We start from the raw sequence: 72089 nt of genomic DNA on the forward strand, positions 1-72089 counted from the left end.
CTTTCTTAGTATATGATTTTTTTGTTTTCTGCCTGTAAGAGCGTAACCTATTCAGACAGCCTCATATCTGTTTAATTAGAACTTTCACAAGCTAAACGATCTATTTTGAGATTTCAAGCTAGGACATGTTTGTGTTATTTTACAAAGCTTTTTTTTTCATGTATTATAACTGAGATAACTTATTAGTTTCACGACTTTAGTTCTTTGTATATTGGATATCTTTCTGTAAATTGTCCAGAACTTCAAGATTATGGCCAACTAGGATTAATAGAATTCGGATAATTTGTGTGTCAGCGTGACACTAGCTTCTACGTGTTGTGTGGCCAAGTTGTGAATGAATTCTTCCCCTGCTTCCCAATGGACTAGTCAGTGGGTGTATCTGTGTCTGATTGATGAGTAGTGTCAACTGAGCGAAGAGGAGCTACTCTGCTAGATATTTATTTCACATTGTATTTATGATTCCTTAATTCATTTATTATTCAAATCAGCGAGCTATAGAATATTTAAATTATATTTAAATTATCTTATTCGTTTTTATGGATTTTTTTTTGGGGGGTAGGGTGGAGGGGGGCTTACTTATTATGTTATGGAGACTCAAAAGCCGTAACAATAGGCGCTTGAACCGAACTCTCGCAACATCGTCTTCTTCACCAAGGTTCACTCCGAACTACGTGGACACCCCCTTCATCCCCCTCTCTCATCAGACCAAACTGTCCTTGAACGAGTCAACTGGCAACCGGAGCACAAAAGATGCCGCCCCATTTTTCTCCCAGTGATCACCTGCGGCCCGCGGGGGCACGTGTGCAGACCCTCAAGCTGCTTGGTTTATCAGATTAAGGAGCCCTGAGATAATGGTGTAGGGAGACAGGGGAGGGGGAAGTAGCCTGACTGTGGAGGGGAAGGGGGCGAACAGTATTGATCTCACTATGGAAAAGCGTGCCATTAACCTAGATGTTACAAGTCACAGGTCACAAGTCACAGGTCTAGCGACATTTGGCACGATGATTCCAGATATCTCACAAGTTACAGATGTATAACCAAACAGTAGAGGGATCCCCGTACCCACAAGTTACAGATGTATAACCAAACAGTAGAGGGATCCCCGTACCCACAAGTTACAGATGTATAACCAAACAGTAGAGGGATCCCCGTACCCACAAGTTACAGATGTATAACCAAACAGTAGAGGGATCCCCGTACCCACAAGTTCAAGCTATTCTATTACTACAGTACATTGAGTCCCTTGATATTGAAAGTCTGTTGGTAAATATTTATACATTGATCGGAATTTAGTATTATAAACAATTATCTGGCACTGAAAAGATAGCAATGTCCACTGCAGTCTCCTTAACAATGTCCACTGTAGTCTTTTTAACAATGTCTACTGAGAGGTTTTCCGATGATATGACAAATCTGCAGCAGTACCATACTCTGACAGAAAATGAGAATCTTTTTATGTCTATTTAAGTCATTATGTATAGCATTTTGGCAACAGACATGACAGTTCGCTCTAGCCTCACTAGTTGATTGATTTTCACGAATAGATTTACTGTTTCTGTTTTCACAAAGTGTTACTGCAATATAGATGATGATTTTGGAATTTGTTTTTGTCTGCGGATATAGCGGTAGATCTGATCGATTGGAATCTATTAGTATGTAGTAACTACACTACAGTGTAGTTCTCCATTGAAAGGTTTGCATGACACTTTTTTTTCTTTCTAATATATAAACAGGTAAAAATAACCTGCGTGAAATAATCAGACAATCTCTAAGTCACACGAAGTCAGATGGACAAGAATTCAAATGTACCAGAAGTCAGATAGACCAGAAGACCAGAAGTCAGAGAAGAAGTCAGATGGACCAGAAGTCAGAGAAGAAGTCAGATGGGCAACGCAACTACAAATAATAAGAACTAATGAATTATTCAAAATACGTTTATTCCGTAGAAGAGTCAAAAGACACTGTAATAGAGACTTTGAAACGTCCATTTGCTCTGCTACTTTACATACTTACAACAATGTTATGTGGCGATACAAGTCCTATTGTTGTACTAGCTACATCAATTTATGTTCTGTCACAAGTTATACAATGTTACAAGTGCCTGCTACATTCCATACAGAGTGCCAAGTGTTACATGTAAATACTTTAGACATTGAATTTATCATTGACAACACTGGACGTATCGAGGGGTTCAGTTGTTCGAAGAATGTGTGTAGAGAGAATAGCAGATGGTCGATTCCCCTGTAGGGAGAGGGAGCGCCATGGTGGCAAATGGCTGAGGCCTGTTTCTGTTATTTAAGATGCCAAAACACGTCCCCTTTGACCCCCTGACCCACAGTAGCCCATCTGCCAACTGTTCCTTAAAGACACTAGTCGCACCACGACACGGCGTCCGTTTTGTCGCGCCCTTCAACGCCCCTGTTACCCCAGTTTTCACCTTGATATTTTTATACAGATTTTGTTGGATTTGACTCAGGCTAGAGAAATATGCAGAGAGAGAGAGAGAGAGACAGACAGACAGACAGACAGAGATGGAGAAGGCTTGGGGTACCGGGACGCTGTTCAAGCCCATTCTCTTAGACTTGACAGGTGAGTCACCTTTAGAAATAGATTTTTGACTTTTGACGATTTATATTCATCCAGCATACGATCTGTGAATATAGAGTATTTGAGAATATGTATGTCTGAGTGTCCTTGAACTTTTACTGTAAATGGCATGGCGTTATTATAATTCTTTTTTTTTTTTTTGTTTTGTTTTGGGTTTATATGACACATAAACAGAAAAGTTTTGTTGACAAGTTAAAATATAAGAATAGAACAGAACAGCTACTGGATCAAACTGAAGTCATTTCAATGCTTGGGTTGAAGAGTTCTACTGCAGTCTCTACAATATATTCTCATCATCGGAGAGCTGTAAATAAATATTATGAGAATTCATTAAAATAAATATTCGAATACTTAAGATATACCTAAAAGTATGTCTAAGAATTATGTCAAGAAGCTCAACGGGACAGTCACCTCACGTGAGGTGTTTCTGTTGTAAGTATAAAATGATGCTCAGTCAACGATCGGGGTCCCTGGAGCGACTCTTACTACCACCCCATGACGATTTTGGAAATTTAAATAGATCTGCTTAAAAGAAATCAAAAAACAATCTGAACGTAACGAGACAATTATGGCGGGAAAATTTCATGGTGAAGCAAACAAGCAAACTGTTCACACTGTATGTACAATTCTGAAGAGATCACGTGATCACACTGCACAATGAAGTGCACAGAGCAACCTTGCAACCCCCTACCCACAACTGCTTCCACCTTCATTTCCTGCGAGGCTTTGGTGCACCTCCGAACGTTCTTACCTGGCACGCGACATCCAGCAGACGTGACATACTTTCGGAGGTCAACGAAAACACCTTTTATTTTTTAAGTGTGTTAAAAAAAAAAGGGGGGGGGGGCAAAGAAACAGATGACACTCCTAGTGTTACTATGACGAACTACAGACGGCAGACCTCCGGTAGAGGAAAAGGTCGACCATCTGCCCCTAACAGGTCCTTATTACCTTAGGTTTTTTTTCTACTTACGATTATATGATTTTCTATCTTTCTCTAGGATAAAAATTTAAAAAAAAATGTAAACAGGAAAATTGGGGGTGGGGGTGGTGTGAGTTGGGATGTAACGATGCAGTCTTTCTTGTATATGCTTTTAAAAGGCGAGTTTTCTTTTCTAGTCAAATAATTTTGAAAACCTTTTAGACAACCTAAAGACCTCCGGTTATTCAAGCCAAAAGGGAATATAGGCCCTACATTTATAAGGACATGTGGAAAAAAATGGAGAGAAGAAAAAAAAATAGAGTTCTAAAAACAATCTTTAAAAAAATGCATAAAAATAACGCTTCAATGTTTACTCCGTTTAAAGGCCGCAGCTGTTACATCAGTTCCTTAAACCAAAAAAAAATAGCATATGTTTTGTTTCCTATTTTTATACAACCACAGTGCCAGACGTCGCCAATCAAATGCTCTGTTTTTTAAGGCCACGGCGCGAGAAAACAAAAATGAAATTCTTAACAGACGCTGTAATGCACCCAATGCACAAATGTAAAACCAAATTTGAAAAAAAAAATGTAAAAAAAATTGAGGTTAGCTTGTTTGGTTTTCTACAATATTATATAAGATCTTCTGTATTAAGTCTAACTATTTTTTTTTTAAATCCTTTATCACTTTTTGTGGCTAGAAATTACCTCCCCCTTCATCTATCTTTTCAAATATGTCTCTCTTTCACACAAACACTAACACACTAGCGTGTAGAAACAGGATATTCAGGTCATAATTTAACTAGCAAAAATGTGTTGTTTTTTTTCCTTGATGCACCTGGTCATAGCCATATTGACGTTAATAATATATCAACATATTGTATCTCCACCTTAATCTTTGGAATTTACTCTTTTTGTTTCAATTGCCTGTTGATAATGTTTGACACTTCCTAAAGAGCCTATATCAACTCATTCTGTCTGTCTGTTTTTATGGTAAAAAGTTTGAACATGTTTTTTCTCCCGTTTCCCATTTTCGTATCAAGTTTAAATTTTGCATAATTATTCATAAATGCATGAATCAATCCAAAAAATTAACAGCATTACAGCATTACAATGAGTTTGAGCTCAGCATTACAATAAGTGATGTTTTACAGTAATATTAATGATTGACAGATTTAAAAGTCCGATGAAAAAAAAAAAAGCAATTAGAGGAGCATTGCAAATAGTCTACCTAAGGTTTAACTTTATTTTCAGCTGATGGCAGTAACGCCCAACATACGGCCCGAGAGCCATATTCGACCCCCTGACGCGGTCCTCTCGAAACCTATGTCCACAATAAATTCGTAGACGCTCAGGCCCATTAGACACAACCATTTTTTTCTTACATTAATGAGGAACGTGATATGCAGACCGGAAATTGATGTCCTTCAGATTAAAAAAAAGTAGGTCATCAATCATTCCAAAGGAACGGTGCTTGCTATTTCAGTATGGGATCAGCATGGGATCAGTATGGGATCAGCATCATCGTAGGCTCTGTCCAAGTGTAGCACTATGTGCTGCTTACTGTCTAAGAAGCGCCGGCTCCTAATTTTTCCTCAGGGTTGACTCCTGAAGCCTTTCCCATGTTGGATATTGCTGCAAGTCATCAGAGACTGGAATTCATACCTTTACCAGACACACAAACTGCACTCTAGGAATTATATTTGATCAGAAAGCTGATATCAACTTGTTCTGTTTGTCTGGCTGTCTGGTAAAAGTTTGTACACGTTATTTCTCCCACACCCAATCTCGGATCTAGTGGACATTTTGCACAATTATTTCTTGCACCTGACAAAACAAGTATCAATTTAAAAAAAAAATAGTTGATTAACTATTGGTAATTAATTATTTTGTTTGGTATCGAACAAGAGAAAGAAATCGTACTTGACAGATGTGGTGGTATGAGTTGAATTAGTCCACTTGACGAGGCTTGAGCCCTGAGTAAACAAGTCTTTTTTTATGCATTTAAAAAGCTATCACGGTAACATTTTACACAGATACCCCCCCCCCCCATTTTCCTTTCCCAACTGGCCCAGACAAGTGATAGGATCATAGCGCATTGAGAAAGTGATAGGATCATAGCGCATTGAGAAAGTGATAGGATCATAGCGCATTGAGAAAGTGATAGTATCATGGCGCAGTGAGACAAGTGATAGGATCATGGCGCAGTGAGAAAGTGATAGTATCATGGCGCAGTGAGACAAGTGATAGGATCATGGCGTAGTGAGACAAGTGCTAGGATCATGGCGCAGTGAGAAAGTGCTAGGATCATGGCGCAGTGAGAAAGTGATAGGATCATGGCGCAGTGAGACAAGTGCTAGGATCATGGCGCAGTGAGAAAGTGCTAGGATCATGGCGCAGTGAGACAAGTGATAGGATCATGGCGCAGTGAGAAAGTGCTAGGATCATGGCGCAGTGAGACAAGTGATAGGATCATGGCGCAGTGAGAAAGTGCTAGGATCATGGCGCAGTGAGAAAGCTAAAAACATGAAAGAGCGCTAAACAAAAAGAAATGGTAACACTATTTCTAATTGCACACATTTATATTTGTTAATCTAGATCAATTACAAATTTAATCACATGACTTAACTAATTGATACAAACACATTTTTATAAGCTTTCTATTTTTGTTTAAAGTATTTTGTGTGTGTGTGTGTGTTTCTTGTTTACAGTTTAAACTGTATTCTAAAGCAAACCTAGAAAAAACATTCAAATTAAATATTCTCATTCGTCCTGTGGTAGACTCACTAGGCAAAGACTGCCGGTACTTTGTGTGGTTATTGTATCTCCAGGAATCTCATGATGGGCCATTTCTTCTTATGTCTTGTGGATAAAACTGTCAGGAAATTGCGTTTTCAGATCAAATCAGTGGTCTGTGAAGGTCAATGGATAACATTAGTTTTTGTGACCATAACTCAAAGGTAGACACTTTGTATCGACACTGATAAACACACACATACTCACTCGTACACATACAAGTAGAAGAAGTACGCGCACACGCGTAGGCTTTATAGGCTACCCACACATACACTATTGCAAACATTACGCATAAAACTAAACATACATTCACACACATACATGCTCAGAGATCTTTTCTACTTCTAGTCCTGGTCTCCGTGTAACACAGACCATATGGCAAGGACTACCCTGGGACTCTACAGATGGCGCCCATATGTCATTGTTACACTTTCCCACTGTACCAGTCAATCATTGATTGCCCCCCCCCCCGGTCCCTCCTCCCCCCCCCCCCACCTCTTCAGGTAAACCAGGACTCCCTAGCTTGCATCCAAGTGCATGGGCGAGATATCACGCTAGAGGTGTGGGCTACAATTGGGGGTGCCAGAAGTGTGACCTGCGACACACCAGGGTGCCGCCCCATTCTTACAATTAGTTGAACCATTAGAGATCTTAAATGAGAAATAAAATGTCTTGAAAACTGGGAAATATCTGATCCTAAAATACTTTCTTTGATGCAATGGACGGCGTTCAATGAGTGGTGCTGACACGTTGTTTTTGCAATGTATGTACACCTGCAGTTGCAAGTCTGACTTGGGGAGATGAGATGTTCTGGCAAGCTTGTTGAATAAAACATTTCAGGTTCTAATTCTTAATAATTCGACTTGTTAGAAATTTTAGATTCTTCTCTCTGTCTCACTTTTTTTTTTCTTACACTTATATGTACAACGTTTGAACTTCATTTTACAGACATTTGTTCATTTTACAGACATTTGTTCATTTAACAGACATTTGTTTCCATGATAAGTTAAAATTCAATATATATATATATATATATATATATATATATATATATATATAGAGAGAGAGAGAGAGAGAGAGAGAGAGAGAGAGAGAGAGAATAGAGAGATAGATAGATAGATGGTGTCATTATCCAATACTCAGTTCTATTTGATCCCTAAATAAAATGCTATATCAGCCCTGTAGCAAACGCCATACGAGCCTTGTGTGATTGTCTGTTCCCTATAGCTATCGCTATTTCAGCCCAGCGAGATCCCTACGACTAACGCTATGCCAACCCTGTTTGTTCCCCACATCTAACGCTACACGAGCCCTGTGTGTTCCATCCTGCTATGTTAAAATGTGCCGCAACACTTGGTCTCCCCGACACGCGACAGAAAGACTAGAAGATAATGATCAGAATATATGTCAGTGCGTGACAGGTGGCCAAGGAACAAAGTACATTATAGAGCCGAGGTCTTTCCCCTTTTAGATCTAGTATTGAAACAAAAATATTTGTTTGTTTTAGAAAGGAAAGGGGGACATGAGAGAGAGGGAGGGTGTATGGAAATTTAGGCACCAGATAATTATGCACCCGGAAATTTAGGCACCGGATAATTAGGCACTTTTTGACAAGGAGGAAAATTAGGCACCGGAAAATTAGGCACTCTTTAATAGCGATTTTAATTTCGAACATAATTAAACAATTTTAAAGTATATTTTATCCTTAGGCTGTGGGCTATCGGTGACGTTATAAAACATAGCAACTGTAACGATTCTTAATGCTTTGTCATGTGACAAAAGAAAAGCTGACAAAACGGGGGAAAATGACAATCATGAGAATGTGTGGACAAAACGACTCCGGATGAAGAGTCATTATATAATATAGACATCACAGGATACAGGGGAGGGGAGGTAGAGGGGATTCTCCTCTCATTACGCAATTTTCACGACCTAGTTCAACATCTACCCGCGACTAATCCTCTCCTTTAAGTGGGAGTGCGTGGAAAGGGGGGGGGGGGCTAAGGAGGTGAAGCAATTAAAGGAGAATCATCTCTACCTCCAGTGCCTAAATTTCCTAGATGAGAGAGAGAGAGAGAGAGAGAGAGAGAAGGGGGGGGGGGGGTAAACAGTGCATTATACCTTTTTTTTTTATATCCAAATGTTATCGACTTTATTCTCTTTTTTTTTAAGTTAAAGTATAAGTCTTTAATTACATAAAGACTTCGTTAGTTTACAGAGTGTTCAATTTTGTTGATGCTCAAAGTGTTCTCTATGTGTCGGTTTGTCATTGATTGAAAGGTAAAAAACACACCAAGTGTCACACATGACTAAGCAGCTGGACATCTAACAGGACACACGTATGCATGCGCTGAACTAAGACTGATACCAAATAACTGGACACCTACAAAGCTACTTGTATTCGTTACAAGGAAATTAGTGTTTAGATCAAATACTTCAATACACTACAACGGTAGCATTGAAGATCAAATTTTAATAGAACAAGGCTCTGGGCCCAAATTCTCAAGATTTACACAGACATTCCTGCACAGTACAGAGCTAAGAAAAGAAATAGTAGCACTCACAAGAAATCAAGACACGCAGGAGCGTGGAACTAAGAATGAAAATATTCAAGAGGATTCCAGCTGTTTCAGCCTTGACACCAGCTGTTTCATCCTTGACGCCAGCTGTTTCAGCCTTGACGCCAGCTGTTTCAGCCTTGACGCCAGCTGTTTCAGCCTTGACGCCAGATGTTTCAGCCTTGACGCCAGATGTTTCAGCCTTGACGCCAGATGTTTCAGCCGTTGCGTCCGTTAGTCAAAGCCCCACAAGGCCAGTCCGAAAAGTCCGTCAGCTCCACGAAGGGGGCTGTCTCAACAAGATGATCAATGATAGTCTCATAGAAAGTTGATGACAGCGAAATATTAATATAAAGGAATTTCCAGGGACAGGTGGGCTTCCTTAGGCCTCTGAAGACAGTGTACGCCATCATTGATAAATTGCTGTTACATAGAAACGGATTGACCATAGTAAAAATATTTCAGACAGAAGCGGGGGTAAAGCGTTTTGTCTTGACCTCTGGGAGAAATCTTTTCCTATCGTTGCAAGGTATCAGAGCTCTTAGCTCAAACACTTCCAAGACTTTTGCCTCTGACGTAGGTGATGAACAAGGGGCTACAACTGAGTCTATGGAATAATGCCACAGCATATAAGATAAAAAGCGCTATGACCTTACTAGTCAAAATCCTAATGAACCGTTACTCCACCAGACGACGATGTGTCAGTAGGAGTTAATTGAGGAGTTAATGAGGAGTTAATTGAGGAGTTAATTGAGACAATGTTACGAAACAAAAATTGAAAACAGAAAACGACATTACTCCCTGGTGGCATGTAGAACTGACAGTAGTACAATATGAAAAAAAAAAAAACATTTATAAGTTTTATTGTTTGTAAAAAACTAAATTTCACAATTTTGTGTATATTGAACAAAGGGAAGTAATAATTAAAAAAAAACTAAATTAAACTAAGAATTAAATGTACGTGTCACAACAACATTCGGATGGTATGACGTCACGATGTGTTGTGATGCCGGGGATTTTATTTGAATTCAATAGTTAACAAAAAATGAAGATCTAGAATCACAATTGACAATTCTTTGATAAAACAAAACTCTGGAACTTTATTAAATACAACGTAAGTACAGTTTATGTACAAATTACAAATCAATGAGCATGGAACATATTACAAAGGCTTTTCAAACAGAGCTCTTAGAAACGTGACTAGCTACAAGGACTTAATATTATCGACTCACTTTTCTTTCTTACTACCGCCAATTCTCTGGCGCTAACCCTTTTCAAAAATGTCTTTGTTTAAATTCAAATCAACCAATAGATTTCAAACTTACTAATTAAGTCCCTTGGGTAAATCCTGACTTGAATGTCAAGTGTCTAAATTTGAGGATTAAATCCCGAGACTCATGCCGAGGGCTTATATTTCTTTCAAAAATGAAATGTACAAACAATTCTATAATGTAATCTGTGACATATTACCCCCCTCTCCATTTAGCATTTGTATGGTAATAGAAATGCTCATATGTATTAAAATTATTTAAATATACACAAAATACCATACATGAAATTATAGAAAAATGGTTGAGGTAACATGACAAAATAAAGTCAACTTGGAGATAAAAAATATGTAAATGCAGTGAATAAAATTATTGATGACTTTGAATACCTGTCTCACAATTCAAGTGGTTATGAAAATGAGACAATATCAAAAGTTGTACAAAGCATAATACTTGGATAAATTAAATCTTGAATTGAATAGGTTATGAAGCTTCATGATGATATTAAAATATGACATAACTCATTTGGTTAGTGCTAATGTGAAAATGTGTACATGGAAAAATATATTGCATATGAAAAATTGACATAGAAAAAAAATGATGTATACATGACAATCTTTTGAAAAAATAATACTCAATGTGAAATAAATCTCAACATGAAAAATTCCAATTGTCTGTCATGTATCTGTACTATCATAATAGGATATATGCAATAATATTCGACCTGAAATAAAATACCTGAAATAAAATGCTCATGATTTAAAAATTAAAATGTCTGATGCATGTCATATGCAAAGATGCTGAAACATAATAAACAAAGTATCTTGAATGAGTGACTTTCCTCAGTGGGTTGCTTGGTGCTGAAATAAATATAACATCTGATATAGAACTCCTGTGGAAAAAGTGAGTAAACAAATTAATTTATTAATTAAATAGAACTGGATAATGTTCTTCCTTGACGAGTATGAATGATAATGGATCAAGTGACACTAAATATGGTATAGTACATATATAAAATGTAAGTGTGAAGTTTAGAACCCTTCTGAATTGCCGTCATGGATGTGTGTACGCTTTTTCTAAACTTGAAGAAAAGGTCTCTCAGTTTATGAAGCTGTTGTCTCCATGTCATAATGATCTCACAGATAATGTCTGATTGAACCGCGTTTGAGTTTGGTGAAAATAAGAACTGTCCGAAACCAAAACTCAATTTTCTGGTTGATGAACTTAGACGCTGTAGAACAATGGTAGCAGAATGCTTTGCATTAGAATGTTCAATAGAGCAATGACTGAATATGTCTGAGTTCAATCGGTCAATACAGCAATGTTGAAGAAGTTCATTTGTTCCTTTCTGAAGAAAAGTTGCCCCTTGAGTGGAAGGAGGATGAAACTTGGTGTTGTCAATGTTGTTGCTCTCTGGGTTGTTTTCAAATTGCAGTACTGGAAATGTTTCAGAAACACTGGTAAAGAAATCTGCATGGTCTGTAAACACTTTAGTGTCCTTCACTTTCTGTAGTGTTATGTCATTCAGAGTGATGACCTTGGGAATGTCAATGTTATTGGATGTTGGTAATGAAACATCTATCTCAGGAATGGGTGTTGATGATGTTTCTTCTTCTTCCTCAGGAATAGTTGCTAAGCTTGTAAAATTATCAACTTCTGCTTTGATGTCTTCATTATCTGTTTCATGGTAATGTTCAAACATATGAACATGAAATACTTTGGTAACCTTGTTGACATTGATTTCATAAAGCAGGTTGGAAATCTTTCTGATGATGTGGAAAGGACCTTGCCATTTGTAAAACAGTTTGTTACTGAAATCTGGTAACAGTAATTTGACTTGATCTCCTTGAGCAAAATATCTTGATTTCATGTGTTCATGTAATATTCTTTGACTTCCAATGTTCTTGGTTGTAATGGCTTCTTTAGTTGACTCATATTCTTTCAAATGAGGAATACTTGTATGAGTGTTAGAGTCAAGTTGCATAGTTTTTCTTTTGTCTGTTATAGCCAAAGTTGATTGAGTATAAGTTTCTTTAGTTTCTGCTTCTGGTTCTTGAGACTTGTCTTGATTGTAGCAAGAATTTTCAATGAATACCATAGTATTGGTAGATAATGATGCAGATGCAGTCTTGTTCAAGTCTTGATGCATGAAGTCATCATGTGTGAAATATGACTTGTCTTGATGGACTTCAGTTTGGCCAGTTAGAGTTCTTGTATCATTGTTAGAGACTCTGGGCATGTCGTCTTGTTCTTCAAAGTTCAACAAAGGACATTCGGGAATTGGAGGTGGACTTATGACCGGTAGGGATGGGCTTGATGTAATTGGGGGTGTCCATGTTGAGTGTTCTTGATTGTTGCTGGCTACTGGACTAGTAACTGGTTCTGTTGCATTCTGCATAACTTGAGTAACTGAGGTAGCCATGTGATTATTTTGGCTAACTTGTTCAGGTGCCAAATGTTCTTGTTGTCTGGACATGGATCTTGTCATTACTGCCAAACATTTTTGACCTTGCTGTATGGCATTTGTCCATTCAGTAAGTTCTTGAGGAGTGCATTCTTTAACTCCTTCTATGTTTCCAATGATTAGGTCCACTGGTAGATTGGGTGTTACTAATGCTTTTGTTTGACCACTGAAGAATGGTGTAGTAACATAAATGATGGCCTCAGGTAACTTGCTGACAGTTCCGTTGAATGCAGTGACTTGGACGTGGTTGCCTGTGAAACGGTTTGCGTGTACGAAGCGTTCATGTACTAATGTGGACGTGCTTCCGGTGTCACGAAGAACTTCCACCTTCTTGTCTCCTACAAAGCCTGGATAAAATTTGAGACCATTGGACTTTGCGATGACTGTCATAGTTGAGTGCTCATTGTAATAGCTTCTGTTATATGAGCTTCTGTTTGGCATATATTGTGGTCTGGAGTCCTGTGAATGACTTCTGTAGCGAGGTTTGTTGTTATCTGGTTTATTGTTTCCAGGTGCTTTGTTGAGATTGTATTGCTCTCTATTGCTGTATCTTTGAGTTGGTGATGTGGGTCTATCAAAATTTTGATTTTTGGAGACTGCCTGTTTTTTCCAACATTCATGAGTTTGGTGACCCTTTTTATGGCAATATGAACATTCTGTGGTTCTGCTGCGGCATTGAGACGTGAAATGCCCTAGTTTATGACATTTGTTGCATTTGATTTTGTCATCTGACTTATATCTTGCATTTTTGTCTTGAGCAAAACAGACAAAATTTTCTTCAACAGATGGTTTGACTGACTTGTTTGGATATGCTGCTTTATACTGTCTGATGATCTTGGTTAAGGTCTGTATATCAGTAGGATTTCTCTCTATAATGTAGGATTGAATATCTTCTGAGTGAGCATGGGTGATGTTGTCGATAATAATATGTTGACGAAGAGCTTGGTAACTTTCTTCTATTTTGGCCATGGATACCCATCTATCAAACCACATTGACATATTAGCTACAAAAATTTGAGGATCATCATTTTGCTGTGGCCTTTCATTATAGAATTTCTTTCTATAGTTGGCTGAAGTTGCTCCGTATTGGCGCAGTAGAGCTTCCTTGATATCAGAGTAAGTGCTGCGTTCATTGATGGACAGTTGTGAGCAAATGTTGACAGCTTTGCCAGTCAAGAGGGTAAGAAGTGAGCTCGACCAATGTGCTTCAGGTAGACCGGATGTTGTAGCTATTTCTTCAAATCTTATGAGATACGAGTCCATATTGTCAATGTTTTCGTTGAAAGCCGATATTTTGTTCATTAATCTGTATTTGTCAAACATATTTGATTGACCTTGAATTGGAATGCTTTCTTTATTTTCTTTATTTTGTTTTTCGAATTCCATTTTTTCTTTTTCATGTTGTCTTTGCTTTTCGGCGTCTTGCAATTTTTTTTCTTCTAATTGCATGCGTTTTTCAGATTCTTGCCTTTGTTTTTCAGATTCTTGCCTTTGTTTTTCAGATTCTTGCCTTTGTTTTTCAGATTCTTGCTCTTGATATTCTTTTTCTTCTTGTTTCTCTGCCCACTGGTCTGGCTTTGAAATTTGCTTTTCTTTGGCAAATTCTATTAATTCGAAGAATCGTTGTGTTCTAGAACTGGAAGCCATATTTAATTTCTTTGTTAGTTTCTTGTATTGGAGCAAAATGTTCAATATCTGGATTTTGGCTTTATCTCAGATATAATAATAATATAGATCTAGTGACAAAGTTCTTGAAGCCTCAATTTGCTAATAAATTCTTGACAGTAGACTTGTAGTTACTGGAGTCGTATGATTGATATATAGATCTATTGAGCCGATGTACTTTTTACTGGTTTAACAGTTGGTTAAATCTGGTCTTCTTTATAACGCCAGTTATTTGATTTACTGGTCTTTTTTATACTGCCAGTTATTTGCTTTACTGGTCTTTTATATTGCCAGTTATTTGCTTTACTGGTCTTTTTTATAATGCCAGTTATTTACTTTACTGGTCTTTTTTATAATGCCAGTTATTTGACTTACTGGTCTTTTAATAATGCCAGTTATTATGTATATTGGTCTTATTCCTTTTGCCAATTACATATAATAATAGTTTTCGTGAGTTAGACGTAACTCTAACGAAAATCTTTATAAAAGAATTATCGATAACCAACTGACCTGTTAAACACAGAAATTCTGTCCTCCGTTAAATAAGAATGAAGTTCCTTTGAAGAGTTTAGAAATTGGTCCTAGATCTTGAATAAATTTCGTTAAAAGTTGTCCATGAACTTTTGTTTGTCGGAGAGTGCCAGATGTGACATTTTGATGGTATGATGTCACGATGTGTTGTGATGCCGGGGATTTTATTTGAATTCAATAGTTAACAAAAAATGAAGATCTAGAATCACAATTGACAATTCTTTGATAAAACAAAACTCTGGAACTTTATTAAATACAACGTAAGTACAGTTTATGTACAAATTACAAATCAATGAGCATGGAACATATTACAAAGGCTTTTCAAACAGAGCTCTTAGAAACGTGACTAGCTACAAGGACTTAATATTATCGACTCACTTTTCTTTCTTACTACCGCCAATTCTCTGGCGCTAACCCTTTTCAAAAATGTCTTTGTTTAAATTCAAATCAACCAATAGATTTCAAACTTACTAATTAAGTCCCTTGGGTAAATCCTGACTTGAATGTCAAGTGTCTAAATTTGAGGATTAAATCCCGAGACTCATGCCGAGGGCTTATATTTCTTTCAAAAATGAAATGTACAAACAATTCTATAATGTAATCTGTGACAGTACGTATAAACATACGTACTAAAAAAAACTAAATTAAACTAAGAATTAAATGTACGTATAAACATATTTATTTAAAAAGACTACACAATACAACAATATAACACATTTTGTTTTTTGAATAATTAGGATGAAAGTTGCTATGGTAATACTTTTGATAGTCAGCTTGTTTCATTCAAAATAATTACAGGAAAAGACAATCTCTTTTGCTAAGGCAGTCACAGTATTGCTCTCTTTTGTACGATGTACCAGACTAAACTTACACTGGTAACAATCTATGACTAATAACAAAGATAAAAGACTGAAGGGAACTGCAGTTACTGTTAAACTCTAAACAGCTGTTATTGCAGTTTACCTTGACACATTAACTATGTATATAAACAAAGTATCAGTCCATTATTGTAGGACACTTACGCAGCCGTTTTGACGCTACTCTTGGTGAAGTCGTTGTGGCACGGTGTCACTTTGCGCGCTGTTTTGTTGTGCCATTTTATATGGTATCTACCCCACTACTATTAAGAATAGAGAAAATTGATAGATGTCAACCTGTACACAACTCACCTATAATGTTTGAAAAGGTGGGGGCATATCAGGTAGGAATCTGACATATCAGAGTTTGTATGGTCAGGGCCGGTCTTGTGTATGGTTCACATGTTTCAGAGTTGAAGATTATTCCTTCTCAGCCCAAACTTCCCACAGGAGAACAAAGGGATGACCACGTAGGGTTCAAACCCCGGACCAATGACATTATATCGTCCGTGTTTGTAGAGTTTGTTCAATATTTTCATGACTTAATTTGAGGATTAAAAGCACTGACATATTGTTACAGCAACAAAAAGCTTATTACAGAAACGGACAGACCTTTTCTATCAGGATCTGAATTGCCGTGAATAGTATTGCCGTGAATAGTATTGCGGTAAGTTTAAATAGTATAAACAATCGCAGAACAAAAACGAAAAAAAAAAGAGAGAGAGAGAGAGACCTGTAAACTTAATCCTATTATTGTGATCAAGCTTTCATTGTCTATGTAGCAGCTGTGGTCAGCATTACAACCAGAGCCTCATCAAAACAACAGCCGGGGGGGGGGGGGGACACACTATGAAAAAAACACAAGAGCTAAACAACCAAACCTTTTGTGGCGCCCCAACATTCAGTGTTTCAAAACCCACTGATCTATAGAATCACACATACAAATCAAACCTATATAAATCTCCTTTAAGGTACCCCTCTAATACTCACGCAGACATGCTAACGTTATTAATCAGACCATTACTAGCTACTCCAAACCTTAATATGTAAACAAGTATTTTCAAAAAGTCATAACTAATGATTTTGCTTTTTTTGTATTGTAAATGTATAATTGTAACTCAATTTCATTAACACCCTTTATATTTACGTATCCTATACTACACTAAAACCTTTGTTGTAGCGAGGCTCAATACAAGGAATAGAATCAACTACATGAATAGACACCTTATTTAAGTTAGGAGCCAGGCTCCAGCCTACAAGATGGGATCATTTAAAAAATAACAATTTTATCTTTGATATTTCATGCTCTATAGAAGTATATTGTCTAAACTGGATTTATTGTAGTTCTGTAGTTCACCACACACACAGACATATGGTGGATGATTTGTACAAGGATGTTTATTATAAAGATAAATGAATAATGTGTTCATTTTCTTTTTTTAAAGGTAATAGATGTTCCTTCAAAATGATGACTGCTTGGCTGTGTGGTATGCACGCTGAACTGTCGTCTCAATGGTCCCGGTTTCGAACACCGATCGCCGCCATCCTTTCGACGTGCTGGGAAAGGTTTGATCTAGGAAGTGTTCAACTCTGGAGGAACATCCGAAACATGAAACAACAAACAAAAGAAAAGAGGATTTGACCTATAGCCCCCCTCGTGTCAACTGAAACAGGTCAAGGAGAAAGACGTTTTAAAAATGTTTCGTTGATAAGTTGTAGAACGTCCAGTTAGAAACAAAAAATTCACGTCTTCAAGAGCTAAAATTGCAACATTTTTCAAGATATGTATGAGCTTAGAAACACTGACTGTAACCAGTAGCCATTACATTGAAACACAGGCTGTATCCAGTAGCCATTACATTGAAACACAGACCTAACCAGTACCCATTACATAGAAGCAAATAAATGAAATGAATTAAAAGGGGCGGACAATATAGCATCGTACGTTTCAGCGCCCCTTGACAAGTGTCATCAATCTAAATGAACCCGTTTGAATCCTTGGAACCCTGTTACATTACTGACATCGTAAATATATGAAGTTACAAAAAATAACATGTGAAGCTTTTAGTTCAAAGAGAAGTTGTCAAGAGAAGCTAAAAAAATTTTTTTTTATCCAGAGGAGATTCCGAGGATAAAATGAGAAGATCTGAATGGTGCAAGTGAGGCGAGAAGATAGCTGATATGGCCAGGCACGACAGGCAAGCCAACCATACCCCCCCCCCTTCCCTATTGTTCTGAAGACTCCGGAGCTCATTTCCGCGGTTCCATTCAACCGTGGCCAATGACTGAGGCTATCGACGAGAAGGGAGGGGGTGTGGGTAAGATGAGTACTTTACAATTTTCATTAACGCGATGGAGCACGCGAATTTAATAGTGAGTTATGTACGTTGGGTTAAAGGCTGGGCGGTCGGAGCAAAGGGGGAGAGAGAGAGACATTTTATGCAGATGAATAGAGAGATGGTCCGATTGGAGGTTATGGGAACTGACTGATAAAAGTGGTCATGCCGGGCATGTAGTCAGTTATTGACCATTTCAACGACAGTAAAAGATTTGCCTCCAGGTTCCGGTCCTAAGGCCGGCGGTCCAATGTTTGCTCTCTACGATTGTTTCCTGCCCCTTGTACATTCCGATCCGTGTTGTGAAAGATGGGTGCTGAGGCAGGGGCGTGGAGTCTATGGAGGTCACGGAACAGAGGAAGGGGGTAGGGCGCTGAGAAAAAAAGGAAAACTTGTGCGATGGATCACGCAAGCATGACAGTGTTAACACTTGTTTTCATCACACCTCCCTCCAACCCCAAACCACATACACTCATTACATGAGAACACGCTACAAGGAGGAGGTCGTTGAATGATTCATTAAGTGACTTTGTTAAGGTGACCGCACACGTCCACTCACGTTTGTTCATAACACAAGAAACAGTATCGTGGCATTGAAGAAAGGGGAAGGTGGGGGAGTGAGACAAAATGAAAGCTTTCAAGAAAAAAGACTTGACACAGACACACCGACACACAAAACACACACATATTTATATCCCGCACTGAGCGGTATACCAAATATTGAGCATTATTTAGTGTAAACAAACAAAAAAGTTGCAATTAGAATAACTAGTACCACCTTGCGGTCATAAAACTAATTATATTACATCCGGTGTCTCTAGAATGGACCAGTATAGACAGAACAAAATGGATCATTTCTTGTGAGGCCTTATGTTGCCCTGAAACGCTATCAAGCATGCGGTAGTCTTTCTCAAATTCTATTGGTAGGAAATCGAGGTTCATTTGTTTATTGGTTTAATTAATCTGTCTAGTTGAGCTTCGCTAATCGATTGCATGTGATTTCAGTACTGTGATTCAAATGAACTTATTGGTGTTGGAGTCATACAATTAAATTATTTGAATGTCTCCTCTTGGATGTTCAATTGTAGGATGTATTCTTGTGTCGTGCCCTCTGAGCAAGCAGCGATAGTGCAGACACGTACATGAACTGCCTTTGTCACGTAGAGAATACTATTGAAGAAAAACACATTATAATGCAATGCAATTTTATGAAGTTACATACACCCAAAAATCTTGTTTTTTCTTATCTGTTATCTCTTCACTTTATTCAAGTTCTGAAAAGGCCTTTTGGAAGTTGTTCTTCTAAGCTACTCACTTGCACATCTGCTACGAGAATATTCAAAAGCACGTTGTACTGTGTGTACATTTGTAAATATAGGTGTTAGCTTATGTGTGACTGACGTATGTATATTGACAACAATGTTTGTACACCTTGTTCCACCTTGAAGATCTCATTGAATATAAATACTTGCCCATTGGTCCGTTGGATCTTGGCTACAATACAAGCGAAAAGTGCCGACCTGGTCTCTTCACAGACTTTACATGGGGGGGGGGGGGGGGGAAACAATCCATACCACTACAATGACTTTAAAAGACTTCCTCCCAAACCATGTCAAGCTAAACAGCCACGTCCACCATACCGGCTGTTGAATAGAAACTAATTACATTCTAACCTTAATGGGACAAAAGAATAAAAAAAAAAAATAGAGGAGGGGGGATAGTTACATGGGGGGAAAATGATCCAAAGACCCGTAGCCACATAAAACACAAACCAGATGAACCGAACCAATATATGAATAAAAATGAAAATCCATTGCCAACTAGAAAACAATGGTAATCCGTTGAAACGTCTTCAGACGACGCCAACAGATGGAAAATTACTTATCGATTGACTGTGGGTACAAGAGGAGAGGGGGGGGGGTGTTTCTGCTGGATGGTTGGATCATAGACCCAGAGAAGACTTTGTCTATACAACAGCATTGACTGCTAATACTTTAGAAAAAATAAAGGGGGAGGAGGGTGCTGATTAATTCATTCCAAGGCTGTTGTTGACTGAAAGCATTAACGGAATGGAAAAAGACATTTTTAAAAATATATTTTAAAAAGAAGAGAGGGGGGGGGGGGTTGAATAAATGTGGAGGGGGAGGGGAATGTTGAGATGGTGTGTATTGGAAGTATGGATGAATGGTTTTATGGATCAACGCAGAAATTAATGGATGCTTGAATGAATGGATCAGTTTTTTTTATGGACGTGCGGGCTGAGGATGGAGAGAAAGGAGGAGGGGGACTAAAGAGTGGACAGACTACATAGTGGACAGACTAAAGAGTGGACAGACTACATAGTGGACAGACTAAAGAGTGGACAGACTACATAGTGGACAGACTAAATAGTGGACAGACTAAATAGTGGACAGACTACATAGTAGATAGAATAAATAGTGGACAGACTACATAGTGGACAGACTAAATAGTGGACAGACTAAAGAGTGGACAGACTACATAGTGGACAGACTAAAGAGTGGACAGACTACATAGTGGACAGACTAAAGAGTGGACAGACTACATAGTGGACAGACTAAATAGTGGACAGACTAAATAGGGGACAGACTAAAGAGTGGACAGACTACATAGTGGACAGACTAAATAGTGGACAGACTAAAGAGGGACAGACTAAAGAGTGGACAGACTAAAGAGTGGACAGACTAAAGAGTGGACAGTTAGTGGACAGACTAAATAGTGGATAGACTAAATAGTGAACAGTTAGTGGACAGACTAAATAGTGGACAGACTAAATAGTGGAAAGACTACATATGGACACTTAGTGGACAGACTAAATAGTGAACGAACAGTTAGTGGACAGACTAAATAGTGGACAGACTAAATAGTGGAAAGACTACATAGTGGACAGACTAAATAGTGGACACGTGGACTTGGCAAATACAGTTGAGGTGTGAATATCGTGCGTTAGATGGTCATCTCAAGAATTCTGCCTTTCATTGTCGACCAACTCCAAATTTAGTCCAAATAATGTTTAAATTCAGCAATAGTAAAGCTTTATAAAGCAGCGTGAGCATTGCCCATTAGATCTGATCTAGGCGCGTTTAACATACCAGTCAGAGGACTATCCACTATGTCAGATTTAGGGCCGTCCAACGAGCCCGTCTAAAGCTCGTCCTACTGACCTGAATAAGGCTCATCCAACAGATCCAAGTGTGGCTCATCCACTAGACCTGACATTGTGAAGATCTTCTAGAGCTTTCAAACTTTCACTATCTCTCTCTCCGGTCGTTTCTTGTCACTCTCTTTTCTTGGTGGTCAGTTCCCTTCAGTCAGTCTTAAACTCAATGTCCGTCAATAGTTTCAAATAAATGGCACAGTTCAAATACAAGTTGTTGTTTTTTTTCTAACTTCTAATTATTCATCTTTCTCCCTTTCCTTTTATATTTCTATTTCTTGTTTTCTAGCTATTTATTCTCTCTCTCTCTCTCTCTCTAAATCATAACATAGGGAAGAGAATTAGACATTATTTTATTCTCTCGCTCACTCTCGTATTGTAATCTCTCCCTCATGCCCCCCAGGCCCCACCCATAGTTTGTTTTCTTGACACGAGTATCAGTTTGTGTGTGTGTTCAATCTTTTCTATGTTTTCCCCTTACACCATGACCTCTAACGTTTAGAATCTGTGGATGGGCTAACGGACAAAACGGGCGTATTAGTATGAGGCCAGGAGGGCGTGGCATTGTGGGGCCAGGACCCCAATGGGCTTGAGGGGAAGACTCAAAGCGTGAGTCAGATCTGACCGATGCCAATTTACTCACAGGCTTCACCAATTAATCATTTCTTCAAAATGTTATCAAAGTATTGAATAGAAAAGAGAAAGGGGGGGGGGGAGAGGAAGGCGTTTCAGATCGATGCGTTTCCTGGTCTGGAAACCCTTCAAGCAAAGAGGCCAGGGGTGGGGAAGAAGTGGCGGAGAGATTTACAATGTCATTGACACGGCTGAGTGCACAGATCTAGAGTTGATTAGAAAACGTGAGAGTGAAATAAATTGATGCATTGGAACAGGGAAGTGAATGCATCATTTGGATAATTGTCAACTATTGATATTTGATACATCAAAACTAGACATTCAGTGACACTTTTAGTTCTTCACTTAAAACTAGAGACTCTTTTTACTTTTCTAATGGTGACATTGACTGACGTGACGCCCAAAGAAACAAAACAAACCAGAAATTGATTGTCCAACAGAAAACTTACTCTGAACAAAAATATGTTTAAAAAAATTTATAAAATGAACTTGCAAAATTAGTGCTCAATTTAAAACGTGATAGAATTTTAATTTTGAATCAAAGTGATCAAACTTCTGTTGGCTCAACGCATTACTCCTTACATCATAGCTTACATAACAGCTTACATAACAGCTTACATAACAGCTCACATAACAGCTCACATAACAGCTTACATAACAGCTCACATAACAGCTTACATAACATCTCACATAACAGTTTACATAACAGCTCACATAACAGCTTACATAACAGCTCACATAACAGCTTACATAACAGCTCACATAACAGCTTACATAACAGCTTACATAAAAGCTTACATAAAAGCTTACATAACAGCTCACATAGCAGCTTACATAACAGCTCACATAACAGCTTACATAACAGCTCACATAACAGTTTACATAACAGGATAACAAATTATATAACAGCTTACATAGCATGATAACAATTCTATAAAAGCTTACAAAGCAGCGTACATAACTGAAAAAGGCGGATCTAGGGGTAACAAAAACGCCATTATAGCTGTTTCTGTCTTTAATCGAAGCGGGTATATCAAAAATTAACGCGATTCATTGAAAGTAAGAAACCAAATCAAATAAGGAGACGCATTAGAAATCCGAGATAAAGTATTGTTTACAAACCTTTAGTACTAGATATTGTAGATGTACAACAGTATTGATTCTGTTCTGTACTGTTAATAAACCAGAAGGTTTACAAACCTTTAGTACTAGATATTGTAGATGTACAACAGTATTGATTCTGTTCTGTACTGTTAATAAACCAGAAGGTTCTGTGAGTTCATCTTATTCACGTCTTTCCAGTTTTATAAATATCAAAATCCCTTTTAGTTTAAGTCTTTTATTTCCTGTTTGAACCCGGGCAGCCCTTGCCTTCTGCTTGTTTTTTTTTTTTTTTGCAGTGGTTAGTTCTCACTAAATGATCCTTCAACGTTGCTTCCAGCACATGTCATTGTTAGCTTTGAAGCCGTCTGCCCCTTTTCACACGGACTATTTTCTTTCTAATGCTCTAGACTACCGGATCTACGTGAATGTCCCAACAGAGCAGCAGGTTGAGGGACAGCAACGCTAAAGTGCAGCGTTGTGAAAAGCAAATAAAATCTGGCATAATAGTCTCACGTCTGCTTCAATGAAGAGAAACCAGGACACACAAATTCTTACAAAATTAAAGAAAAAAAAGCGGGGACTGAACTCTATGACTCTGATTGGCAGACGAGATGAAAAGAAGGGGATCGGATTTGTTGAACAATCCGCAGGGCCTGCAAGAAATCAAATGATCACCACTCACGCATCGATTTTAAATTGATTAGCTGCAGTGTTCAAATGTTGTCCAATGCAGGCAAACGCCACAGCAGAGTGAATTCTATGTTTGAACGGATCTTAACAGGGGCATTAGTGGGGCAAATAGTTGGAATAGAAACACGAGACAATTGGGCAACACGGAGAAATGGATCAAATGGGAGAAGTTGAGGCAGAATAATTGATTTTTTTTTAGTTTGAAACAAAATGTTCGTTATTTTCAATTAAGGTCGCGATTTAATTAGGAATGTAGAAAGTATATAGAGAGGAAGGGAGAGGAAGCGAGACAAGTTGGGGAAAGGAGAATCGAAAGAAAAGAGAGAGAGAGAGAGAGAGAGAGAGAGAGAGAGAGAACCAAGAAAATCAAAATGTGAACAGAAACAATCATAGGACAGTTTTTCTCGAAGAACACGTTTGTTTATTTTAAAACATAAAGTTAATCATTTACAGTTTGGGAATTACATGAACTTTTACTGTTTGGTTTAATATGAACACTTACTGTTTGTTGATACTAAATACCTACTATTTGGGGGTAATAGAACACTTACTGGTTGAAGGTAAGTTCGTGAAACAAGCTCCGAAAAAAGGTCAATTCATAAATCTTCGATTCGAAACAAATATAACCGACCCCCCCCCACCCCCCCGTTTCATCTTGCACCATACACAGACGTTTTAGGGAGTCGGAGAGTTTGGGACATTGTACTTCCTACTCCTGAAGTATATATCTAGAAACTTAGGGTTATACAATAAATATACGTTGACATTAAATGAGGACAACAGATAAATATCTTATTTTTGTTTCTATCATGTCAGAGTCCATCACGGGGAGGGGGGGGGTGAGGTCATTGATTATCGCCAAACTAAATAACTGTTTACTATACATTGCTTTACATTAGAGTCAACTTTTACTACTGTTATTACTTCGACGTTGGCTATCCATTGGATTCAACTTTGAATGTTGTGCACTATATATTTTCGCTTCTAGTAAACAGAAAACGAATCGCCTTCACATTTTAAATTTTCTAACCTCTCACTTTTAACCAACTTTAGATTTTATCTAGTACCTTGACCTTTGAGTTAGTTTCTTTCAGTTGTCCCATTTCTATATGTTCCTAGCTTTCTATTGGTTGGCCAGCAATTGCTCATCTATGTGCCCTTCTGTTGCTTGGCCAGCACTTGCTCATCTATGTGCCCTTCTGTTGCTTGGCCAGCACTTGCTCATCTATGTGCCCTTCTGTTGCTTGGCCAGCACTTTGCTCATCTATGTGCCCTTCTGTTGCTTAGCCAGCACTTGCTCATCTATGTGCCCTTCTGTTGCTCGGCCAGCACTTGCTCATCTATGTGCCCTTCTGTTTCTCGGCCAGCACTTGCTCATCTATGTGCCCTTCTGTTTCTCGGCCAGCACTTGCTCATCTATGTGCCCTTCTGTTTCTCGGCCAGCACTTGCTCATCTATGTGCCCTTCTGTTGCTCGGCCAGCACTTGCTCATCTATGTGCCCTTCTGTTGCTCGGCCAGCACTTGCTCATCTATGTGCTCTTCTGTTGCTTGGCCAGCAAGCGTCCCTCACCAGATCAGCTGTAATGATCAATGTGCAATTTCGTTTCAAACTTAAGAACTTGATATGAACAAAGAGAAACAAACAAAGTATATAGTAAACAACAATTGAAACAAATGTCAAGGATGTCATCACTAGAGAGTGAGCACATGACAATGTCACTGGATGCGACGATCTCACGGACACGTATAGTCATGGCCAGGGTGACTCGGGATGTTTTGACATCTGTTCACTGTGTACTCATCCGTCACTGACAACAGTACTCACGCCACACAGAGAAGGAAGTAGCGGGGCGTGTCATAAACAAAAGGTAATCGAAGCTAGCCATTGTCAACGCCGGTGGGCCCCCGGTGGTGCAAGCAGTGTGAGCAATCAAACCTGGCTGAGCGCTCACGGCTAACTACTTGTCGCCCTGTTTAGTCCTCGGGAATCGAACGCGAAATTCAGAGCAATAAAATGTGACATCATTGTTTATTAATATCCGTGGCGTTGGTAATGAGTGATGGGTTGGGGGAGGAGTAGAAGTGCAAGTATCGATACCATCAGAGTGAATAAAAGGAAGAAACATCAACAAGTACTTACAGTCTAAACGTGAGATACGTGGATGCGTCAAGTGTGAAAGTGACAGGAGTTCCGTGAGTTAATATACGAGAAGTGTGAAAGTGACAGGAGTACCATGAGTTAATATACCAGAAGTGTGAAAATGACAGAAGTACCATGAGTTAATATACCAGAATTGTGAAAGTGACAAAAGTACCATGCGTCAATATACCAGAAGTGTGAAAGTGACAAAAGTACCATGAGTTGATATAATGGAAGGAGAAAGATGTGTCAATCTTTTTTCTTTATTATTATAATCATGTACCATGAGTTAATATACCAGAATTGTGAAAGTGACAAAAGTACCATGCGTCAATATACCAGAAGTGTGAAAGTGACAAAAGTACCATGAGTTGATATAATGGAAGGAGAAAGATGTGTCAATCTTTTTTCTTTATTATTATAATCATGTCATAATATTTTATATAACGTTATTAATATTAGATCAGGGCCGGCCTTAGGCATATGCAAACTAGGCAGCCGCCTAATGCCTCCGATGGGTGAAGGATTCATAAACAATTTTTTAGAGAAGAAATAGCTAAACAAGTCAAATGTTATTTTGGAGTACACTAGACTGACTAGGCTTTTAATAAATTGCGTAATTTTACCTTTTTTCATTGTTTTTTTTTTTCTATTTCATTTTAGACACTAAAGTCACTTCGCCTAGGGCCTCCAATTATCTAAGGCCGGCCCTCAACATTTGAGGTTTTTACATGTCGGAATTAACACCAGAGAGAAAAGGTGTGGCTAATGAAATAGAGACAGACTTGGAAAGTTTAAATATGTATGTTGTATTTTATGAACGGAGAGATCACTCCAGGATTGAATGACCTACTTACTTTGATTTATTATTTATTATCAAAATAAAAACAACTTCTTCTTCTCTTCTTCTTTCCATACTTCGACATTGTGAACTAGAAGCAACACATCATGTTGGTCTAGTTGCAAGGAATTAAAATCTTACATTGTGCACCACTCCGACTGAATGGTCGACCCTTGACTTTGTACTTATTTATCTAAATATGTATAACCTACTGAGAGCGTGTGTAATCCAAGCAGCACTCGTACTCCAGCATCAGCAGAAGTGAATAACTTCCTAGTACACAAGTACAGTGACAGCTTTCAATGGTTGGTGTTTACAGTTGGTTCCGAGAGAAATCATCGTCAACAAAATGGCGGGAAAAGCTCACACACCAATTTCACGCTATTGGCAGAAGTGAATGTGAAGGAATTAATCGACGAGAGAGAAGGGGAGAGGTCAGCAGACGAGATGGTGATGTTAGCCACTTCAGGAAACTGCACGTGAGCAGACCAATCAATGGATCTACTTTTTTGCAAATGTTATAGATCTAATTATTTTTTTTACTGGCAGGGTGATAGAGTTGAAAGTTTAAGAACGTCAATGTCGTCAATTATTGGATCAAGATTTATTTTTGTTGATATAACATCGGCATCCTACATGTTTCAAATAGTGCTCTAAAATAATATATTTGCTTAATGCAAGACGTCTATAGTAGGTTTCTTGGTTAAAAAAGAAAATCATTTTTATAATCATTATTCAGTCTGCGTTGCAAAGGTGAGACCAAGAGTTTGCACAAACTCGTTAAGTCCCCTTCTGGCCTATCGTACTCCACCAAAGTATTTACCAAGACTGAAACTTAGAGCGTAAAAAAAATCTTTGTCTACGCTTTTTGTCATCTTGTTGCAAATAATCTACATCTCAAACAGCTACTGAATAAAATGAACTACACTTTTGTAATCGCTTTCATTAGTTTACTCTACAAAATCCTACTTAAAGCGCTTTAAGAAGACTAAAAGCTACCATTGCATCTTTTATGAGCACGACAAAAACTGAGTTAAAATAAAAATTTCTTGCATACTGACTACTAGAATTACATGTTAACTAGCACTCTTCGAGGACATTTAAAACCCTAAATATTTGCTCAAATAAACTCAAATCATTTCATCGAAAGGAACTTCCTGGGCCGTTGGAGTAGACCTACAGTGTTCCTCACATCGAAATGAGAATTAGATTTTAAAAAATCTACCCAGATAACTTTTAATCTTAATTGTTGTGTTTGTCTATGTGCACACGGCACTTGGAAAACAAACCTAGCTGAAAAAAAAAATCTTCCACTCACTTGGTGAAACCTGGCGCCTACTTAATACACACAAAGGAAACTTATATTTTGAGACATGTAACAAATGTAATTTAGATCAATATTAGTAATTACCTAATGCCATTTTTTTGGTACATCAAAAGCTATAAATCTCTTACAATTAATTATTCTAACTCTATGACATTTGTGTATATTTGTGTCATGCACGTAATTTCATAAAACAAAATGTAATATTTTTTAACTTTGGAAAAAATCCATATTCTTTACCCGATCTATGTGATATTCATTTTCAAGATGAGTTTGAATGAATATAGAATAAAATAATATTAAAGAATCTGAATTAAAACTAATTACTAATTTATTTTAATTTAAGAACAGAATAGTTAATGAGGCACAATGAGTACCCCTTCAAAGTCTTAGTGTACCCCTGTGGGTACGCGAACCCCACTTTGGGAGACACTGGTCTATGTGCTTAAGGCACAAGGGAAAAAAAAACCTATCTGAAAAGAAATTTTTTAACTCACTTGGTGAAACCTGGCGCCTTACTTCACAACCTGTTTCACTTAGCCGGTAAAAGTTTGGTCAACACATTTCGTTGCTATTTCTAAACAAAAATTATGAACAAATTTCCCTATCCCGTTAGCTTCTCCGGGACAAGTTGACATTGGACTGTAAGCATACGACAGTTCGTTTGCAACACCAGAAAAGCAAAGGGAGATAATCCGTAATGTTTTCACTTTCCGCACCATCTGCAGCAGTTTTGAACTACCTCCCTCTAGTAGTTCACATACACTCTTTGTTTTTTGTGTTCCTTCAGAGGTTGCAAGTTACCCGAATCAACGTCTAGAAGGCTGAGGCATGTTCGAAGCCTTGTTTGGTTTAATGCTACATAACGGATTCCTGGCAATTCAGAATAAAAGCAATGGCGTAGCTTACTATGTTTAAAGGCTTGGACTTAGGGTGAATAGTCAAATGAATAGAATGATCGCTCCACGCCCCCTCTTCTATTCAAAACATTACCCTCTATACTTCGACTTCGTTTCACCCAGCTCTGTGCACAGATCGAAACACTCTTGTCTTAAAACCGAAGTCCAAGATTGTTTCTTTATTTCTAGATGCCTTCTAGGGCATACAATGATGGTCGAGCCTGAAGAGTACCATATTATTTTGAAAGACAATACTGTTAAAACCGTTGGATTTTTTTTTATTTTTATTCTGTATAGTTTAATATTGTTTTATACTAGTAAATAAATAATAATGCTTAATGAATAAGGTTTAATTATTATTTTGCATTTAAACAAAGAAGTCCGACCTAAAAGCAAAGGTTAGAAAACACTGTAAACAAAGGAATGTTGACAGACATTTAGAAGAAGGTCCTTGGCTCAAAAGAGAAGATGTGTCTAGCTCAGTGACTAGTTAGAATGAAAGGAGGAGATGGAGAAAGAAATGAAAAGAATGACATAACGATAGATGAAACAATAGATGAAATAGACGACGGAGCCATAGACTGCACGGTAAATAGAACGACAAAACCATAGACTCGGATGGATAGATAGATAGATAGATAGATAGATAGATAGATAGATAGATAGATAGATAGATAGATAGATAGATAGATAGATAGATAGATAGAAAGAAAGAAAACAGACAGACAGACAGACACATAGATTATATAGATTTTTAGAATACGAACAAATGCTTAAAACATTTCAAAGCACTACATTAATGCCTCCCTGTAAAAATACATGCCCAATCAATACTACTTCCTATTATTTTGGGTAATTTAATAATGCAATGCGAAGAAGCGCCCTTCAATTTATGTCCTCTTACTCGCATTACTTCCCTCCCTTTTTACCTCATGTCACCTCCTATACACCTTCTGACGCCGTAAACCCAGTTAGCGGGGCGCTGCACGCCAAACCATCACTCGTGTCGTGTGGCACATAGGAACAGAATACATTATTTGATCCTTTCTGCTACCCGCCCAGCCCCATCACTTGCCCTCCCCCCCCCCCACCCCCCACCCCAGTGTCACATGTCACGTAAAAGCTTTACTTGATATTACTCTTGAACACGCACGCTCTACTGCTCACACACACATACATCTGACTCACGTAGTCTCTACAGCATAGACACACACACACATACACCTGACTCACGTAGTCTCTACAGCATACACACACACGCAAACACATTGGGTGCAAGCGTAATATCACTTGCGTGGCATCTATTGACAGCACTCACTCTTATCGACCAGATCACCGTGACCTTCAAGGGTTCTTAAACTGTTTCACTTTGATAATTCCTCCCCATTCCCACCTCTTGTTCTCCCATTAAAGTCCATCTCTGAGACCGAATACACTGTTTGGGAGCGTATTATGTTTAAAAAGTCATTCTACTATACTCACTCACCGAGCGTGACCTTTCGCAATAAGGTCAAGTTGTGAAGATCTTTAACCACATAATAGAAACTACTGCGGCCTTAAGGCTTACATAGTAACAGCGTTATACGATCTGCTTTGCATTTCACAATGTATAATCTGTATATATGTGTCGAAGAGTAAGCTAAAATATCAATTAAATAAATGTCTCTCATTTCGATAGCAGTAAGATAAGCTTTCTTAACAAATACTTTAATTGACAACTGTTATGATTTACCAAGAAATTGATAACGTTAAATTGAACGTCATTGCTGCCAACTACATTAAAACAACAACTGATCCATCATTTTAACCCAATCCCAAAGCGTTATAGATGATCTTCGTATCCAGTCTCTTTTATTACTGCTAGTTAGTTGCCGATTTGTTTTTAAATGCGTTTTAAATGATAGAGGAACGTCTAATGTCTGCTCCATAAGTCTAGCCTAGTTACATGTTCCATAAGATGGAATAGCCTACCAGCCAACAGATAGAAATACAACAGGTCACAAAGATACAGCAAGGTGCAGAGCTTAGGATTATTAATGAATTGCATTGTACAATTACGTTTATATTACAGGTTTTGCCTTTGCTGTATATGTTTAAGTGCACAGGTAAGAATGGATACTTATTATAAAGCACAGAATTTACGGCCTGGTTGTATAGCGATGCCAGGGCCTATTTTCCCACACAATCGGCCTCTGGTAAATGTCTGTGTGTTTATGTGAGGTGTCTGTATCACTCCCCTCTCCCCCAGTCTCCGTTAGTCCTAAGGACTGAAAGTTACGAGTTGAAGGCAGTAGTCAGCCAAATGCCGTTATTGATTTAGGGTTTCGAATTATCTTCGTGTGTGTGTGAATGTGTGAGAGAGTGAATGTTTGACTGTGTTTACATTAGCGCGTGAGTTTGTGTAGGTTATCATTTGGTTTCGAGAGTTGATGGTTTCTGTTGGGTCGTGTTTTTTAATCCCTGGTGAAAAGCCTGCATGGAGATAAATAGCTAGAGGTGGAGTAGAGGTGGAGTAGCTTTTCTTTCATGTCCGACCATGAGGGGGGGGGGGGGGGGGCGAGACATTAACTATGAGTGTGTGTGAGTGTGTAAGAGATTGAACAAGAAAAAAGTCAGAAAAAGAGAAGATAACAAAGCAATAGATAGATAGATAGATAGAAAGATAGATAGATAGATAGATAGATAGATAGATAGATAGATAGATAGATAGATTAGATAGATAGATAGATAGATAGATAGATAGATAGATAGATAGATAGATTGATTAATTGATTGATTGATTGATTGATTGCCAAAATGTATAAATAGCTGGGAAGAGAGAGAGAGAGAGAGAAAACAACAGAGAGATGAAGAGGTAAAGAAGAAATAAATCTAAAAAGATAAAGAGAAAGGTAAAAAAAAAAAATGGAAAGAGCTATGAAGATCAAGTGATGAACTGAAATGGGTCCAACCTAACATGGAAGCCAGGGAGAAGAAAACAAAAGCAAGGCCGTCCACGTAGAGAAGAAGTTCATTCCCTGGTCACAAGATACTTTGGAATTCGCCTATGGTGAGAGCTTGCGGCCCTATTTGCAAAATGGCTCGTGAGGACCTAAGACCTAAGTAAAAGAGACATAGAGAAAGACAGATAGAGACAGAAAGATAGAGAGAGATAGTGAAATAAAAAGAATGTGATGGAAAATGAGATAAAGAGAGAAAATAAAGAGATCTATCTATTGATTAAGAGAAGTAAAGTTGAGGAAAAGAGATATTCAGAAATGGATAGAGTGAAATAAGAAAAAAGAGATGAAGAGAGAGGGAATTAAAAAGATAGAAAGAGGAAGGAGATAAAGAAAAACGACATAGGAGTCTAGACAGATGTGGACAGAGAGAGAAAGATACAAAAGAATGAGAACAAAAAGATGATGAGAAGTGAGAAATGAGATGGACAGAAGAAAACAGAGAGTGAAAAGAAAGGAAATAAAGTGACGGACAGACAGAGAAGTAACGACAGATGAAGTGAATGCGGGATTATCAACTCACGCTAAGTTAACGCCAGCACTTGTGGGACTTTGAAGTCAGGTGTGGTGACATGGAGAGGACTTCCAGATGTGTTCAGCAGTATCACTGCCCATAGTCCACACCGACCTCTCCTTTCAGTCCTTGTGTGTGCCTGTATCACTGCCCATTGTCCACACCGACCTCTCCTTTCAGTCCTTGTGTGTGCTCTATCACTGCCCATAGTTCACACCGACCTCTCCTTTCAGTCCTTGTGTGTGCCTGTATCACTCCTTTCAGTCCTTGTGTGTGCCTGTATCACTGCCCATAGTCCACACCGACCTCTCCTTTCAGTCCTTGTGTGTGCCTGTATCACTGCCCATAGTCCACACCGACCTCTCCTTTCAGTCCTTGTGTGTGCCTGTATCACTGCCCATAGTCCACACCGACCTCTCCTTTCAGTCCTTGTGTGTGCCTGTATCACTGCCCATAGTCCACACCGACCTCTCATTTCAGTCCTTGTGTGTGCCTGTATCACTGCCCATAGTCCACACCGACCTCTCCTTTCAGTCCTTGTGTGTGCCTGTATCACTGCCCATAGTCCACACCGACCTCACCTTTCAGTCCTTGTGTGTGCCTGTATCACTGCCCATAGTCCACACCGACCTCTCCTTTCAGTCCTTGTGTGTGCCTGTATCACTGCCCATAGTCCACACCGACCTCTCCTTTCAGTCCTTGTGTGTGCCTGTATCACTGCCCATAGTCCACACCGACCTCACCTTTCAGTCCTTGTGTGTTTCTGTATCACTGCCCATAGTCCACACCGACCTCACCTTTCAGTCCTTGTGTGTGCCTGTATCACTGCCCATAGTCCACACCGACCTCTCCTTTCAGTCCTTGTGTGTGCCTTATCACTGCCCATAGTTCACACCGACCTCTCCTTTCAGTCCTTGTGTGTGCCTGTATCACTCCTTTCAGTCCTTGTGTGTGCCTGTATCACTGCCCATAGTCCACACCGACCTCTCCTTTCAGTCCTTGTGTGTGCCTGTATCACTGCCCATAGTCCACACCGACCTCTCCTTTCAGTCCTTGTGTGTGCCTGTATCACTGCCCATAGTTCACACCGACCTCTCCTTTCAGTCCTTGTGTGTGCCTGTATCACTGCCCATAGTTCACACCGACCTCTCCTTTCAGTCCTTGTGTGTGCCTGTATCACTGCCCATAGTCCACACCGACCTCTCCTTTCAGTCCTTGTGTGTGCCTGGTGTGTGTGTGCCTGTTCTTGTGGTCAATGTGTTAAAACAATTTGTTCTTGTGGTCAATGGGTTAATGCAAGGCTTCTTCCCACAAATTCATATACTCACCCGCACACATTCACACACACACTCACAGCCACACACAAACACACAAAAAACAACGAATCCCTCCTCTGTTCTCACCGATGTGTTCCCTCTCATCACTCCAGGAGACGGTCAAGATTTGACATCTGTCCTCACTTTGATCAAAACTTTCGTCAGAGCGTTCAGCATGACCCCATTATAGAACATTACTCATAAGGGAGAAGAATGGAGGGGGGGGGGGCAACCCTTTTTTTTTTTCATCATTGATGTGTTCTATTGTGCGAAGAGGTCAATACCAACGACCGAAACCTTAAATGCGGCTTACTGGTCACTTATTACCATTAAAAAAAAATTTGGTAAACGTTATTCAAGCTGAACTTTCGCACAATTATTTCTTTTACCCGACAAAAAAAGATTCAATAAAAAAAATATAATCAATTAGTTAATTAACTATTGGTAATTAATTATTTTGTTTGGTATCTCGAACAAGGGAAAGAAATTGTACTTGATTGAAGTGGTGGTATATAGTCATAGATAGTCCCCTTTCGCACAATTATTTCTTTTACCCGACAAAACAAGATTCAATAAAAAAAAATGTAATCAATTAGTTAATTAACTATTGGTAATTAATTATTTTGTTTGGTATCTCGAACAAGGGAAAGAAATTGTACTTGATTGAAGTGGTGGTATATAGTCATAGATAGTCCCCTTTTTGGTAAGTTTCAAACCAACAATACATAACTATACAATCTTCTACAACAATAATCAACTCACTAGCAGAGTGGTTAGCATGTCGGCTTGGGGAAGCGTAAGTCATGAGTTCGAATGCAGGCCATTCCCCCTTTTTTTTTAAAATTCTTTTAAAACCGATTAAAGTAAACTTCACCCAGATCTCCTTTTCTTTTTCCCCTTTCCATTTTCCCAACTTTTCCAGACACTCGATAGGATCATAGCGTATTGAGAAAGTGATAGGATCACAGCGTACTGAGAAAGTGATAGGATCACAGCGTAGTGAGAAAGTGATAGGATCACAGCGTAGTGAGAAAGCTAAAAGAATGAAATAGCGCCAAACAAAAACAAATTGGTACAAACATTTCTAAAAGCACAAATTTAATGTTGTTGGACTAGATGTATTTCAAATTGAATGACATGACTGATCTAAACTGATACAATTCTACTTTGTATAACCCTGCTGTGTGTATGTGTGTGTGTTTTTTAATGTATGTTTTTGTTTTTTTTTGTATATTTACTTTTTCATCACTTTCTTCATCCACTAAATATACATGAACTAAATATACATGAACTAAATATACATGAACTACATGTACATGAACTAAATATACATGAACTAAATATACATGAACTAAATATACATGAACTAAATGTACATGGACTAAATATACATGAACTAAATATACATGAACTAAATGTACATGAACTAGATGTACATGAACTAAATATACATGAACTAAATGTACATGAAGTAAATGTACATGAACTAAATATACATGAACTAAATGTACATGAACTAAATATATATGAACTAAATGTATATGAAGTAAATGTACATGAAGTAAATGTACATGAAGTAAATGTACATGAACTAAATGTACATGAACTAAATGTACATGAACTGAATGTACATGAACTAAATGTACATGAACTAAATATACATGAACTAAATGTACATGAACTAAATATACATGAACTAAATGTACATGAACTAAATATACATGAAGTAAATGTACATGAACTAAATATACATGAACTAAATGTACATGAACTAAATATACATGAACTAAATGTACATGAACTAAATATATATGAACTAAATGTACATGAAGAAAATGTACATGAAGTAAATGTACATGAACTAAATGTACATGAACTAAATGTACATGAACTAAATATACATGAACTAAATATACATGAACTAAATGTACATGGACTAAATATACATGAACTAAATATACATGAACTAAATGTACATGAACTAAATGTACATGAACTAAATATACATGAACTAAATGTACATGAACTAAATGTACATGAACTAAATATACATGAACTAAATGTACATGAACTAAATATATATGAACTAAATGTACATGAAGTAAATGTACATGAAGTAAATGTACATGAAGTAAATGTACATGAACTAAATGTACATGAACTAAATGTACATGAACTAAATGTACATGAACTAAATATACATGAACTAAATATACATGAACTATATGTACATGAACTAAATATACATGAACTAAATGTACATGAACTATATATACATGAAGTAAATGTACATGAACTAAATATACATGAACTAAATGTACATGAACTAAATATACATGAACTAAATATATATGAACTAAATGTACATGAAGAAAATGTACATGAAGTAAATGTACATGAACTAAATGTACATGAACTAAATGTACATGAACTAAATATACATGAACTAAATATACATGAACTAAATGTACATGGACTAAATATACATGAACTAAATATACATGAACTAAATGTACATGAACTAAATGTACATGAAGTAAATGTACATGAACTAAATATACATGAACTAAATGTACATGAACTAAATATATATGAACTAAATGTACATGAAGTAAATGTACATGAAGTAAATGTACATGAAGTAAATGTACATGAACTAAATGTACATGAACTAAATGTACATGAACTAAATATACATGAACTAAATGTACATGAACTAAATATACATGAACTAAATGTACATGAACTAAATATACATGAAGTAAATGTACATGAACTAAATATACATGAACTAAATGTACATGAACTAAATATACATGAACTAAATGTACATGAACTAAATATATATGAACTAAATGTACATGAAGAAAATGTACATGAAGTAAATGTACATGAACTAAATGTACATGAACTAAATGTACATGAACTAAATATACATGAACTAAAAGTACATGAACTAAATGTACAACAACCAGTTTGAAAAGTTTTATTTTTAGTTTCCTCTATTTCAAACATCTATTCCGTCCAGACAGTCTGGGACTTTAAAAAAAATAATTTAAGATTGTTATAAATGTTTGAATAAAAGAAACAAAACAAGATTAATATACATTTTGGAATACAATAATAAGACGAAAAAGAAATAAAAACAAACGGATCCTGCAGAAACCCCCCCCCCCCCAACACCTGGCACTCCAAAGTTCCAGGAGAGAATCTCGTCCAGGTTTGGGTACACACTCCACTTCTTACCCGCCTCACGTGCCTCCCTTGGCATTACAAAGCCATACACACGCGTGCGTCCACTACCACCACAGTTACGCATTACTGCACAATACCATGCCTTTCCATGCGTAACAAAAATCTTGCAGACTGGGGGGTAATTGAAACTTTTGGCTCTGCCAATGTAAATATGGGCGTATTTGAATAATTAATGCAGTAGCTTCTCTCATAAATTGTGTAAGCAGGGAAGAGAGGGCTGTTCAGTGGACAAACTCACAATGTCACTTGTAGTTCAACTAGTAGTTTTATTTACTCTCTCTCTCTCTCTCCCTCTCTTTCTCTCTTTCTCTTTTCTGTTAAAGAATAAAAAAAAAAGCACTCTGATGACATCCGATTAAATGTCAACGCTAAAACTAAACAATGACATAGAACTCGACATTTCCTGCGCTAACGCAAGTAAACAGACTTACGCATCGATCACGCACATGCAGAGGTCCTTCCATCTCTTTAATGATGAACAACTACTTGTGTTAGTGTCTACAAGCAAGAAAAGTGACCGCCTATATTGTACAAATATTTCTATTAATACAGATTTTTTTTTAAAAGGGGGTTAATTTAAGACTATTTAAATAAAATGGCATTTAGAAAAACGTATTTTTCCCTTCATTCTAGTTTATGGAGAAATCGAAAAGTATTTAAATTGGAGAGAGAATAGGGACACTATAATCACACTCAGTAGCGCCCTTGTGAGAGTATCAGGTGATGGCGACACCCCGCGCCCGTTAGACGCCATTAGAAACAGTAGAAGGAGATTATTTACGAAAAAAAATATTGTCACCCAGACCCTTCCCCCTCCTCCCCATTATTGCTGTGTTGCTGTGGAATACAGCCCAACAGTCACCCCATCTAGGGCGCCCTACTCGCACTGTTATATCTTTTGAGCAAGATTTCTGTGGACATGTGGGTTGGGGTGAAATCTTATTATAATTAAATCCTCCCCCTCTCCCCCTAGCACCGTCATCTCCCTCGTCAAAGTAGCTGATTTATGGGAAATCCATTTTCATTTGCTCAACCATTGTCGATGATAGCTACTTTTGTTTTTCCGTTTTTTAACCAATCAGGAGGAGATTACTCCTAGGGCTAACAAACCAATGAAATGTAGTTTTGCTAAAGCAGAGAAAGAAGACCTTTTGTTTTCGTCACTGCCACTCTCATTAACATAAAGGCTTTTCGTTCTCGTGATTGGCATCACAATTATCTAGTTTAACAGTTTTACTATCAAAGTGGGAGTGGCTTCTGGAGGGGGGGGGTGTAGAGAGCAGAGGAAGGGAGTTGGGAAAGTTGAGAGTCGGTTAAAACATACGAGTAAATAATAACAATAACAAGTTTAATTGTTGTTAAAGTTGATTTAAAAGTCATCGACATTGATGACCATAACTGCATGGTGTGTCTTGCTAGCAATCAGCAATAGGGCCTCAATAGGCCACTTCCCATGTGTTTGACCAGTAGATTTTTCAATAAACAGTTTGAAATATGAATTCGATGATCTTTCCCCAAGAGACTGTCAAAGCAAACAACCCAAACCTGGACAACACAATCAGTTTCTCATCACCAGACTACATCACGCTGAAGTCACTACATTTTTAAAGTATTACAATACACGCAGTTGAGAAACTTCCCTTTATAAGCTGAGTACTTCGCTACTTCACCATAATAGATACCACAAACTGACCATTGAACCCCAAACATTTAGTCAGTATTAAAAATAAATAAAAGGAATAGAACCAGACAAAAAGCACAGAAAACAGTTAAAAAGAAAAAAAAAAGTGTTATCATTGTACACTCTTATCTCGAGACTTTGAAGTAGAACAAATAATAAAAATAAAACACAAAGCTTAAATAAGGGAAAGCACTGCACAATTACAGTCATACCCATCAATGCTTTGAGATTTATTCCTCCTTTTCTATATCTATCAAAATTGGTTAATCACCAATAATTAATTTATTAATTGATTGTTTTATTGAATCATATTTTGTTAGGGTTAATGAATAGTGTGCAAAGTTTCGACTTGCTCCAAGAATGGGAAGTAGGAGAAATAACGTGAACAGGATTTGTACCAGACAGACAGATTGAGTTGATTCAAGTTTGGTAAATAAGGACTACGTGTATACAGCTGTGTATAGATCGCATCATATCAGAAAGTAGAGATAGTCATAGCATCAGAAGGTAGAGATAGTCACAGTAGTAGAAAGTAGAGATAGTTATAGTATTAGAAAGTAGAGATAGTCAGGTCACACGCAAAATGTTTCGTCCTAAGCGATTCTACAATACACAAGTCAGAAGAGAATGTAATACAACAGAGAGAATGGAGGGGAATGAAACCAAATACTTGGACTATCTATGTACTTCCCTGTGCACAGCATCGAGCCTTAAGTTATACAAAAGTTAACATTGGTGTTATAACGACCCGAACTACAGGTTCACCAGAGATGAAGAGAGAGAGAAAGCAAGAGGGCGAAGAAAGAAAAAAAAAAGATTCGATCATTATGCAGACAAAACAACAAAACTCACTACCATCAGCCAGGCTCTTCACAACAGTAAACATAAAATCAAATTTGACTCACTCGACTCCCCTACCCCCACCTTCACACACACACACACGAACACGCAACATTTTCACCCCCTCCCTTCCCCACCCTCGGGGCTAATGACAAATCCGCCCTGTCTAATTAATTCAAATCGAGGCGCCCCACTGAGAGACAGAGTCAGCTGGAGAATAGGAGACGGTTTCTTCCTTTCTGTCCCCTGTCCACATCACTCTATTTCCCCCCTCCCTCTCACTCCTAGTCTCGCTCACTCTCTTTCTCTCTCTTTCTCTCTCTCTCGCTCACTCTCTCTCTCTCTCACGCACTCTCTCTCTCTCTCGTAAAACACACATTTGCCTTGAAAGTAAGAGAGTCTCTCTACAATTAAAACTTGGGGATAAGTTGAGGTCGGGTGGAGTGGGCTGAAGCGAGTACCGACCGGGAACAGGCGAGATTGTGTGGAGTAGGGAGTACAGAGAAGGTAATCCTGGCAAAAGAGAGACAGAGAGAGAGAGAGGGGGGGAGAAGAGATGTTAACAGAAATGAGCGGACGCTACATAATAAAAAAAAAAGGTCTGAAGGACAAAAAATCTGACTACCAAAGCAAAGACAAGGGGAGGTAGGCAAGATGTCAGTGTGTACACAAGGGGAGATAAACTGTATGGTGAACGACGGGAGTAAATATTTAATGACGGAAGAATGGAGTAGTTTCCCCTTCATGTTCTGCGCGTGCGTGCACGCGCGCGCGCACACACACACACACACAGATAGACAATCAAAATTGTACGTGCAGATATATAAATTAATGTCAACACTATCTGGTTAACCTCAACTCATGTATGAAATTGTTTTTACAGAACTTATTTAGTGTATTTGAGATTTTCTCGGATATACAAAGATAAAAGGAATGACGTTGAGAGATCAATCTACACAGAGTTGAGCCTTATATCAAGTTTGAGATAGGATGTATAACTGGAACATCCTACAAATGACCTTGTGTTGGCCATCTTGTACGACATCTCCTTGGGGACAAGGCATTATTGCTTTTGTGCTGTCTGTCTGTCACGTTGAGATCTTAAAATAAAAACGAGCCATTTCAATTTCACTGTGTCGTGTTGAATGCAGGACAACGTCTGGTGAAAACACACACACTATTTAATACATTTAAAAGTAGCATTATACTGTGACCAATGGTCCATTCATGATTCAGTCTACATTATCAATTGCATTACATTTTGATCATATCAATCAAATATACATTTTGAAGCAATTTTAGACCTGTGGATAAATATTATATCGTTAGATAGAGACATCAGCTATTTAGTTGCAAGGTATAAATATAAGATCTGTATATGCAGAAAAAGAAAGAAAGAAAGTAAGATAGATAGATAGATAGATAGATAGATAGATAGATAGATAGATAGATAGATAGATAGATAGATAGATAGATAGATAGATAGATAGACAGCCCAAGCCTTGACACAGAGTGACAAGAAAATATCAGGTCAACGCGGTCACCGAGACCTAGTTAGTTCGTCGTTGAATGAGTAAAACTTAAGGCAAGAACCGATAGCGTCCTTCCATTTCGCCAGTCAGAGCACATTATGAGAATCATTTCAAATGTTTATGAGTCATTTATGGAGTTTGGCTTCACCTTTTGCCGAGGTATTTATCAGTTGGACTGTATGTGTGTGACTTACAAGACTCCAGACAGATCTAGGAGAAGCAAGGAGGATGAACGTTCTATGGCCATGTTGGTGTTCATTTTCTATCAATGGAGAGAAGGGAATGGGAGAGACAGAGAGAACGGATGACAGAGAGAGAGAGAGAGAGGGGGAGGGAGAGAGAGAGGAAGAAAAACAATAACATAAATGACAGGCCCAGATGTAATCCGAGAGAGACTTTCCAAAAGACTTTCAGTTCGAGTCTGTGAGACATGTTTACTGAATCATTGATCCACTGCACACCTGCACGTGCGTGGATTCGTTGAAAATAATTTCATAGCGCAGAGATGGGGGGAGAGAAAAGTGGGGAAGGGGGGGGGGGGGGCTATGCACAAGACGTAAGGTTGCGAGGTGGGGAAACAGAGGAGTAAACTTAAGTCTTGAAACAAGTGCAGGCCCTGCTCGTTGCTTTTGTGTGAGCGTAAATGTGTCTGCGTGCTTGTGTGTCAGCATAATGTATGCGTTTCTATGTGTGTGTGTAAGTGTGGAGTAGATTTTTTTTTTAATTCTGTTTTTATTTTCGTTTCCAATGATTTCATTTATTTGGTGGTTATTGTTCCCCCCCCCCCCCCACACACACACATTTGTGCCTGTAGACCAACAGTTTTACTTCTTTGCTAACTTGTTCAACACTTTCTTCAGTGCTGTGTACGTATGTTAGTCTCTTATCAGTTTCCATTCGCATTGTTGAGCTTTTTACTAGTCCTTAATAGACAGACAGACAGACAAACAGACATCTAATTTTTTTTTCTGTTTAATGTGAAATTTTATACCAGATTTCCTTTTTTACTCGAAGCAAAACAATTTTGTTACGGTATCCATCTTTTACTTTTGGTTTCACATGAGATGATCTACTAGGTCAGTGTTTCTCAAACTGAATAGTTGTACCATGAACTATTGGAGCAGATAACTAGTAGCCTATTCATAAATTATTCTCAAGTATATACACAAAAGAAAAATAGTTTTTATTAGGTCTTTTTCGTAAAGTAAAAAAAAAAAAAGAAATCTATAACAACATCAATATGAACTTTGATTTAGATTCAGCCTCTGGTCAAGTTTAAAAGGAACTTGAGATTTTCAAAACAAAAACTTTCTGTATTCTACTTCTGTTCCCTACAATCTGTTTGTGAGAAGCAGAAGTATTGTTTGTTTTGTTGCTTCAAGTCAAAGAATAAATCTAGAAACAGGCGGCTTGATGCCCCAGCAGATAGTGGCATTGAGCTGATCAATAGCAAGAAGTGAAGCTCTTCAAGAACACAGTCCCATCAAAGTCATGAATCCTTCATTTGTCTGATGCCTATTTCTGAAGTGTATTAACTTTTTTGTTTTGTTTAAAGAATACTTTTTATTTTCCTGTTTTCTACTTAAAAATAATTTGAACCAAGTATACATTTAGAAACGGTTAAATTCTAATTATTTTAATTTTAAACAAATGGGTAATAATCCGACCTAAAAAATAAGAACCACATTGAGCCATTAGTTTGTACCAGATATAATGTACATCATAATTTGTAACAACTGCGCATTTAAACAGGAGGTGGGCAGGTAGTAGCCACGGTACACTTGCTTGACATTACTCTTGAAACTTTGTAACTATAATGTGTTAAATTGTGTTATCACTGAATCTCAAAGGATTTTAAAAGAAGATTTTATTACATTTTTAATACTTACTTTTATATCCTAGTCAAAGAAGTTTTTTTTTCTTTATAGTTATACTATCCGGACATTATCCGAGGCCTGCGGGCCTTAGTTTGTGTATTACTAATCTAGTGGATTGGATTTATATCTATGTCAAACTTAGCTAATGTTTCTTTCAAGTTTTTCTCTTTCGCCATGAAAATAAAAGTAGTTTTGTGAAAATGGGTTTACAGCCATATCAAATATTAAATACTATGGAAACGGATTTAACCGATTTGTTAATAGTGAATAGAGATAACTTAAACAATTAAAATGAAAGTAGAGGGAGATGAATGGGATATAATAAACAATTAAAACGGTTTTACCCGATTAGTTATTTGAAGGGGATTATAAAGTACGTCAGAAATTCTAAATTCGCAGATATAAGGAACGAATTTATGTAAAAATGCTTTTGAAACACAAATTTGAAGGTTAATTTTATTAAATAATTAAATCAATAGACTATGTTTTGTATTTTCATATGTCAAAGTAAAGAACTATCTATGCGAAGTGTAGTTCTTAAAATTGGATCTAGATCTAGATCCTTTCGATCTTGTCTCTGTAAACATGGCCTAGATCCATGAAATAGTAACAATTTCATATAATTGGGCAACTTTTTTTTGAGGGTCTTAAGTTTGTTTTAGAACTACTATACTACTATACATAGGTTACAGTTCCAGTTAGTACCCAAGGAACATTTATGCCAAGTTTTAACAAGAATTGTTAAACGTTGTGATTTCTGTGCAGGATATACACCCATACATACGCCTTACTTTCTGCTTTATAGTATAGATATTTATTATGAATATGGTGTCTGTGTTTTTGTGTCCGAGTGTGTACCAAATCTAAAATCACCTTAAAAAGTTTCACAGGTCCACGTTAAGTAAACAATAAAATGATATTCTTGTAGGACCTGAGTTTATAACTTGTCAACCTCTCTTTCTTCTACTTGTATGTATCCAAGTAATATGCCATTCGATGTTAACCGTTGCATTGTTAACATACAAACTCTGCCTAGTGAAAAATGATTAGGGCTAATATTTAACAAAAGACACAAATGAAATAATTAAATCCAAACATAATAGAATTTGTTGACTTTCAGCTCTTTTGAAATAATTTCTTTTGTTACTTTGTTCTAAATAGACAAACAACTAATAAAACAATAAACCCTCGGGGAGGAGGAATATTGTAATCTAGAGAACTGTCTACAGATCAAATGAAATTTAGAAGACATATTATTAGAGTTATCTCAGCTTTCACTCATTGTAAATGTTAGCGTTGAAACTATAGTCAGTTGATTCATGGCCCAACAAAGCACACCACATGTGTTCTAGTTTCCAAACATCTTATAGATGTAGCCTATATTGAATAAAAACCAGCTTTGAGAACGTATATATCTTCTTTGACTTCAGATCGAAAGGGAGATCACTTAAATGTTAACACAAATATAGGGGAAATGCGACTCTAAGCTCAAACTGTCAGTTTCTAAGACCCTCAACATTATTCCGTCTGGTCTAATTTATTGCCAAATAACCAAATGTGTATCCTCTAAATGTGCATCTTCTGGGCTTATAAACAATAAAGATTTGTAGTATACAAAAAGCCATAGTAAAAAGGTCATTTAGAATAAAAGTATGTTATTAATTTCTCTAGAAAACTGATAAGTTCAGATTATTAGCCAAAATAAAAAAAAATATATAACTAAATGTCATACAAATTCACGCAGACATGAATATAATGAATTATTTTATAGAGTTTAGACTGTTTTTGATGTTGAAAAGTTGCTTGATCAGAAGTCTTTGAAAGGAATTCCACAACAAAAGTCTCACTCTTGCAGTCAGTGCTCAACAGTATCGCCTATTTCTATTGTAGTTTATTATTAGGAGTTGGGAGTATTTTTTAAAGGCATATTATGTGTTCCTAGGATGAAATACATCATTTGAATACATTAATTAGTCTAAAATGTTAAAAACAAAAAAAAACAAAGTTTTCAAGGTTGATGACCCCAGGGCCGGTTCTACAGGTTGCGGGGCCCTAATTTGGGTAGTGATAAGGATAATAAGTGAAAATTAAGATTGTGTATTAACAAGTAAAGTCGTCTTTGCATTGTATTTATACTTTACTAAGTACAAAATCACTGTCGAATTAATTAGCCATCCATAGTAGATAGTAGTTTTCCACAAAAAGCTGATTAACATTCAGATCTGTATTTTAGATTTACTATCGACTAGCAAAATATCGCTTTTTTTTTTTTTTAAGAGGTCGAGATAGATTTAGATCTATATTTGTATGCTAGTGACTATTGAAGTAAATAAGGTATTTCAACTTCTTGTTTTGGTTATAATTCGGCTTATTATTACATTTTTATTGATTGAAAGCTGACAGTGCCGTTTCTTTTTTATATCGCGAGTAGGATTGGCGTTTTCCATATTGAATGACACCCCGAAATGACAATTTTGTCTGTTTTAAGATTTGCATGAGTTTTCAAAACATTTTAATAATTTCAGGAGATTATCATGACTTTTTCTTATATTTTATAATTTCAGCAGAATTCCAGGAACCCTTTCATGATAAGTTAAAATAGTTTAATTTAATAATTTACACATAGAATTCGCATCGCCCGGGGCCTATGAAAGTGCGGGGCCCACTGCGGCCGCATAGGTTGCAGTGGCCTAAGACCGGCCCTGGATGACCCCCTTAATGGTTTCCCATTAGGCAGCGACACTTTTTATGTTTTACAGGTGACTGAGTTGTATCTTAAACTTGACACTATTGTTTTATTGGAACGGGGTTTCCCGTTTCCTTTCGTCATTCTGGGATACCAGAGTTCTAAGAATGTTGATGTGATGGTGACTGACAAAAAAGTGCAAGATTCAATGTTTATCAAATTACCGAAACGTTTGAAGGTTTTTACTTAGGAACATACAATGTCACTCTCGTACCTCATGACTAGCTGTAGAAAAGTCCATTAAATCGTTTTACATTTCTCTTAAACAAACGCCAAGATTTCATTCCTTTAGTCAATGATGTGGGGACGCACAATTAGTTCACATTCAATTCTAAACATTAAATATGTCTGTATATCCAAAATAATAATAAAAATAATAATAATAAAATGCAACATTTTCTCCAAGAAAAGACGTTAAGCTGTCCTACACACTATAAATCTGAGCTTTTTAAATAAATACGTGATTGTTATTGATTGTTATCGGCGTCTAGTGCTAAAGAGATCCTGCCACTTATTTTATTTAATCAGTAATAAATACTAGGGATATTAGAAAATAAATACAAGCTCAGCCTATGAATATTTTTCAACGTTATTTAGTATGAGACATGGGCTCCTGTGTTTCTATCTCACACATAGCATTTTATTGCTTATAGTTTTCAAAACGTAGACATTTTTAAAATAGTGAAATGTATTTAATCTTTAAAGAAGAAATAAAACTAAGAAGACAAAGCAAAAGGGAATATCATTGGTGTGGACAAAAATTGCTACCTTGACATTTAACCTACGAGGTCATTTGATACTAATATAGCTTGTATTATCTTAGGGGCTAATGAATATAAATGCGTGTGGATATATTGGGTACAAAAATAATTTCTACACTAGGAATCAATGCTTCAAAAAAGCAAGTAACATGATTGAAATTCGACCTAGCCGATGAGTGGACATCCCAAGGGAAGTAATAGTGGAAGGGGCCGTGTCTCCGTGACCTCTCAAAACAGTTCAGAAAGGAAATAGAGAGAAGCCCTTAAGGAGCTCCGACTAGCCCCCCCCCCCCCCATCTGAAGGTCAGCGCCACAGATCAAAGTCAGCTAAGCCTGAGGACGTCATGAAAGGATTTTCGTGCACTCTGGCACGTGCTTTGAGCCTGTTTCTCTTTCCTCCCGTCAAGGCTTGGCCGTTGGCCAGTTTGACATGCATGAATGCTTCAACACTTGCTAAGTCTGGTGGTTTGTCTCTTTCTTTTTGACCTGGTCTTTCGTTCTCTCTTTTCTTAAATTTGTGTCTTGTCCATCAGATGAGAGATTTTTTGTCACACAGGTCGTGAGTTATGTTGCCTTTTAACCTTAAAGATTCGGTGGGATAAGACAATAGAAAAACAAAGATGTCTAAGATCGAAACTACTTCTAAGAGGGCTGTTCGAGATGGTATTTCCCTTAGTATTCAATGCATTACATAATGATAGAAGAATCCTATCCCCTGAACTCTCTACAACTGATGTTGAAGTTATAGATTTCCATTCCATTGATGCCTCATGTCAGAGACAGAGAAAGAGAGACAGAAGAAGTTATAATGGCGTCTCTCAATTCTGGCAGTTAAATCTCTAAGATTATTTCTCAAATGCCTATTGACCAATGAGACCAACCGCCTTTACATTTCGGTTTATGGAGCGTGTAGCCTGTGTCAATGTTAAAGTCGTTTAAAAAAAAACAACAACGTTTATCTAAGGGAAAGAACGCTGCACATGGAAATGTATCTCTCAATAATGTAGAAGTTATTTCTCTTATTCGATATCAAACAATTTTATTAATTACCAATAATTAATTGACTAGATGGTTATTTTTTTTAAATTGGTTCTTTTTTTTTTTTGATGGTACAATAAATAGTTGTGGTTAAGGTCAAGTCAAAAGTCTTTGTCTAATAACATTAGAGTGCGCTGGTTAAAGTAAACAAAATCTGGGTTCTAGTGAGCGTGAGAGAGAGAGAGAGAGAGAGAGAGAGAGAGGGAGCGAGAAGAAAAGAAAGAGCTGGCCGTAAAATTTCATTCCAAAAAAAAAGGCTAATTCACTGGTTAAAAAAAGCTTGTTCGGTTGATCATTACAATGTGGCTGGTATGTGATCCGGCCATTATGAACACTCGAAAGCCTGAGAGCACATGATGGGGGAGTAGCCGGTGTGTACTGCTAGGGATGTTATAGGAATTAACTATTTTCTATCCCGCAGTCAGGAATGAAAGATGGAACGTAGAAAAGAATGAATTTGTAATTTAAGAGCTGAATGACTGAGCCAATAAGCAAATGAAGGTAGAACCTGGTCTCTGAAGATACTACTAAAGTATAGAAAGTTCCCCTTCAGACCTTGTGGTCTATAGAGCAGATCTTTTTTTGTGGCCAACGGTTAACGAGGGTGTCATGTGGCCAGTTCAACGACCAACCGCCTTTACTTTTCCCCAACAATTGTCAGGGTGGACTCTCAGTTTTCTCAGGATTCGAACCCGGGACCCCCGGTTTGGAAGCCAAGCGCTTTACCGTTCAGCCAGCGTGCCTCTAAAGTATAGAAAGGTCTCATATAATCCTTTTTTTTTTTGTAAGTCATCTTGATTGCTACTTAAAAAAAACAAAACAGTTTGATTGAAATGGCTTAACGAAAGGTTTATCTGTCGCCTAAACTCATCTTCAGACAGCTTTCTCAATTCCCTTGCAATACACTCATCCCAAAGATCACTTCATACGATCCTAAACCGCTCTCAGGTCGATAACATTTAACTTACCCCCCCCCCCTCTCTCTCTCTCCATCCCAGGAGCGAGGCCGTCCACTAGCCCTACACCACACTCCGCTATTCGTTTCCCACGCTGAGGTCTTCAATAGCGTCAACCTCACTAACAAATAAGGTGATATCCTTCACGCAGCGCATCGCCTCTGTCTGGACATTTTCCTGGCTATCACTGGGAGCACTTCCTCCCCCTCCTGTCTACCCCCCCCCACCCCGCTGTCCAATTCCATTCCCAGCTCTATTGTGTCCCATAAAGCCCGAGTCATCCAATATTTTTTGTTAATTTCCGGTCTTAATGACGCCATTTTTTGCGCTGTTCTTTCTGAATCTGATGGCGAGACAATATCGGCTGCAAATTTCACTAACGAGGTGAACACAACGTAAAAGGGGGAAGCACGTTTGTCAACAGATAGGGTTTCTACAAATTAGAAAAAATAAACCCAAACTAAACTTCATTACCTGACTGTGTGTGTCCCTGAGTATGTGAACAAGTGAAACAAGACATTTGTGGTGAAATACAAATTGCTATATTTATATTTACTCATGAATCAAATAAATTAAAGTAACCAATTAATTAATCAATTATTCGTAATTGATTAATATTGTTAATATAAAAAAGTTTGTGTAGAGAATTAGTTCGTTCGCTAAAAATGTTAAACTGTAAACTTTTTAGGACTATCAAAACATTTTTTTATAATTACTTGAATAGTTCATTGGCTAACGCGTCGGCATTCTATCATGGAGGCTCGAGATTTAGACTCGATAAACTTTTTTCAAATAGCAGAAAGGAAACTGTCACCTGCCAGATAGTCTGTCTTGGATTTTACATTATAATATGAAACCCTAGTTATTAGTTGTTGTGGTTGTAATACACATTTTTAAAGACTTTTTTGTTTTACAAAAAAATTTAGAACCTTCTGCATAAATGTGTTAAACTCTGTTATGGAGGTACCGGCCTTACTAAAAAGTCTCTGGTGTTTTTTTACTATTGATAGTGAGTACGTCTAAAAATAGGGTATTTTTTATTTAAACAAAAACAACAAAAAAGAAACTCAAAATGGTCCACCCAGGTAGGTACAAAGGCAGGTTTCAATATTTTTAGAAAGAATATCAGAATGAAATTCTATCAAAAGCAAATGACAGAGAATAATGGAGAAAGAAGGTTGACAGATCTTATGTGGTGCCCCAGCAATCCAGCAGACTAAGGAATAGGTGAAAGTGAAGGTGTAATTATATGTGAACCTGGCCTAACTGATGTCCTATATGATTATCTAATTGATCTAATTGTTTTGTAAAGGGTCGATCTCTTATTCAAAGCCTCAAGGGAAAAAAAACAACATTTATGTAGAAAAAAAAAAAAGAAATCCTTTAGTTAAGTGCCTTGTGGATGGTATACCACACTGAAGTTCACGCGATAATATGAAAAACTACTTATTAATTGTTGTTTTAAATTATGTTCAACTTCTATGCATATTATATAGATTTTTTCTCTTTAAAAAAAGTAAACCTTTTTTTTTTTTTGTAAATATAGTAGTTCAGTGATGCCCGATCTAATTCGATTTGCGGGCTATTTTAATTTCCGACACTCGTGTCGCTGGCCATATGAAAGAAAAGTTATAAAAACGAAATAAAATTGACTTAAATTTATTTGATTAGAAGCCCGTTGATCTAGTACTTACATTAATGAATGGGATATGGTAAATAGTCATCTCCCTTTCTAAATAGCCTCCCGTGTTTGTTACCTTTAATAGTAAATAGTTGTAAAAATGGTGTATTTTTTATGAAAAAAAATTGCTTGCTTAGTTGATTATAAAAATTTTTCGCTTTCAGCAAAATAAAAAGTAGCCGATGCATCAGAACTTTGAAAGGTCTAAAATATCACGATGTCAATATCTTTTCTACTTTATAAGATCTAAACGGGACGGACGGACATAACTCTGCATTATATATTACATAGCATGACATAGTCGTATAGTAGATGCTATCAAAAGTCATATTCCAGTTACTGAGATGAGGTTAAAGATCAACTTTGTAGGAAAAAGGGACGTTTTAAGTTCTTTTTGCTCTCTGGGGCAACTTTCCCTTATATTAATAGTTTTAAGTGTGAATTCAATGTCTTCGTCCGCTTTGGGTGTGGCTAAACATATAGTTCACTGTTACATTAATCTTCGAATATCATTTAAAAAGCAACATTGTACACTCTAGAAGGGCGTTACCAGTAAAAAAAAGTCTCCTACTTGTTGAGAAGCCAATAAAAAATGTTTACAGAATTTGAAACTAATCAATAAGTAAAAATTCATTGATAAAGAAGTTTGTTTCAAGTTTTTGTCAGAAATATACATTTTTTTTAAAAATGTTGCATGTTTTCTATTAATACTTCTTTGTGTAGACAGTCACGAGGTTTGAATGAACTTATTTTTGCATGTGTAACCCTCAAGGGCAACACTCTAGCGCCTTATAGTTGGAGTCTTTATGCAACGCGTATTGGCTTTACAATTGTTCTTTTAATTCTACAACATTACCGTCTAATTGGCTCAGACAGAACGAATAAATCATTAGCATTAGAAGAACAAAAGTTTTTTGTTTTTTTTTAAAGACGTGTAGCACCGTTGACTGAGAGGATGATTATCTATAAGCCTGATTTGGTCAGCTTGTAATTATCTGTATAGAATTACGTTTCCAATGACAACCACTAACAGGTAACATGATGTATGGTTCTGCTAGGTTATCTTCCCCTGTTTCACCTTTTCCCCACCCCTGTTCTTTCCACACTGCCATGTGTCCCCCCCCCCCCCTTTTCTCTCTCTCTCCACTCACGAGCGTCTTCCTTTCTTATACATTCTATCAATAGCTTTGATTCCGTGATGCGGGCAATCAAACCTTCGCGGTCCCGCGGCTAGACTTTCATTTCCGCCCTCCCGTCTAATGTGTCTACCCAGGGTGTAGTCTTACGTCAGTCAACTATTGTCTGTAATGGCAGGACGATGCCAAAGTCATAAGTGAGATTAATGGTCAGGGCTTTGATCTTACATTTTTTTTGTTAAAAGTAGTAACTCTTTTTTGTCTCCCTTTACTATTTTAATTTTTTTTTTTTTTAAATAACAATCCCTTTGAAAACACTGAATTAGTGCTAGATTTGATGTTGCTCTTTCACCAAGAATAGACAGTCCAAATGTTAAACAAATGTTAAACAAGGCGACTGCTTCAAAGCCGACACGGAAACAGGTTGAAACGTGTTTAATGGTTACATAGTTTGAAAGAAATTGAGACCTCGAGGTCTATTAGAGAGCTGTTTCTCTTTTAAACGTTTGATGGTTGTTGTGTTTTTTTTCTTTGAGCATGCGCAACGAAGAGTTATTATTAGTTTTATCTACTTGCACACTTCTGGTCTAACAGGAAACACAGTGGCACCACCTACTTGCACACTTCTGGTCCAACAGGAAACACATTGGCACCACCTACTTGCACACTTCTGGTCTAACAGGAAACACAGTGGCACCACCTACTTGCACACTTCTGGTCTAACAGGAAACACAGTGGCACCACCTACTTGCACACTTCTGGTCTAACAGGAAACACAGTGGCACCACCTACTTGCACACTTCTGGTCTAACAGGAAACACAGTGGCACCACCTACTTGCCCACTTCTGGTCTAACAAGGAAACACATTGGCACCACCTACTTGCACACTTCTGGTCCAACAGGAAACACATTGGCACCACCTACTTGCACACTTCTGGTCTAACAGGAAACACAGTGGCACCACCTACTTGCACACTTCTGGTCCAACAGGAAACACATTGGCACCACCTACTTGCACACTTCTGGTCTAACAGGAAACACAGTGGCACCACCTACTTGCACACTTCTGGTCCAACAGGAAACACATTGGCACCACCTACTTGCACACTTCTGGTCTAACAGGAAACACAGTGGCACCACCTACTTGCACACTTCTGGTCCAACAGGAAACACATTGGCACCACCTCCTTGCACACTTCTCGTCTAACAGGAAACACATTGGCACCACCTACTTGCACACTTCTGGTCCAACAGGAAACACAGTGGCACCACCTACTTGCACACTTCTGGTCTAACAGGAAACACAGTGGCACCACCTACTTGCACACTTCTGGTCTAACAGGAAACACAGTGGCACCACCTACTTGCACACTTCTGGTCTAACAGGAAACACATTGGCACCACCTACTTGCACACTTCTGGTCTAACAGGAAACACAGTGGCACCACCTACTTGCACACTTCTGGTCTAACAGGAAACACATTGGCACCACCTCCTTGCACACTTCTGGTCTAACAGGAAACACAGTGGCACCACCTACTTGCACACTTCTGGTCCAACAGGAAACACAGTGGCACCACCTACTTGCACACTTCTGGTCTAACAGGAAACACAGTGGCACCACCATAGACATAAATAAATATAGACTGGAAGTAGGAAGTTATTTTTATTTGGGGGGAGTCAATATGTTTTATGTACTATATCTATGTGAAAAAAAATGGCGGCGATTGAGCTATAAATTCTAGGACTAACATTTCAGCCAATATATACCTTTGATCTTTAGTTTTGAAAAGTGCAAAACTGCCATATTCCCAATATTTTGTCTTTGTTTTATAATCATAGACATAGGCAAATATATATAGGTTTGTGATGTGGATCTACACACTTATCTTTTCCCAAATATTTCCGATAATAATTTGTTCTTTATCGTCCAGTCTATATATATATATGTCTATGGGCACCACCTACTTGCACACTTCTGGTCTAACAGAAAACACAGTGGCACCACCTACTTGCACACTTCTGGTCTAACAGGAAACACAGTGGCACCACCTACTTGCACACTTCTGGTCTAACAGGAAACACATTGGCACCACCTACTTGCACACTTCTGGTCTAACAGGAAACACAGTGGCACCACCTACTTGCACACTTCTGGTCTAACAGGAAACACAGTGGCACCACCTACTTGCACACTTCTGGTCTAACAGGAAACACAGTGGCACCACCTACTTGCACACTTCTGGTCTAACAGGAAACACATTGGCACCACCTACTTGCACACTTCTGGTCTAACAGGAAACACAGTGGCACCACCTACTTGCACACTTCTGGTCTAACAGGAAACACAGTGGCACCACCTACTTGCACACTTCTGGTCTAACAGGAAACACAGTGGCACTACCTACTTGCACACTTCTGGTCTAACAGGAAACACAGTGGCACCACCTACTTGCGCACAGAATACATACAAGTAAACTAGAGCGCTGACCGTCTCGAGAACTTTGCTGTTGGTGTTGGAGCTCATTGCTCATCTATTGATCTCTCGAGTCAGAATTGAGCAGAGAAGGGAGATGGAAGTGTCATCTTTTTATAATTCTGGGACAGCAGCTGCATTGTTTATTGTTGTTCTGATAATAAGACTTGTCTTCGAGTTCAAAGGTTAACGATGAATACAGTATTTTACGTAAATACCCAGCACCTTCTGAGACCTACATATTTTGCCCTTCCCAGCGCCAACATATTCATTGCAAAGAAACTTGACCTACCAAAGGTTTAAACGAACAAACACTGTCCAGCAAACGAACGAAAACTGGTCAGCAATCGAACAAACACGGACCAGTTAAGGAGCAAACATTGGTCAACAAAATTGATCAACAAACGAACTGGTAAGCAAAGGAAGAGACACTGGTCATCAAGTCAGCAAGCTTAATTGTATCAATTATTTTGGATCAGTCATTTAATAGAATGTGCAATAGATCTAGACCAGTGGTGTTAAATTACGGCCCGCGGGCCACATGCGGCCCGCCGGAGTGTTTTACGCGGTCCGCGGACACCTACAGAAATCATGTGTGTTCACAATATATACATATAAAAATGCAAATATATTAAAAATAGGTCTAAATATCTCTATAAATATGGAAACTGTCCCAAAATAAAAAAAATTCAAGTAAATGAAGATTAAGCTAATTGGCTCTACTTCAATACACTCAGTCAAAGATTCAATCTCAGGCCAGTATTCAATGCTATAAAGAACTGTGTTGTGTGTTGGGTATGCTTGAAAGAAGATGGCAAGTGCAACAACTGATGGAACTCGATCTTTGACTGAGAAAAACAGTTGTTGTTTTTAAATCTTATCTTATCCTATCTAATACAGACGTTACTTAAAAAAAAGAAGATGATTACGTCCTACGCGTCATGCATTTAGTCATGCATATTAAATTATTAACCAATGACTTAAATTCTGCCAAGTCACTGGTTTTCCTGGCTAGCTCAGGCAACCCATTCCATGCTCTAATAGCACTAGGGAAGAAGGAGCATTTGTACAAACCCGTACTAGCATATGGGACGAGGAATGTGCCTCTGTCTTTGTGTCTTTCAGAGTATTTTATTAAATTTTGTTTTTGTATTTGAAGATTATGGTTCTGTGTTTTATGTATGATTGCTACTTTACTTTTGAGCCTTCTGTCCTGAAGGCTTTCTAAATTTAGTGATTTTACCAAAGGTGTTACTCTAGTCAAATGTGAATATTCGTTTGTTATCAATCTCATTGCTCTATTTTGTGTCTGTTCCAGTTTCTTAATGTTTTCTTGAGTTGAGGGGTCCCAAACGGAGGATGCATATTCTATTATTGGCCTAACCAAGGTTAAATAACATTTTAGTTTTATGTTCTTATTTGATTTATAGAAATTTCTTTTAATAAATCCTAATGCTTTGTTTGTTCACTATTATCTACACCTTTTGAAAAATCATCAATTAGTCCTATTAGTTGTGTTTCACATGATCTATATTGCCTAAAGCCATGTTGGTATGGTGTGAGGACATTATGTTTGTCTAAGTGGTTTATGATGTTGCTACATATTATGTGTTCTAGGATTTTACATGTGATGCTGGTAAGTGATACTGGTCTGTAGTTTCCTGGGTCAGATTTTTCTCCTTTTTTTAAATAGGGGGGTGCCATTAGTTTCTTTCCAGTCCTTTGGTACTCTGCCCTGGTTAAGTGAAGCCTGAAAGAGTATTTTGAACACTGGGGCTAGCTCATTGCTTAGTTCTTTGAGTAATCTAGCTGGAATACCATCAGGTCCAGACGCTTTATTTGATTTGGTGTTGGCTAATAGTTTTTGAATTCCATTTTCTTGTACTACTATATCTTCTATGTTGTCTACTTGGTTCAAATTCAGTAATATGTCTTTGTCTCCTGGGGCTGAGAATGCTGATGCAAAGTATTTGTTTAGGATGTTTGCATTAGTTTCATTATCATTATGTATTATGTTATGTTCATCTTTTAATGGCGCTATGCCTGTTATTTCCATTTTCTTAAACTTAATGTATGACCATAGGTTTTTGTTGTTATCTTTAGATATTACATTGTTTATGTATTCACGCGCTCTTGGCAAGATGGCTGCTCCCTGTTAACTGTTATCAGAGATGAGTTAAATTTTTCGTTTTGTTGTATTAAAATCAAACCAAATTCATTAAAAAAGCTATTTAACTAATAAACTAATAAAGAATATCTTAACCATAAACAGGAAAGTTTGCACAAAGCTGCATAAAATATTGACGTATTATAGACAGAAACATTTTAGTAGCAAAAGTAATCAGAGCTAGGGTTTATAACCACAAGCAGCTCCGAAAAGTATTTGAGGATTTACAAACAAAATATTCCGTTGTATTCGTTGGCTTAGCATGGGCAAGGTAATGAGAAGAATAAAAAAAATCTCAAGGAAGAAATATTTATGGTCCTTGAAGGGCATTGACTGTGACTTTGTTACTTATATATCCAATGAAGAGTGAGAGATTTTATGTTTCATTGGCAGTTATTGCAATGGGTTGTCTGCACATGAAATGTAATTGCATGTTAAATCTTTACAAACAACGCTTTCACATTTCTCCAGGCAAGCAAGTGAAAACAGATTTAGTCATTTTCCTTTGCTGAAAGGTGAAACTATTTCTACTGAAATGGTTAAAAGTATAAGACTTATTTAGATTCTTTAATCTCGGAATTTATAAAAGCAAATTTTAAGATGTCAAGAACCAGTTTTCAATATCATCAGCTCATCAATTAGCACCGAAGCTGATTCAGCTCCAGAGAACATAACTCCATGCAAATTATAACTTGAAAGGGAAGTACTTTCAAGGGAGTTTAATGGGTGCCAGAAGCTGTATTTCCAAAGTTAAAAAAAAAACTTGCTGCTAAACTTTCACATTATTTGGGTAGACATACATAGTTAACTAGTTCCACAGTTCCGGAACATTAGCACAAGTGTAAACAGCTAAATACTTAACATTATGTACCAGTGTTCATTTGTGGTGAAATGTGATATAAAAAGACGTAACAGGTTTCATCAGAAATTGATAACTCTTCTTGTAATTCGTCAATTGGGAGTGTGGAAAAAAAAAAAGACAAGTGAATGTACAATACAGTATATGAGCTGAAAGACATTATACAGTTAGACATTGTATTTTTTTTAAAGTTATAGATATATATATAACGAGTAATGACATGAATTTGAACTCATGGCTCAAGCCTCCTCCACCAGTCTCAATGCTTACTTTTAAGCGGCGACCTATTAAGGTGACTAATTCAGCTTATGCCATCACTTCAGTCTTGTACAGTTTCCTTCCCTTGTTCGAGATACCAAACAAAATAATTAACTAATTGCTTTTTTTTTTTATTTATTGATTCTTGTGTTGTCAGATAAAAGAAATAAATGTTCGAAATTTCAACTTGATTAGAGTTGGGTGTGGGATAAATAACGTGTACAGACTTTTGACTAGACAGACAGACAGACAGACTGAGTTGATATAAGTATTGTAACAAACCAACTAATGCTGGCCAGAAATGATCTACTGATCAAACATTGGCCACTTAAGACATTAGTCAAACTAAGAAAACTGGATAACAATAATCGCACATTTAGCACACAATTTCTGAAACAACATTCTAACAAATAATTGTAACTGTGAATGAACACTAGTTTGTAAACAATATATATGAAGGTTTTATGATAGTATAATAATGGTAAAACCTGGGCACATAACTCTGTGCAACTTCCTTAGTTTAAACAACCTGTAATTTATGTTTCTGCACACAGTATTGAGTACGTTCTCTGTACCGCAGGTATAAAAGATCATTATCGATTTGCCTCTGATTCGCCCCTGATCCTCTGCTGCAGTGGTAACATAATCAGCACATTTCCCATGGGAGGATTATCCAGGATGAAAAGCCGTAAGCTCTCTCTGAGCCGAACGATCTATAAGAGTTGGAAGATGACATTGCGAACAGGCGATACACAAACTGCACTGTAGCAGCGCATTGAAGCAGTGGAAGTACAGTCTCTTGCTTGAGTCAGAGCACTGTAGTAGTAGAAGTACGGAGTGTCTTGCTTGAGTTTGTGCACTGTAGCAATGGAAGTACTATTGAAAGGTAATATTCTAGACTTTCAACTGAATTTCGTAATTGTATCTACAGAAAGTAAACCACGTGACTGTTGCTGTCTTAACAAAACATCAAAGATTGAACGAGTTCAAGTGTGGCTTGGAGGTGGACAGAGTGGGGGGAATGTAGTGGGAGGGAGGGAGATAATAGTGTGAGTAGAGAAACTGGACATAAATCACAATCACTTTGACATCGGCTGCAACAATGGCGTCAAAGAAACAGATCGCGTCGTCTGCTAATTCTGTAATTAGATGCACGGGGGGCGCCTCCACTACAGCCCCTTCCTGCACCAGAAGGTCCTCATGCATTTCCGTGCACCATCTAATTACCGCACATTTTCTTCCCCACCTCCCCCCTCCCGTTTCAGTCTCCCTCCTGTGTGACTAGCCCTCCCTTACGTGTCCCGCCCACCCCTATTGTTACGTTCCCAACAACCTTAGCAAAGAACTAATAACCGGGTAGGGGAAGGTTGTTTTTTTTAAAAAAGACTCTTTGTCGTTGCACAATTTCTTTCTAAGGATGATAATAGCCCTTGGCTAGATGGTCCACAGGCCAGGGTGTCGCGCCCCCATTGATTCCTCTCCTCCAGACCTGTCAACGTTACACTAACTTAAGGCGGGGATTTGTTTCGTCTTTTACGTCCCAATGTCAAGGCCTCAAACTTTTTGTGTTACAGTCAATGGTTGGCTTTTAAAAGCGCCTTTAGTAGGCCGCACATGAGGAGAAAAAAAGTATTTAAAAAAAAAAAGACCTAGGCACTGACTGAGCTAGGGAGAAACGGTACTTGATCTCTTTCTGATGTCTAGGAATATCAACTGGAGAAGACAAAATGTTTTATTTCTTCTGAGAAGTTTGATGTTTTCTAAAGCCTTTCGTAGTCTTCTATATTTTTTTTTTACAAAACTTATTTCAACTCATTCTGTCGATCTTTCTGTCTGTCTGGTAAAAAGTTTGAGCACGTTAATTCTCCAACACTCAATCATGGATCAAGTTGAAACTTTGCACATTTATTCATTGGCGTAGACAATACATGAATCAATAAAAATATTAGCCAATTAATTATTTAACTACTAGTAGTAAATTATTTTGGTTGATGCCGAGTAACCTGGAAAATTAATCCGTCAGTATTCACAGGTTTGGTTAAATATGTCGGGTTTTGTTCCCTTAAATGAATGTAATTGTTATATCCCCCCCCCCCCCCCCCATTCTCAATCTCAAGTGGAAACTTCAAACGATTATTTATTGTACGGAACAAAACATGAAATAATTTAAAAATTAACTATTTAGTCATTTAATTATTGGTAGGCTAATTAACAATTTTGTTTGATTTTGAAAAGGGAAATAGCTTTTACATTCTTGAGTAATATAGTTGTACGTGCAGAGTTCAATCCCTTAGATAAGCTTTGTTTTCTAAAAAAAACAACACTTTTTTCTATTTAGCTTGTTCTTATTCTAATTCTGAAATCTATATCCGATATATCGCGTATTGGAAGATATTGCATGCATACAAGAAGTTTAATGTCATCTAACTAGGTCAAGTATAGTAGCTATAGTATATAGTATTAAAGTGTTATTACCGTTGCATAACATCTGGCCAAATATATATGACCTAAACATCATCTGACCCCCACATCGCAAGGTCCGAAAGGGGAATCCCACTTAACTCACAATGTCAAATATTGCTTTCTCAATAACCCGAAAACCTAGCTTGCCTGCATCCTAGAGCTGGCTACACACAACACAACAGAACATGTTCACTTGTTTGACGGTAATTCATTATCCTTACGCTCAGTAAAACTAATGCTGACCTTAAAGCGTAAAAGATTTTTTTTAAAAATCAGAACAGTTAGACTGCAGCGGTTCTCAGCCTTTTAAGCTCGGCGACCCCTCTTTACAATCCCACACTCTGCCGCGAAGCCCCCCCTCCCCCGCTCAGACACACAGCAATAGAAGAAAACTATTCATTTTTTCGATTTTCATCTGCGACCCCTGGCAAATCGTCAATCGACCCCCTAGGGGGGTCGCGAGCCACAGGTTGAGAACCCCTGAGTTAGAGTGTTGCATTTAAAGAGAATATTATAAAATCTCAAAACATCATAGTGGCAATCATGCGGCCCCCTCTGTGGCCCCACCAGCCCAATGGGGCACCGGCCCTCCGGGCACATGCCCGAATGCCCATATAGCCAGTCCGCCCCTGGCTTCATGTTAAGTCTATTTTTTGTTAATTTTATAATTAAAATTAACATTTTAATTATTTATTATTGCTCGATTTCTAGAGTGTGCTCAATCTTTTCATTATTTCTTCTTGAGAGTTTACATTTTTAATTTGTAAAGAGCAATGGTGTTATTCTTGTACCCAAACAAGCCAATCTGGCAAACCTTGGACATTCAGACGTCAGGTGTATCCTGTAATATACCAGTAATGCATTAACCACACGATTCCATTGTAACACGCAAAGTTTAAATCAATGGTGACCAAGCTATGACAAAGAGGTCATCATCAGCACTTGAAGCGGCGCTTTCCGGACCCCTCAAACTTCTGTCCACGGGTTTGATTCTTCTGGGCTCAACGATTTATGTGGTCCGTGACACTCGTATCAGAAAACAGCTGATGTTAAACATGTCACAGAAAACAGTTAATGTTAAACATGTCACAGAAAACAGTTAATGTTAAACATGTCACAGAAAACATCTATTGTTAAGAAATTCACAAATAAGTATTCTTCATTCTTAGTCACTCCAAGTCTCCTAACTAAATATAAAAGACGTTACCTTGGTTACTCCAAGTCTCCTAACTAGATATAAATGATGTTACCTTGGTTACTCCAAGTCTCCTAACTAAATATAAATGATGTTACCTTGGTTACTCCAAGTCTCCTAACTAGATATAAATGATGTTACCTTGGTTACTCCAAGTCTCCTAACTAGATATAAATGATGTTACCTTGGTTACTCCAAGTCTCCTAACTAGATATAAATGATGTTACCTTGGTTACTCCAAGTCTCCTAACTAAATATAAAAGACGTTACCTTGGTTACTCCAAGTCTCCTAACTAAATATAAATGATGTTACCTTGGTTACTCCAAGTCTCCTAACTAGATATAAATGATGTTACCTTGGTTACTCCAAGTCTCCTAACTAGATATAAATGATGTTACCTTGGTTGGCTTGGTTACTTCAAATGTTCTTACTTAATTACACTTTCTACTTTTGCATGTTCTTTTTGTCAATTGGTAACTATTAATGCTGAACAAAATAAGCAGTAAAGTCAACAGTAAAGTCAACAGTAAAGTCAACAGTTAAGTCAACAGTAAAGTCAACAGTAAAGTCAACAGTAAAGTCAACAGTAAAGTCAACAGTGAAGTCAACAGTAAAGTCAACAGTGAAGTCAACAGTAAAGTCAACAGTAAAGTCAACAGTAAAGTCAACAGTAAAGTCAACAGTAAAGTCAACAGTAAAGTCAACAGTAAAGTCAACAGTGAAGTCAACAGTAAAGTCAACAGTAAAGTCAACAGTAAAGTCAACAGTAAAGTCACATTGCGATCAATTCAACAATTATTTCTTCTAGATGGGCCATAAAAGTCATATGTTGTAGAGACGTGCTTTAGCCTCTGGGAAATAAATGAAATAAAAAGTCAATTAACATATACATGTTGACATTCAGACAACAAGGTAGCAGCTGCTACTTACAAACTCAAACTCAAACTAAAAGATGAAAATAAATGGAAACAGGTAGTTGGGTGGTAGCGAGTTTTAAAAATCAAAACAAACACAATGTCTCTCAACTTGTTTCCTAGGTACCCCATGTGGTACAACTGTTAGATGTAGATCCGACTTATATATTCAACTCTATCCAAATGGATCACTAACATCAAAACAAACCATTGGATTAATTTAGTTCACCATTAAATTTACAACGCTTTTCGGCTGCCAACCATTGCGTCTGTTTTCTCCATGACCACGTCATACAAGTACGTCATTTGTTTCTTTTACAACTTTCCTTCATCATCCGAGCCCAAACCTCTGGCAGGACGATGGGGAAATGGCAACGGGCAGGGTTTGAACCCGGGACCATCGAGACCACCATATGACAGTACAGAGCGCATATCACACAACCAGGCAGCCGTGATATCGCCTTTAACCAAAAGAAAACCTTTACTAAATTAATGTTGCAAACACAATGATGTTCACAGCACTTGACATTGCCAAGCATCATGTCTCCACTATTTCATCAATCTACACGCTCACAAATACTTCAACACCCACTCGGTTGTTAGACATTATTGAAGATGTGCCCAACTTCGCAGTTTGAGAAACATTGGTCTACAGACACTCAACAGCAGGGATAAGAATGAAACGAGTTTGTGTCAGCTCTGTAAGTATTGCAGTGATATCGTTTATTTCATTATAGAAAATATTTCTTTATTAACCAGTTATTTGACCTAGGACTTGACTTTTGTACATTTTTACCTTGCAATGAACCATACGAACTGATCTTGTTCCGTCATGATGTATGAGCTCCAGTATTTGTGACGATGAATTTATAGTCCAGGAAGGACAGTGGGTACCAATGAACAATCGAGATAATCATGAGCAATATACGATTTCTCGATAATGTTGACCGCTTGACCATGCTGTACAATAAGGAAAACTGACATTTTCGGGGAGCCGTTAATTTTGTTGATTTGTGTGTTATCGCTATTGAAATAGATACTGAATAAAGACAGTGACTCTAAACATTGCATCTATAATAATAATAATAATAATAATAATAATGATAATCTTTATTTTCCGTGCACTCCGACGGTGACCGTTTGCCACAATCATTCTACGGTTGGTTTTCATGTTAGTGGCATCAACACTGAACTGGTCTAGCAAAAAATGAATAAATGAGATGTCGAAAATGTGATATTTATTCTTAGTAGACCAGTAGTACTGTTAGAGCTTCATTTCACAGCTTTTAAGATATCGATACGCCTCAGATAATAGATGGCACCTGGTGTTCATCTCGAATAGGTAGAAAGTCGATAAATGGTGAGGGGAGTGAGATGGTTACGGATGATTGCAAATGCGGCACTCAATAGTGTTAACTTCACACAGGAGGAAATTAGTTGTAACTTCAACCAAGTGGAGATTAGTTGTAACTTCAAACAAGTGGCGATTAGTTGTAACTTCAAACAAGTGGAGATTAGTTGTAACTTCAAACAAGTGGAGATTTGTTGTAACTTCAAACAAGTGGAAATTAGTTGTAACTTCAACCAAGTGGAGATTAGTTGTAACTTCAAACAAGTGGCGATTAGTTGTAACTTCAAACAAGTGGAGATTAGTTGTAACTTCAAACAAGTGGAGATTAGTGGTAACTTCAAACAAGTGGAGATTTGTTGTAACTTCAAACGAGTGGAAATTAGTTGTAACTTCAAACAAGTGGAGATTAGTTGTAACTTCAAACAAGTGGCGATTAGTTGTAACTTCAAACAAGTGGAGATTAGTGGTAACTTCAAACAAGTGGAGATTAGTGGTAACTTCAAACAAGTGGAGATTAGTTGTAACTTCAAACAAGTGGCGATTAGTTGTAACTTCAAACAAGTGGAGATTAGTGGTAACTTCAAACAAGTGGAGATTAGTGGTAACTTCAAACAAGTGGAGATTAGTGGTAACTTCAAACAAGTGGAGATTAGTGGTAACTTCAAACAAGTGGAGATTAGTTGTAACTTCAAACAAGTGGAGATTAGTGGTAACTTTAAACAAGTGGAGATTAGTGGTAACTGCAAACAAGTGGAGATTAGTGGTAACTTCAAACAAGTGGAGATTAGTGGTAACTTCAAACAAGTGGAGATTAGTGGTAACTTCAAACAAGTGGAGATTAGTTGTAACTTCAAACAAGTGGAGATTAGTGGTAACTTCAAACAAGTGGAGATTAGTTGTAACTTCAAACAAGTGGAGATAAGTTGTAACTTCAAACAAGTGGAGAATAGTTGTAACTTTAAACAAGTGGAGATTAGTTGTAACTTCAACCAAGTGGAGATTAGTTGTAACTTCAAACAAGTGGAGATTAGTTGTAACTTCAAACAAGTAGAGATTAGTGTTAACTTCAAACAAGTGGAGATTAGTTGTAACTTCAAACAAGTGGAAATTAGTTGTAACTTCAACCAAGTGGAGATTAGTTGTAACTTCAAACAAGTGGCGATTAGTTGTAACTTCAAACAAGTGGAGATTAGTAGTAACTTCAAAAAGTGAAGATTAGTGGTAACTTCAAACAAGTGGAGATAAGTTGTAACTTCAAACAAGTGTAGATTAGTTGTAACTTCAAACAAGTGGAAATTAGTTGTAACGTCAAACAGGTGAAGGTTAGTGGTAACTTCAAACAAGTGGAGATTAGTTGTAACTTCAAACAAGTGAAGATTAGTTGTAGCTTCAAACAAGTGGAGATTAGTGGTAACTTCAAACAAGTGAAGGTAAGTGGTAACTTCAACCAAGTGGAGATTAGTTGTAACTTCAAACAAGTGGAGATTAGTGGTAACTTCAAACAAGTGGAGATTATTGTAACTTCAAACAAGTGGAGATTAGTTGTAACTTCAAACAAGTGAAGATAAGTGGCAACTTCAAACAAGTGGAGATTAGTGGTAACTTCAAACAGGTGAAGGTTAGTGGTAACTTCAAACAAGTGAAGGTAAGTTGTAACTTCAACAAGTGGAGATTAGTTGTAACTTCAAACAAGTGAAGATTAGTTGTAGCTTTAAACAAGTGGAGATTAGTGGTAACTTCAAACAAGTGAAGGTAAGTGGTAATTTCAACCAAGTGGAGATTAGTTGTAACTTCAAACAAGTGGAGATTAGTGGTAACTTCAAACAAGTGGAGATTAGTGGTAACTTCAAACAAGTGGAGATTAGTTGTAACTTCAAACAAGTGAAGATAAGTGGTAACTTCAAACAAGTGGAGATTAGTGGTAACTTCAAACAAGTGAAGTTTAGTGGTAACTTCAAACAAGTGAAGGTAAGTGGTAACTTCAACCAAGTGAAGGTAAGTGGTAATTTCAAACAAGAGAAGGTTAGTGGTAACTTCAAACAAGTGAAGATTAGAGGTAACTTCAAAACAAGTGAAGGTTAGTGGTAACGTAAAACAGGTGAAGGTTAGAGGTAACTTCAAACAAGTAAAGGTTAGAGGTAACTTCAAACGAGTGAAGGTTAGTGGTAACTTCAAACGAGTGAAGGTCAGTGGTAACTTCAAACATGTGAAGGTTAGTGGTAACTTCAAACAAGTGAAGGTTAGTGGTAACTTCAAACAAGTGAAGGTCAGTGGTGCTACTTGGGTAGCTGGTGACAATAATGTGGATGTAGAAGTGGTTTGAATCCCCGACGCAAGCAGATAATAGAATGAAACGTTTGGTAGGTCAAGGGTCAGGACGCTTAGGTCGTATTGAAAAGTTGGTTGAAATAAGGCATGTTTTAAAGAATTGACGAATTGTATCCTCTTTTCTCCCCCCCCCCCTTTTTATCATTTCAACAAAAAAAAAAAGGATAATTAAATGTGCACATAAGTCAACACTTTCAGTCAAATTGGATTAGAGTTAATTACATTAGACTAATCTTCTGCTTACTACCTACATGTGACAGTTGCAAACGTATCTTAGTCTCGTGAAACGTTACCTAAAAACATTTTTAAAAATACTTTTAAAAAAAGGCTTATATTAAGAATAATTGTATCATTCAGTATTGATCAGTCATGTAGTTAAATGTGTAATACATCTAGACATATAATAATAAATCAGTGCGATTACACATTTGTTTTTATCATTTGATGCTTTATGATCCTTACATGTGTCTGGGCCAGTTGGGGAAGGGGAGAATGTAGGAGGTATCTCTGAGAGTTACAGTGATCGCTTTTTAAATACATTTTTTTTTAAAGTTGTACGCTTGAATTTGAACTCGAGGATTCAGGCCTCCTCAAGGGGATTAATTCATCTTATACCACCACATTTGACAAGTACATTTTCTTTCCCTTGTTCGATACCAAACAAAATAATTACTTACCAATATTTAATAAACTAACTTGTTAATATTTATTATTGATTTTTGTTTTATCAGGTACAAGAAATAATTGTGCAAAATTTCAACTTGATCCGAGATTGGATGTGGGAGAACTAACGTGTACAACATACAGACAGACGGACAGACAGAGTAATTTGTTATAAGCTCCCCTTATTATAACGCACTATACAGAAGAATATAATTGTTCTCATGTTGACCTAAACATGGACGCTGTAGGGGAGGAAACTTGTCAAGACTCTAAGACGTCACTCGTTCTGGCCTCCCCCATCTTTTTATTTTTAATGACACTTTTGAGTGAGAAGGAAGGGGCACTCAGGGATCTAAACACTGAAGAGGACAACATGGAACTAAGCCGGACATATTTCCCCAGAGATATGCTAATGCCTTGACGAAATCCGTTCACTCTGTTTGTCTCCCTTAATACCCGCCAACTCTTGCGCTTTCCCGACAGTCCGACATCAAAAGAAATAATTGAATGGAAGATCAGAAAATTGAACAGCAGGGGAGGCAACACAATGTTCTTTTTTTTTCCCGAAGACGATTTCTTATTTAATTACAATCTTTCATTAGCTTAATATCGAGTAAAAATTAGCAATAAAATTGCATAAATATTTGTTAAACTAAGCTTGAAATCTTAATAAATATCTTTAAATTATATTTCATTGTCCTTTATATCTTTTTTATTATTATTATTTCATTTTTATTTTGAGATAGCGAAAATGGAAAAATGTATACATCCATATAGTCGAGTTATTCAAACATGACACCAAAACTACGGCCATAGAATCTTACAGGAGCTGTAGGCCCTCTAACAGTGTATAATGTAGCCACAGAAGCTCGGATGCATTAGACCTTTAAATCACTTGGGGAAAAGCTTCTCATGACATGCTTGTCAAAGGATCTTGCTTTCAGTCCAGAAACTCAGTCATCTACACAATCAATAGAGATCTATGTTTTTTGTTTTTTTTTCATTTTTGGAAAATTATATTGTAGAATATTGAATGTCACATCAAATTTCTAAATTGTTAACAATTTAATTTTTTTTTTTTTGGTATTGTTTACATTTTATTTTAGGAAACAAAGATTATCACCATTATTCAAACTTATCATTAACTAACACTTTTTTTTTTACAAAGATTATAATAATAGTGAGCTTGTCTTCGAGTTCGAAAATTAATGGGCAGTACAGTATTTCACGTGGCTACACAATCCCAGCTTCGACATACATATTTTGCCACAAATAGCACAGACACAACCATTGCTTAATTAATGATAACAACCTTGTCTACCAACTGCTAACTAGTGGTACTGAAAAAAGTTGTACAAAGGAAATATTTTATATTGACTTCAAAGTTTCCATTTCACCTCGTAATGTGTTTGTTTCTTTTCAAACTGTTCCAAAACACAAAGTCTTATCTCGAGGATGCTGTAGTATTGATGCACTTTGATAGAAATCTTTGGCCTTGATGGCTGAGCCCTGCAGTATAGAGACTACACTATAGAGTCTGCATATTGTCAAATCTCGCTGTTTAAAAAAAAATGTCTGTGTCTGTCATAATTCTTCCTTTATCACATGAGAAGCCATCGGGCGCATGTGGGCGCCACGAGCAATCAGATTAGCTTGAAAATAATATTTTTTTTTTGTATTGCTTGGTCTTCATTGGAAGCTAGCGAGAGAATAATACGGTGATCCATCATTCTCAAAAGTCCGGTAGATGAGCGAATACAGAAAGAGGTCAGAAGCGCTGGAAGGGGTGGTGGTGGTGCCGAGCGTCGGACAGGCATAAATGCAGGACAGGGTAGGTGACATGAGATGCAGGGGCAGGGGGCGCGTGTAGGTGAGATGAGATACAGGGAAGAGATGGGACGTTATTGGGAGCAGAGAATACAAATTATAGAGTTATTCAAATGTAGAGTTACAAATGGCCCTGTTGTCATGGAGACCATATCAGATTACTATGACATTTCTGGTGAGCATGGGATTTAAAAACAACAAATAACTTGTTAGTTAGACTGTTGGGACATTATCTGGCATTCTCGATATGGACATGTGGGAGGGTTTATTTCAAGAATATGGGCGTGGTTTTTAGATGTTGGTGTGTTGGACAAATATAGGCGATGTTATATGATTATAACAAGTGGCGTTTAGGTTTAATACGTATTTGTTGTTAACAATATAGAAGATTGTCTTTAAATGCATATCTTTTATATCAATAGCTTTTTAAAATTGATGTCCTTTAAAATATTAACACAACTTTTTTAACACGAACAGCACATGAACAAGACACAGCACATCTTATCTTATCTTATCTTATATAATACAGACGTTACTTCAAAAAAGAAGATGATTACGTCCTACGCGTCATACATTTAGTCATGCATATCAACCAATGACTTAAATTCTGCCAAGTCACTGGTTTTCCTGGCTAGCTCAGGCAACCCATTCCATGCTCTAATAGCACTAGGGAAGAAGGAGTATTTGTACAAATTTGTCCTAGCATATGGGACGAGGAATGTGCCTTTATCTTTGTGTCTTTCAGAGTATTTTATTAAATTTTGTTTTTGTATTTGAAGATTATGGTTCAGTGTTTTATGTATATTTGCTACTTTACTTTTGAGCCTTCTGTCCTGAAGGCTTTCTAAATTTAGTGATTTTACTAAAGGTGTTACTCTAGTCAAATGTGAATATTCGTTTGTTATGAATCGCACTGCTCTATTTTGTGTCTGTTCTAGTTTCTTAATGTTTTCTTGAGTTGAGGGGTCCCAAACAGAGGATGCATATTCTATTATTGGCCTAACCAAGGTTAAATAACATTTTAGTTTTATGTTCTTATTTGATTTATAGAAATTTCTTTTAATAAATCCTAATGCTTTGTTTGATTTTTTTGTAGTTTCATCAATATGTGGATTCCATGACAATTTTTCATTTATTATAACACCTAGGTATTTTGCGTTTTTAGTCTGTGTTACTGGTTTGCCATGAATAAGATAAGTGGAATTAATTTGTTTTAGTTTTTTTGTTACTCTTAACAACTGACATTTTTCTGGGTGGAAAGACATGCTCCAATTTGATTCCCATTTCTGTAATTCATCTAATTCTCTTTGTAAAATATCTGTGTCTTGTGTTGTTTTTATTGTTCTATATATTATGCAATCGTCTGCAAATAATCTGACTTTTGTTCCTGAAGTAATGCAATTTGGTAAATCATTTATGTAAATTAAAAATAGTAGTGGACCCAAGACTGTTCCTTGAGGTACACCTGAGTTTACTGTTATCGGTGTTGATTTAGAGCCATTTATTATTACAGTTTGTTCTCTCCCTATCAGAAAGTCCTTAATCCACTGATGCAGTGGACCATTAATGCCGAAATATTTTAATTTTTTAAACAAACTATGGTGGTGAACTTTATCAAAAGCCTTAGAAAAATCTAGTAAGATAGCATCTATTTGTTCACTATTATCTAAACCTTTTGAAAAATCATCAATTAGTCCTATTAGTTGTGTTTCACATGATCTATATTTCCTAAAGCCATGTTGGTATGGTGTGAGGACATTATGTTTGTCTAAGTGGTTTATGATGTTGCTACATATTATGTGTTCTAGGATTTTACATGTGATGCGGGTAAGTGATACTGGTCTGTAGTTTCCTGGGTCAGATTTTTCTCCTTTTTTAAATAGGGGGGTGACATTAGCTTCTTTCCAGTCCTTTGGTACTCTACCCTGGTTAAGTGAAGCCTGAAAGAGTATTTTGAACACTGGGGCTAGCTCATTACTTAGTTCTTTGAGTAATCTAGCTGGAATACCATCAGGTCCAGAAGCTTTATTTGGTTTGGTGTTGGCTAATAGTTTTTGAATTCCATTTTCTTGTACTACTATATCTTCTATGTTGTTTACTTGGTTCAAATTCAGTAATATGTCTTTGTCTCCTGGGGCTGAGAATGCTGATGCAAAGTATTTGTTTAGGATGTTTGCTTTAGTTCCATTATCATTATGTATTATGTTATGTTCATCTTTTAATGGCGCTACGCCTGTTGTTTCCATTTTCTTAGACTTAATGTATGACCATAGGTTTTTGTTGTTATCTTTAGATATTACATTGTTTATGTATTCACTCTGCAGCTGTCTGCTTACTTTTTGGGTTAAGTGTTTAGTTTTTATATACTTTTTGTAAACTCTTTCTGCATTAGTTTCTTTAAATTTTCTATATAGGTTTTCCTTCTGTTTACAAAGCTTCTTTAGTTTATTATTAAACCAGCATTTATTTATTTTGTTTGATTTGTATTTAGTTGGTATATGATTTTCTATAATGCTTTTAAGATGGTTTTTAATGAAATTCCAGAGGTCATCGACTGGTTGGTTAATGTCTTTTTCTAATAAGAATGTTTGTTGAAAGTTTAATGCAGTTTGGTGTAGTTGTGTTAGGTTACATTTATTCCAGAATAAAATTTTTCTTTTGGGTTTTGTATTGGCTACTGCTTTTATCTGACTGTGTATTTTTATGATCTCATGGTCTGATAGACCAGGGATAATATCATAATCAACTACTAATCCAGGTCTGTTGGTTAAGAAGAGATCTAATGTGTTGTTTAATCTAGTTGGCTTTTTAATGATTTGATCTAAACTTAGGTTGTGTAAAGTTTCTATGAAAAGCTCATTTATGTCCTTAAGGTTTTGGTGTTTATCTATGGTTAGTGTTTTCCAATTTATATCAGGTAGGTTGAAATCACCCATAATCCAAAAAACTGCATTTTTATTTGTCTCTTTAAGTGTAGTAATCTGATTACATAGTTCCTGCATGTATTCTAAACTAGAATTTGGTGGTCTGTAAATGCTGCCTATTATTAGGGATGTTGAGGTGGTATTAATTTTACAAAATGTTGATTCTATATTTTTTGAGTTAGGTAAGGTAATTTCTTCTGCTATAAGAGTGTTTTTTATTGCTAAAAGAACTCCTCCATGATTATCAGCCCTATCTTTTCTAAAAATTTCATAATTACTATTGAAAATTTCTGCATTATAAATTTCAGGATGTAGCCAAGTTTCTGTGCCTGCAATTATGTCTGGTTTCTCACATTCTAATAAAATTTCTAAGTCTGCTGTCTTGTTCCTAATGCTTTGAAAATTTATTACTAAGGTTTTAAGGTATTTTGGTGTTACTTCTTTAGTAGGTTTGTTTAGTGAGGCTGTTGTATTAATTTTAGTAGATTTAGGTTTAACACATGAACAAGACACAGTACAAGAACAAGGCATAACAAAGAGATTGGTCATAACTCAAGAAAGAAGATGTACTGATTGTCAAATATTTTCATTAAACTATGATAGTGTTCCGAGTAGTTTCATGTATATCACCAGGCGTGTCAAAAATATATCAAGATAATACAACGGATTAGCCACAATGACAACATCGAGTTGTGCTTCCTGAAACGACCAAAGGCAATCGCATCACATATAGAAAGGAGACAGCAGGGCACAAAAACAACACACTGTGTCACCATTAGCCACTAGGACCTTGGTATAAATAAGCTCGTCATCATGACATTGGTGCCATTTCTACTGTGTAGAGAGTCAACAGTTACACCAGCTGCACTAGATATAGAAGGTTACACCAGCTGCACTAGATATAGAAGAGTAAACTAAACTTATTTTATCGAATAAAGCTCTTCGGGTTTCTTTGACGCCCTGATATAGCCTGTGATCTCTGCCTGAAGATGTGTCTGTCGAGGGTCAGGCGCAGCAGTTTTGGTGACATAGCCCGTCATCTCTGCCTGAAGATGTGTCTGTCGAGGGTCAGGCGCAGAAGTTTTGGTGCCATAGCCCGTCATCTCTGCCTGAAGATGTGTCTGTCGAGGGTCAGGCGCAGAAGTTTTGGTGCCATAGCCCGTCATCTCTGCCTGAAGATGTGTCTGTCGAGGGTCAGGCGCAGAAGTTTTGGTGCCATAGCCCGTCATCTCTGCCTGAAGATGTGTCTGTCGAGGGTCAGGCGCAGAAGTTTTGGTGCCATAACCCGTCATCTCTGCCTGAAGATGTGTCTGTCGAGGGTCAGGCGCAGAAGTTTTGGTGACATAGCCCGTCATCTCTGCCTGAAGATGTGTCTGTCGAGGGTCAGGCGCAGAAGTTTTGGTGCCATAGCCCGTCATCTCTGCCTGAAGATGTGTCTGTCGAGGGTCAGGCGCAGAAGTTTTGGTGCCATAGCCCGTCATCTCTGCCTGAAGATGTGTCTGTCGAGGGTCAGGCGCAGA

At 37.3% G+C, this 72089-nt stretch overlaps 1 long non-coding RNA gene across 1 annotated transcript; it reads right to left on the reverse strand.

Annotated features, from left to right (window-relative positions):
- Window positions 1–1920: 1920 nt before the first annotated feature.
- On the reverse strand, window positions 1921–27058 carry LOC129926410 (uncharacterized). Its single transcript, XR_008778067.1, has 3 exons — window positions 26800–27058; window positions 6316–6440; window positions 1921–2911 (listed from the first exon to the last, which is right to left on the reverse strand). It is a non-coding gene; the product is annotated as an uncharacterized LOC129926410 (long non-coding RNA).
- Between the last annotated feature and the right edge of the window lie 45031 nt (window positions 27059–72089).

Source organism: Biomphalaria glabrata, chromosome 5 (genome assembly GCF_947242115.1).
Source record: "Biomphalaria glabrata chromosome 5, xgBioGlab47.1, whole genome shotgun sequence".
Lineage (NCBI taxonomy): Eukaryota > Metazoa > Mollusca > Gastropoda > Planorbidae > Biomphalaria > Biomphalaria glabrata.